Source organism: Mus caroli, unplaced genomic scaffold (genome assembly GCF_978045245.1).
Source record: "Mus caroli unplaced genomic scaffold, Mus_caroli_1 scaffold_15, whole genome shotgun sequence".
NCBI lineage: Eukaryota > Metazoa > Chordata > Mammalia > Rodentia > Muridae > Mus > Mus caroli.
Window position 1 is genome coordinate 4091420 of NW_028227270.1, and position 72089 is coordinate 4163508.

At 42.1% G+C, this 72089-nt stretch overlaps 1 protein-coding gene across 1 annotated transcript; it reads right to left on the reverse strand.

Annotated features, from left to right (window-relative positions):
* Window positions 1-456: 456 nt before the first annotated feature.
* Window positions 457-47106, reverse strand: Emb (embigin). The gene is made up of 9 exons (XM_021180514.3): window positions 46777-47106; window positions 36017-36106; window positions 20389-20581; window positions 20067-20152; window positions 9335-9462; window positions 6285-6564; window positions 4629-4662; window positions 1589-1643; window positions 457-671 (listed from the first exon to the last, which is right to left on the reverse strand). Exons 1-9 carry the CDS (start codon window positions 46883-46885, stop codon window positions 654-656), a joined length of 993 nt encoding a protein of 330 aa, XP_021036173.1. The 5' UTR covers window positions 46886-47106; the 3' UTR covers window positions 457-653.
* Window positions 47107-72089: the final 24983 nt, after the last annotated feature.

The following is a 72089-nucleotide window of genomic DNA, read 5'->3' on the forward strand; positions in this document are numbered from 1 at the left end:
TGGGAAGCTCTTCGGCTTGGGAGAGAAAGAGCAGAAATGAGTGCAATGAAGATGAGAAGCTCTGGCAATGTAGTGGCCATGGCACAAGCATTTGAACTCCCTTACTTTGCACCATTATTTATATAGCACAAGTTTATCTTAGTGTCTAGACTGCAGTGTAGCCACCGATATTGAAAGCATACTTTCCATTTCCTAGAGAAATCACACTCAACACTGGATACACTTCACATGAAAACTGTGATAAATACTTCTATAGGTAAGATGTCTGGTGGAGGCAAACACTTTAAAGACAACTGGCAAACGCTTCCTCTTTAATAAATTCTTTGGTAATAAACAGATCTTCAGCGATATTTATTTGTGGATTATTAAGTGATTTTGCTGGTGTCAACCCTGTACCCCTGATCGCCCACAGAGGGGAGTTTATTATCTAGGTTACAGCTCACAGAACACAGCTGAAACAATTGACCTTGCTTTAATGAAAAGCAATTACAAAATAAAAGTACATCTTTAGGTAGGAGATGGACTATATTGTTCATAAAGCTACTTCTGTGCACGTTGAGGGCATCTTTGTCTTTTAAAAATCTAAAATAAGGAAGCTGAAGTACAAACTCCAACGCTGTCCTTCTTCCCAGGGCGCGGTGCTCTTTCTGTGTTCACTGATCTGCAGAGTCCTGAGTTCAACAAAGCAGAAGGAACACGTTACGGCCATGCCGCCATATAATAGCTTACCATCACTTTAGCAAAGCAGAGAAGGCCTGGCAAGGGAGCTTGCCAGATAGGGACAAAGCAAGTTCAAACAACGATGAGTTGAGACAATTACTAATCAGTTAGGGAAGTTTGCTATGGTGGATGAATTCATCGCATCAATTATATGGACATATATGGAAATAAAACAGAAAACTACAGAATTTAAAAATCACATGAAACTTTTGAAAGAAACTATATAAAGACCATGAAATAAAGCTGTGTATGATGGTACAGGCATGTAATCCCAGTACTCAAGAGGCTGAGACAGAATTATTATTAACACCTATTCTCTGGTAGAAAAGGATACCATTATTTTTTTAAAGGTTGATTTATTTATTTTATGCATTTGAGTACACTGTAGCTGTCTTCAGACACACCAAAAAAAAAAAAAAAATAAGGGGGTATCAGATCCCATTACAGATGGTTGTGAGCCATCATGTGGTTGCTGAGAACTGAATCCAGGACATCTGGAAGAGCAGTTAGTGCTCTTAACTGCTAAGCCATCTCTCCAGCCCCCGGATACCATTATTTTTGTAAAACTCTATATTTTTCCTAAAACTGTATAAACAAGTATATTCAAGGACAAGTGAACTGGGTCTTTTATGAATCTGAAAAAAAGAGTAAGGTTGGGGCTGGTGAGATAGCTCAGCAGGTAAGAGCACTGACTGCTCAGTCGTGGCTCACAACCATCCATAATGAGATCTGATGCCCTCCTCTGGTTGTGTCTAAAGACAGCTACAGTGTACTTACATATAATAGATAAATAAATCTCTAAATATAAAAAGAGTAAGTTTTAATATATTAAAAATAATCTTTTTACTACCATTTAGAAGTAACTTACAGTTTTTCTGTACCGGGGGACATTGTTTTCTATGCCATTGCTATCATCTGATTTCCTGTGTCAAAAACAAAAAGAAAATACCAGATGTTCACGATGTATAAAATTAAGTCAGTGTAGTATGCACATCATAGCTGAATGGAAACTCTAAAATGTCAGTGTAGACCGAATTCATTCTTCCTTACATTGTTCTACCTAGGAACGATGATTTTTTCCATATGCCATTGCTTAGGGAGGAACTACAGACCACAGGCATGGTAACAAAGACTTGCAAGAGTAGGGCCATGGGCATGTACGTAACAGTAACTCTCACATTGTTCTGAAGTAAGCACGATAACTAAGTCAGGAGCTTTGGAAGTTTGTATGAGGCAGATGTCATAATTTGATGGCTACTGCATTAAATTGGAAGCTACACGTGGCCTCTTGCATCAGAACAAAACTATAACAAGTATGTGCTTTAGATTCTTAAGCATGTCTGAATGAGAAAGTCACCAAACACAGTGAATAGCAGTGGGGATATTATGGACAGGCCTGTGGGGCTCATGGTTACTATTAACCAGTAAAGTCAGCCACCCAACCATGTACGTCACAATTGGAGTATAGATGTCCTGGATGGTCAGACAATGAATCAAATAAATGAGTTACTCTTCTTAAGAGAAGTCATTGGTTTTGATATTATATTTTTATCTTTAAATCATTTTAACAAGAAAGTAAAAGGGACAATGCATACCAAAACACATAGTGTATGTAAAATATCTCAGACATATAACATATGAAAATGTTTTCTGTGAAAAAAAAAATAGTTCCTAACTAAATTCTAGAGTATCTAAAATGAATCTCAGCAAGGGTTGATATAATTGAGCTTAAAGTACCCTTGTTAATGTATACCTAAATGACATTTTCAGTGATGGACCCAACATAATAAAGGAGGGAACACATGATGTGTCTTATTCCAGTTTAAAGTGAAAGGCAGTTTTTTATATTATAGATCGAGTCATGTTGACATTGCTTCTTAAGATGTCGGAGAGAAGCAGTAGGTGGGGTAAATTGTGGAAATAAAAATTAAATTACATGGAACTGGAAGTTCACTGTCAGCATAACAAAGGATGTAGTCCCAGGACCTACTAACTACATAGGAGTGGTCTGAGACACAGGGCATGAGAGGAGTTAGGCAGACAGACAGACATTACAGGGCACAACTACCCTTACTTATAGGAATGGTTGTCACACTTTGACTTTAAGAAATCAGAAAGATGGGCTGGAGAGAGGGCTCAGTGGTTAAGAGTGCTGACTGCTCTTCCAGAGGTCCTGAGTTCAATTCCCAGCAACCACATGGTGGCTCACAATCATCCATAACGAGATCGGATGCCCTCTTCTGGTGTGTCTGAAGACAGCTACAGTGTACCCATATATATAAAATACATAAATCACAAAAAAAAAAAAGAAATCAAAAAGATTTAAGAATTAAAGTTCAACTTAAAATTTTGAAAGCATATATCTTATTGGTTCATTTTACCTCCTATGAATAAACTGAGTCAAAATGCCTCTTTGAGTACATCAAATACTCTACAAGTATGTAAAGAACAGGAGCCTAGCATGGCTGTCCTCTGAGAGGCTCCACCCAGCAGCTGACTCAGACAGATGCAGACATCCACAGCCAAACAGTGGATGGTACTTGAGGACTCTTATCGAAGAAGAATAAGAATCATGTGCCCCGAATAATTCTTGCTCTTTAATAGGCTGACAGGTCATGCCCAGCCTCTGGGATTAGATTGGTAACAGTTGGACAGGCCTCCCCTTTCATGGGCACCTCTCAGCTGTCTTAGTCTGATCTATTAACCCTTGGTTCACAGCCACTGGCTGGCTTGCAGATTGTAGCCCCTGCCTTGGGCACCTTTATTCTCTGGTTTGGAAGAGCAGAAGTGTTCCACCATCCCCCAACCAAAGCAGATTCCCTGGCCATTTTATTCCCAGCTAACCTCAGGTTCTACTCTTGAGAGAGCAGTAAAAGAACAAAACCCGAATCCTCTCCAATGTGATTCTCACAGAACTCTAAGCCAGCGATTTTCAGTGCAGAACCTGAACACCAAGAACACCCAGATGCCTGGCCCCAACCTGAGTGGCTCTGATCTGGGAGATTTGATTGGGCCTGCGCATTGGGATTCCATTGGCCTGAGCATTGTACTCTTTTTTTTTTCCCTTCTATTTTTCTTTGTATGGATACATTGTAATATTTTTCCCTTCTATTTTTTCTTTGTATGGATACATTGTAATGTTTTTCCATTCTATTTTTCTTCCTATGGATACACTGTAATCTTTTTTCCCTTCTATTTTTCTTACAATGGATACATTGTACTCTTTTTCCCTTCTATTTTTCTTTGTATGAATACACTGCAGTCTTTTTCCCTTCTATTTTTCTTCATACACTGGATACACTGTACTCTTTTTTTCTCTTCTATTTTTTCTTCCTGTAGATGCTTTGCCTGCATACATGTGTGTTCCACTTGTAAGTTTGTGCCTCCAGAAGGCAAAGAGAGGATCAAATCCTCTGGACCTGTTGTTATAGACGGTTGTGGGTTGCTATGTGGGTGCTACATTAAACGCATGTCATCTGCAAGAGCATCAAATGCTCTTAACCACTCTGCCATCTCTCTAGCCTCAAGAATATTAGTCTTAAGAATGTTTTCATCAGTGATCAAATACAACCAAGGTAAAGAATCACTTAAAAATTAATACTCATTTCTGGTTATTGTGTACAAAAGTCTGTCCTAACCATTATACTTATAACTTAATTCAACGAATGTACATAGAGTAGTCGCGTTATGAAAATGTTTGTATAAACAAAACAAGAAGTACAGACCAGTAAGTGATGGAGGGGTAGACTGTGTACCAAACTTCAGCATCACACAGACATATATAGGAAACTGCATGCACATCAGCATCTTCTTTTGTCTTCTTGTTTCTAACTACAAACATTTTACTTAATTTCATATTTATCTGCATTTTGTAAAAGTGAAAAAAATAAAAAAATAATAATACTCACAGCTGTTCAATTTGTTCAAATTCTTTCCCAGCATCTGTATGACAACAAACAGAAAAGATATGGCAATTAAGGACATGGTGCTACTTTTACATGTTCAGTTCGACCTGCCCCTAACAACACTATTCAATGGAAGGGGCAGACATGCCACCTTCAGTAGCTATGCCTCCCTCTGCTCCCTCTTAACAGGATGCCAGACTTTACCTGAATCTCTATATCAAGAGCTGTTTGGCAACCTGAGATTATTTTTTTTCCAAAACTGTGATGCCACTGAAGTCTGTTTGGCTTATTGTTAAAGAATTATTTATTATCTTATGTATATGTGATACTGTGGCTATCTTCAGATATATTAGTAGATCCATTACAGATGGTTGTGAGCCACCATGTTGTTGTTGGGAATTGAACTCTGGACCTATGGAAGAGCAGTCAGTGCTCTTAATCGCTGAGACATATCTCCAGCCTGCCACTGCTTTTTTTTTTTTAACTGTATAAAAATCAGAAAATAAATACAGAATAAACGTCAATTTTATCAAGGATATCTCATCCCAACAGATATGGGTTGTAAACAACACTAATGCAGCTTTAACTTTTATAAGAATCTCAAAGAGTTGATATAAAACAGTTTTGAAATGGAGATAGATATAGCTTAGTCATAAAACACTTGGCACAGAACAAGGCCAGATCAATTCCCAGAACCCACATTAAAAGCCAGGAGTGGTAATGCACATTTGTAATGAATGCCAGGGCAGGGACAGGGAAACAAGACGAGACCTGGAGCTGAGTGGCTCACCACTCCAGCCTAATGGGTGAATATCAGGACAGTGAAAGACCATATATATGTCAAAATGAAGTAGACAGCGTTCCTAAGGAAGACACTCAAATCTGTGCTCTGACCTCTAAATATACGCGCGCGCGCGCACACGCACACACACACAATCCCTCTTACACAAATGATTAAAATAAATTATTTAAGTTTAAAAAAATCCTCTTTAATACCACTTATATTAATCCATCATGGTTTTTTGGCTTGCTGTTGTTTGTTTCTGTTTTTGTCTAAATCCCATGTTAACACACATTCCCTAACTGGCCCTTTGTGGCACCAAGAGAAGAAAGATAATTTCAACTGACATTCCTCAAGAAGATGAAACAGTCCAGGCTCACAGAGCATCACCACAATTGTTACAAACCTAAATAATGGTCCAAATATGAAAAATGGCGACAAACCAGTTTTAGTTATTTTGTGTGACTGCATGCATGTATTTGTGTGTGTGCACATCGGCACGTGTGAGTGCAGGTGTGCAGGAGCAGTGCCTGGGTATGAAGGTCACAGTCTGACCTCAGGTGTCTGTTCGGCCTTGACATCCACCCTGACAGGATCTTCTTGCTCTCTTCTACTCTGGATGTCAGGCTGGTTAGCCTAAACTTCTAGACATCTCCTGCCTTTACCTCTCTCCTTTACACAGGAGCGCTGAGATCACAGAGGCTTGCAGCACAAGCTCTGCAGACTTCAATTCAAATTTCTACACTTGTTTAATCACTGCTTTCACCCAGCCAGCCTTCCAGCCCTTCCCCAGAGCTTATAAGTGACTACACTGTGCAAAGCCATATTACACATCATAGTTAAGTTGATCACGAAATAGAAAAAGTAAGAAATCTCACCTGGGTCATTCTTTTTCTTGTGTGTGTACACTTCACAAAGCAGAATGATGGCCACCAAGAGGATGACTTCGGCAAGTATGGCCAGAAATGGCTTGAGGGGCACCAGGAAGCTCAGCACAACCAGCTCATTCTGTTCCTCACTCTCCCCTAACGGGAAGGTGGCACGACACCAGTAGGACCCTCCATCTTCCTCCAAAAGATGCTTAATCTTGAGCCTTGTTTCATTGGCATGGGAACCATTGATAATGTACTTTTCATTCACGTGAGCGTCAATGGGAACCTGAGGCAAGGAGGAGACATTAAAACCCTTACATAATGCAAAGAGATGCACATCCCATGTGATCTAATTCTGAGCAAGGCTGAAAGAAAGAGCCAAGAAAACCACTTACCAGAAAGGGGCATATTAAAATTTATGAGGCATTATATAAAACAGACCTTTAAAGTCCTAGCAGGGTTCTGGTATTCCAGCAGCAAGCAAGAAGAAAAATTTTTATTCAGCTGTGAGAATGTAGCCCTGAATGTCTAAACCTACAGGTAGCCGTCTAGGCCATCATTAGCAACTATTAGGTGAGAATTCAAGGCAGAAAATCATGCCCAGTCATCTTGGGTTTTCATTCTCATGTATGACTATCTGTCCACAAAGACAGACACAAACCATACACCTCTAGTCATTTCTCTGAAGATATAACAGTAACCTGACAACACTCATTCCCTACATTTATGGCCAGTAGCAGCTCCAGTGACCAGTGCTCTGTGATGTCTTAGATCCCAATTCCCCCTTTTCGTATCCCAGTTTCTTTTTCTCCCAGGCTGACTGGCTTCTGAGATCTGCTGGGCTTTCCTCACAAACTCATACCTAAAAGCTGTGATACTTAATCTATTTAAATTAATTTTATTTCGCAGGACTTTCGATGCCTTCACTACTCTCTCACTTGCCCGAGATGTTCAATTAAGCGCTAATCTGCATATAAATGTTCTCAGAAGTTATCCAATGGACGAATTCTCTGCAAATGCATTTGGGAAGAGGGAAAAAAGACTGTTGCCCATCTCTAGGGAGACAGGCAGCATGGCCCATAATATTCATGACAAAAACTACCATATGAATCAGAGACAATAAATCAAAGGGCTGAAGTTTAAGAAAGTTCAGAGCTAATTCTGACAATAGATGATGACTTTCATCTTGAAATGGTACTTGACCCAAAATGTTGACCTGTGTGACCCCTTCGCTGACCCCGTCTCACAGCCGATTATGACCAGGCTCAATGCCAAATTCAAAGGATGATTCATACAGAAAAGCACAAGGATGAGAGAAGAGCATTCTATGACATGAATATAAGTTGACTTAGGCTCCAGCTTGTCTGCTATCACATCTGCATGGATTTATTAGGCTATCTCTTCCAAACACCTCAGCCGATATTTGTTTTTACAATTTATGCGTCAGAAACATTTCCAGCTACCCTGTCCTAATCAGCAATAATACAAAAGGCAGAGGACGCATTGTTTAAGCTGCCTCTAGGCATTTTCTTGAAGCACTAAAGCATTACTATCACAGAGCGTCCAGTTCGTTTCAGGAGGAATTTAACACCTCATTAAAAGATTTGTTGCTTCATGTGCTCCCCATAGAGTTACAGATTTTTTTCCTCAATAGGATTTTAATTTGAATACTCAGTAGCACCAAGGCACGATAAGAGCGCCCCCAGAGTAACATGACCCAAGTTTCAAACTCTTTGTGGCAACCTGGGAGAGGACAGGAAGCCAATGATAATTTACTCATTGGACATTCTTACTGTTTTCTTCCTATCAGCTCTATGAAGTCAATTGTCTTGGATATATAGAGCCTTAAGATGCAGCATTCCACTCCTTTCCAATGTCTACAGTGCCCCCAAAGGCCAATGACCCAAGAGAAACTAAGACCTAAGCTTAAGTGACCAAATTGCCCTTCTTTTTTTTTTTTTTTTCCAAATGGTGATAGTACATTGCATCCTATGTCAGATATTTCAGGAGACAAGCTGCAAAAAGAACCCGGAATTTTGTTTTCTGTTTCTCTAGTAATTGGCAAAAAGTGAGGCTTTTTTATTAAACTTACTTCTAACCTAGTCAACTAGGTAAGAATATTTTGGTTTTGCTTTGTTATAGAGTCTGAGATACCATCAAACTTTATCCATGGCTTGAAAACACAACGACCCTCCTGCTTCACCTTCTCACGGATCTGGGACTACACATAAATAGCCCTACACCAGGCAAGGATTCTCTCCTTTTTTTATTTTTAATTTTGTTTTGTAGCAGGGCCTTGCTATTGAGCTTTGGCTAGTTTGGTTTTAAATGGTTCCATTTCTTTGGTCTAAGTTAAATACAGAGCAAGCCTCCTGTCTCCATTTCCATAGTACTGGGATTATATGCACAAACCATCATGCCTATTCTGAAAATAAATTTTAATTTTCTTTCAAAGAATTTTCTTTCAAAGAATAAATTGCAAAGCCTTAAAAAAAAAACAGTTGAGTATGAGCTAATAGAACACTAAGAGTGTCTTCACACATATGGGAATATCCTGAGAATGCCCAAGGACAACTCCATTTATCACTGTGGTTACTTGGTAATTACCAGTTAGAACAGAAATGTTAGTTTTCCTAGGAATTTTAAGTCAGCTATAATCTAACTTATGAACTAAAAGATTTTTTGTTTGGTTTTCTTCAAAACAGAGGAAAAAAAGATCATTTGTGTTTACATATGTGTGTACCTGTCTGTAAGGGTGTGAACATGTTTTTATGTGTGGATTACATGAAGGCCTCCGAAACTGTCATCCAGTGCCTTCGAAACGTCAATCCACTTGGTTTTTTGAGAGAGTCTCTCATTGAATCTGGAGTTCCCACTCGACTGGGAGGCCAGCAAGCCTCTGGGATCATCCTGTCTCGCATCCCCAAAGCTTGGATTACAAGTGTGTCTCACTCTCTACATGGGTACAGGGCATCCAAGCTCTAGTTCTGGTGCTTAAAGGGCAAGCACATTCACCAAGGGATCTGTCTCCCTAGCCCCAGGAAATACAGTCTTACCTGTGCAGTTTCATTACCCATGTACCAAGTCCAATTTAAAGGAAGACAATCTTGACATGAACACTTCAGCACAGTAGAATCCCCCACGTAAGCGATCAACGGCTTTTTTTTCCCATGAGCTTTGGGTACTAAGATAAAAATCAGGAAGATGTATATTATGGAAACTGTGTAAGCAAAACAAATGTACTCAATTTATGGACATTTTTCCCACATCGTTTCTGACTAATGGATTGTTCTCTTTATGCAATTTTAATTGTACATAAAATGAAACCAATTTGTAGTCTTTAGGAGGCATAGGCAGTAGTGGCTAATAGTAGCAGATGGATGACTTCAATAGAATCATCTGCGGGTGTACAACTGGAAGGAAAGCCTCCAGTGATTAGAACTCTAACCATTCCATGTTTGCAACAAATTATTAAATGCTTGAGACAAATAAAAAGGAGCTGTTCTTTCCTCCCACAGACTGAGATACTGCAACAGTCTCTTCAGAGCTTTAACCCTTAAGTGCATGAACAAAAAGGCAACATTTCCAGGCTAGAAAATAGCCTCAATTGATGCAGATTTGTAAAGAGCCACCAGAGGGAGAGAAAGTGGTACCACAAAGGGGCAAAGGAAAGTCAAGTGGCAGAAGGATGAGGCGCAATGTGGAAGGCATGCCCAGTGTGCACAAATCTCTACACTGGACGCCAGCACTGTCGGGAGGAAAATTAAAGCACAGCAAACAAGAGACTTAGAAACATAGTTACCACATGATTTCAAAACAACATACTAGCCAGGCGTGGTGGCGCACGCCTTTAATCCCAGCACTCGGGAGGCAGAGGCAGGCGGATTTCTGAGTTCGAGGCCAGCCTGGTCTACAAAGTGAGTGCCAGGACAGCCAGGGCTACACAGAGAAACCCTGTCTCAAAAAACAAAACAAACAAACAAACAAACAAAACAACATACTAACGCTAATTATGGTAAATCTCTTAGACAAGAAAGTCTGAAGTATATACAATTAGTAACAATGCCAAGGAACCCGAAGTCAGAAAAATTAAAATTTAAATATCTGCTCTAATAATGCAATGATGAAGAAAAGATTTAGATCCAGGAAAGAAATATTTGACATACATGACAGCCTTGATATACATATGGGTAGAGCATTTTATGCCTGCTATGTTCATATAAAGGGCTAGACAAGGGTTCAACAAGTGGAAAGTGCTCGGTCCATGATAACTGTCACAACGTTCCAATTTTTATTGGATTATGTCCTGATACAGCTCCCTTAATCACGCTTTCCTATAATTAATGGCTGTGCCCTTTATATGTAGTGCCATTAGCAACCTTCGTAAAATAATTATTCTCCTTTGTGGTTTTTAGGTCAGCTAGCCTTTTTGGAGCAGAGGAGAAATGAGTTCTACAGGGGAAAGTGAGGGAGGACTGAACTTCATATGTTCATACACCTTAAGAACTCTGTAGCTATCTGAAATCACTCACGAAGGCTCAAGAGAGTTTCTGTACGATTCACCCAGACCGCCTGGAAAGGGAGATGCCGAAGAGAGATGAATAAATAGGAGAGGAGAGAAAGGAGAAGAGGGAAGAACCATTAGCTCCAGACCCTGAGGAGACCCCTAGTCCATCCAAATACCATACAGGAGACAACTCTTCCTAGAAACCATGAGACAGACTCTTCTACAGTCCAGGCCACACAGCCAAGCACTGGTTAAGATTAGACACGTGCGTTGCGGTTCGGTTCAGCAGGAGTTTTAATGATTTAAACCAGGATGCCCAGCTAGGTCCTTACCAATAACTACAAACATAGCTGGTTTGAAAGATCAGAACAACCTTCTTTCTAGACCTATGTAGTATGTGAAACAGAAGGGATACTTGAATCCTAAGAGTAAAAAGGAAATACCTTCCTTACAACATATAGTTTTTAATGAGAAAATACAGAGAAATAGCAGACAGTAACTTGATAAAAAAAAAAAAAAACAAGAACTAAATAAGAAAGCAATTTTAATCTAAATGGATTTAGGTGGAAAGGAATAAGGGGAAAGGCATCTCTCAGATAGGTGTGCAGCCTTCAAAACAGGCTCCTCCTATATGCTTAGTCCCGCATCCTTTGTCTACTGCAATCACCTCAGAACTCGTTTATAAATCCAGATGGCTCCGACATGGAGGAAACCAACCATTATGAGGAAACTGGAAGCAACTCCCAGATCCAAGGGGAAGAGCAGACCATCTGTCTTGATACTAATATAACAAGTATATTTTAAGTTACTGAGGAGAAGAAAATGACTAAATGTCAAAACGGTAAAGGCTCAACTAAGCAGAATCCCAGAACATTTTATTCTGCTTTGTTTTTTTCTTATGGCAAGATCAACTTCTTCACTAAAAACTGGTGGTGGGAGCTGCCTAAGGCTGGACAATGGTCTATGGGCCGAGGTCTCTGTAAGACTCTACATCAATTCCTTTCTTTCATTCAACACTCCCGAGAGTGCCCTAGAGAACAGAACTGACAATACTTGCTGGTATGGTAGTACACTGACTGGCTGATCTGTTTTCTAGAACTGGAAATTTAGAGAAATAAATAACACCATCGCTATCTACTCTGTTCCCCCTACTCAGATGAACTCACGCCTTCTTCTCTGAGTCATCAACAATAGGCAGAGTTCAGGTTGTAGAAAACAGATTAGTCTACTTTGATTCAAGTTAATAAGTCCTAATTGCCCACACTGTCAAGTCTTCCCAACATTCGCTATAATACAGGCAAGGCTTGTATTCCTGGCTAGCCAACAATCACATGACTTGGCTCCTTTTTATGCACATTTCCCAATCTGTGGTTTTGCCGTGAGGAGGGGAGACTGTAAAGCGGGGGACTAAGCTACAATCAGAAATCCTGACAAAGCACCCTCATGCTCCCAGCTGCACACACACCACCACCTTACCGGACTTCTTCACGAAGCATGTAGCATTACGTACAGCTCTATTATGGTAGCACCATGTTTGAGGGCTGATGGGTTACCCTAGGGCATAGAGGGCTCCCCAATATTTTAGAAGAGGTACCAATTAGAGACCTATGGATCAGGACTTGCCTCACCATTTTCTGAAGCTATGAGGTCCCCTCCAAACCTGAAAGGGAATTGAGCTACAGTTCTCAAGGCCCATGTGGAGAGCAGAAAGGGGAGGTTCTTTTAGAACCCTGGTTCATGGACTTCTTGTGCCAGGCTCAGCTCATGGTTAGGTTAACAGTGTCCTGAAGGGCAAATTCAGAAGCCCAGCATTGGTCAGGGTCAGTGTTTGCTCTCCTGGGCTCTTTCTCTTTTAGATACTCTATTTTCTAAACCTGGCACATGTTTCAGTTAGGGTTTCTTATTGAGGTGTTTAAACACCATGACCAAAAGCAACTTGGGGAAGGCAGGGTTTATTTCAGCTTACAACTCTCATCATGGAGGTCATACTCCATCACCAAGAGAAATCAGGACAAGAACTCAGAGCAGGATAAGAAGCTAAAGGAAGGAACTGTTGCCAAGGCCATGGAAGAGTGCTGCTTACTGACTACCTCCCCATGGCTTTCTCAGCCTGCTTTCTACAGCACCCAGGACCAACAACCCAGGGTTAACACCACCTACAGTGAAGAGGGCCCTTCCACATCAACCAACAATCAAGAAAATGCACAACAGGCCTGCCCACAAACCAATCTGGTTGGGTTGGGGGGACTTTCTCATTTGAGGTATTCTCTTTCAAAATGATTCTAACTTCTGGTAAACGGACGCAAAACTAGTCAGCACGCCATGCTTCCTTCTCAAAATTAGGCCATGCTTTAGCAGGAAATTATGTGTTGAAATATGAGCAAAAGATTGACAAGTTTTGACAGAGATTGAGGGAATAGGATGTTGAGGTTTGGTCTTAATGCTAAGTGTGGGCCCCCAAGACCTGGCTGTTCCAGAGATGAGTCTGCACACATATACCTTGGCCCCCAAATTACTTGTGATTGGTAAATAAAGATGCCAGCAGCCAGTAGCTGGGCAGAAGAGATGTAGGTGGGGTTGAGGTTTCCCAGGCTTGGGGATCAGAGAGGAACCATGAGGAGAAGAAGGTGCAGAAGAAAGAGAAGCTGCCATGGGTTAAGAGTAAAGAAACTGTGGCCCCAGGGGCTGGACAATTAAGAGTTAAGAGCACCCCAGATGAAACATAGTAAGTAATAATTCAGGGTTATCAACAGGAAAGTAGATTCTAACAGCATGGAGGGTAGGCAGCTGCCCAGCTTTTGTACTGTTTAAGGCTTGGTGTAAACATAAAGGCTATGTGTTTTTAATCTGGGAACTAAATTTTCCAACACGGGTAGAAACCCTGGGTTGGGATTACTTTCTACAACAGGAGAAACTGTTTTTTCAGTAAGGCTTTGTGAAGGAGATGCTCAGGACACATAACTGGCAGCGAGGAGGGCTAGTCAAGACAACCGGGCAATCTGTAAGAGCTGGATAAGAAGCCATGACTGTGACCTTACACTGGCCCATCTGAATGCTGGGAAAAGGCTACAGCCCAAGTCAGTGACATCGGGTGACAACTCAGAAACAGAGAGCAGTTCAGTGTTGAAAACAAAATCCTTTTTCTCTTACTCTCTTTTGTGTCTCAACTGTCAATCAAACAGAAATTTAGAACTTAGCTGAACAACATACGTTTTCTAAAACTGCCCGGCTTCCCACCATCTCTGCTTGGCTCAGTGTGACTATCAATAGCTGTATAGAATTGAATTTTATACACACACACACACACACACACACACACACACACACACACATATATATATATATATATATATATGAAATGAGTTAGGAACTCACTGGGTAGTTCTGGCTGGCCTAGATTTCACTAGATAAACTGGACTGGCTTGAAGATATCTACATGCCTCTGCCTCCAGAGTGCTGAGATTAAAGGCATAAAGCTACCACTTCGGAGCTAGGAGGTTTTTTATCTGTACTGAGGATCAGTTTGTTCTGGGCTACTCCTCATGTCTAAACACACGAATTGATACAAGGGCAGGGCGATAGTATTCTAGTGCACCTTCTTAGTATTTTGAAATTTTGAGTAAAGTGGGACACATGGGGGGTGGGGAGGTCTCAGGACCGGATGGTGAAATTTCTAACTCAAAGTAGCATCTGGAAATCTTGGATTGAATCTACTTAGTCAAAGTCATAGCTGTCCAAAAGTTACAAAAATAAAGCTTTGTGCTTGTACCTTCACAGGCTAGAACACTGGCCCAAAGTCATGCTCATTTCAAGGGCAACTAGACATTATCATTGGAACCAAAGGCAGCTAAGGCAACTATGGGTGACAGTCAGGCTATTAGGAAAATTCTCAGGGAAGGCAGATGACTGAACCAGGGCCAGGCTCAATACATGCTATATTACCAAAATCTCATCATTAAATTTTTGCATTATCTGCTATGAGTATTTGTCTTCGCTTTCTGAAACAGGGTTTCTCTGTGTATATCTGTCTGTCTTAGAACTCACTCTGTAGACAAGGTTGGTCTTGAACTCAGAGATCCCACCTGCCTCTGGCTGCTGAGTGCTGGGGTTAAAGGTGTGCACTATCACTGCCTACCTTGTCATGAGATTTTTTTATGTTAATACATTTTACAGAAGTTTTTTTTTTCTCTTTTCTTCTTTCTTTCGCTCATACTACTTGACAGACCACTAAGAAACACCCATGCCAGCCTTTGTGGGTGGCACACAATTCTCAACATCTTAGCAGCTCTCCTGCCCTCCTGCTCGGACTGGCATCATAGGCACACAGGGTCACAGAAGATATTTTTTTTCCACACTCATCAGTACCATGTCACAGTAACACATCAGCTCCCCTCAGGACAGAAGCGGTATAAATTGTCCCAAGGTCTTATGTTCATGAGCTGGGCTTGACTCAAGCAGTTTTACAGCAAAAGTAAAATAAAATGGCAAAGAGAAAGAATAGTCTCACTCAACTTATGAGAGAGTGTGAAACTAGCTTTTTATCCATATTAACTTGTAGATAAAGACCATTCTCCCTCAGGAAAACCATAAGCAAGCCATGTAGACAATATTTACAAAAATGAACACAGTTACATAAGCCCAACAGACTTAATGAAATAACAACTATGAAATAAATTGTGTAATAGATGCCTTTAAAGTCTCCTCAAATAAAATTATTTCTCAAAGGAATTACCAATTATAAATTGATTTAAATTCCAGAGAACTGTTATTTTTAGCAAGGACTCTCCAGAAGAACCCAGGTTATTAATTTCATAAGTATCTGCAGGATATAGTGCATACTTACAAGTGACATTAATGTTAAGTGGGCATTAATGAGTTGAATTAAACTGCTTCAAGCAAATGTTTAAAGTAACAGGTTTTTGAAGCCCTAAGAGATAGGATTAAAACGTGGAATGGAGGTAAGCGTGGTGGTGCATGCCTGTCATCACTTGGGATGCTAAAGCAGGAAGATCAAATGGGAAACATCATTCTTGGGTTACAACATAACAAACTTGAGAGCAGTCTGGGCTTTATGAGACCTTGTCTCAAAAAGATAGATAGATAGACAGACAGACAGACAGACAGACAGGCAAACATCCTATGGCTGGGAAGTTAGAGGCCCTGGAGGGAACCTGTAATTGCCATACTAAACACACATGTTCTTGAACTGCCTTCTAAGTATCTACATCTAAATATGTACATTATCAATGCTGCTCTCAGCCTTTTCTTTTTTTTTTTTAAGATTTATTTATTTTATGTGAGTACACTGTTACTTTCTTCAGACACACCAGAAGAGGGCATCAGATCCAATTACAGATGGTTGTGAGCCATCACGTGGTTGCTGGGAATTGAACTGGGAACCTCTTGAAGAGCAGGCCGTGCTCTTAACCACTGAGCTATCTTTCCAGCCCAAAGTTTCTTTTTTAAAAGGCAAAGAATCTCATCACTGGCCAAAGGCCAAAAATAAGTGACCATGGTGTTACCAGCACTATATTATTTCTCTATCAGCTCCTCCATGGCTCTAGGAATACCCCCTATGGAAGGAGAATGGAAAGAATGTAAAAGCCAGAGAATGGGAAGGAATGCTATAACCTGCTACCTTCTAGCCATGACGATTGGTTCTCATAAAAATCACATAACTTCTGGGTTCCGCAGCAGACATGCTCAAGACTGGGCCCATCAACATGTCATCGGGGATGCGATACATAGATGATTATAGTGTACATTCACAGCATTATACTCTAGGGTCTTGGTTTTTATTGTTGTTTTTGTTTGTCTTTTTATTGCTGTTTTTGTTTGTTTGCTTTGTTGTTGTTCTCCCTTGCTAGGCTCCTTCTATCACCCCTCAAATTGTTTCTTCTGCTCTCATACTGTAAATATTCCACCCCCCTCTTGTTTTGCCCCATTTCTTCGGCTAGACCTCAGTTGGAGACAAAATTCAACGCTGTGATAAGAACCATAAAGGAACTACGAATACAGGGCAGATGCCTCAGCATGATAAAAACAATATATACAGGAAGCCTTTGTTATTCCAGAGCCTCTCATGATCCTAAATGGGAAAACTCAAAAGCATTCCACTAGAAATCAGGAATGAGACAAGGGTGACCACTCTCATTCGACAGTGAACTGGAAACCCTATCTAGAAAAACAAGAGAAAGAAATGAAGGAAATACAAGTTGAGCAGGGGCAGGGAGGAGACTTAAAAGACCCTGTACACTCCATTTAGTTCTGATCAATACCTTGAACAAAAGAGCAGACACAAAGATCAATAGAGAAAATGAGTAGCTTTTCATAGACCGATATCAAATCAACAAAACAATCTCACTCGCAATGACCTTAAACAACCAAGCAAAAACTAGAAGTAACCAAAGGTGGTAGAGGGCCTTTACACTGGAAACACAAAACCAAAAACAAACAAACAAACAAAAAACAACGGGAAGACACTGAGGGAGGAAACTGAAGAAAATCCTAGGCAATGAGAGACATCTGCGTGCTCATGGACCAGCAGAGTAGCTTCCTGACGGTGATGGTTTATATATGCTCGGCCCAGGGAGTGGCACTATCAGAAGGGGTGGCCCTGTTGAAGTAGGTGTGGCCCTGTTGAAGTAGGTGTGGCACTGTGGGTGTGGGCTTTAAGAACCTCAATCCTACCTGCCTGGAAACCAATATTCTGCTAGCAGCCCTCAGATGAAGATGTAGACCTCTCAGCTCCTCCTGTACCATGTCTGCCTGGACGCTGCCATGTTCCTGCCTTGATGATAATGGACTGAACCTCTGAACCTGTAAGCCAGTCCCAGTTAAATGTTGTCCTTTATGAGACTTGCCTTGGTCATGGTGTCGGTACACAGCAGTAAAACCCGAACTAGGACAATGACCAAAATAGTCTACAGACTCAACACAATCCTTACCATATTTTCAATGCCACTCTTCACAAAACTGGAAAAGACAACCTTAAAATACATAGTGGAAGAACCTATGGGTTTTGGGCATTGTTCATTGGAAGGAAAAAAGGGAAGGGGGAGGGGGAGGGAACAGGAAGGAAAAGAAAGGAAGAATGGATGAAAGAAATGAAAAAAGGAAGAGGAGGAGGAAAATATACCGTGACTATTGCTGCATAAGTTAAGTTGGACAACAGAGGCAAGAAGCTAAATAAAAAGCACACAGTGGAAGCCAAGTATGATGTTACTTTCTGTAACTAGAAAGACCACAAGGATATATTATAATTTCCAAGTTGAAATAATTAAAAGAATATGCAAGAAGTCTTGAGTGTGAGTACGTAGGGGACTTGGTGAGGGACATGGGAGTAGATGGTCACAGTGAGGAAGCGGACCATTCCGCTACAGATGAGCCCTGAGCACAGCATCCTTATGTTGTCAGAAGCTACTCAGACTCCAGAAGTGTCAGATCACTGGTAAATGAGTCTGACACAAAGGGCAAGCAATCACTATGCCAACAGACGCCATTCACCAAACACCTGCAAACGGTCGGTCACTAATCTACCACAAAATGTTGGAATTTTCATGAAAGCGGTTATCTAACTCAAATAATTAGTCTTTATTATGACACTGCGACCTTCTAATGTTTTGTTTAATGATGAGGCACATATTCTAATTGTTGGTTCCAATGAAGAAGAGTGGGATGTGTCATAGCTAGGTATCTATAAAAATTGTAAAAAGGAAGAAAATGCTACTGAATGCCATTTCAGTCACCAATGAACCAACATGGAGGAGGTGGAGGTGGAAGAGGAGGAGGAGGCGGAGGAGGAGGAGGCGGAGGAGGAGGAGGCGGAGGAGGAGGAGGAGGAGGAACAGCAGCAGCAGCAGCAGCAACATTCCCATCACCAGTGGAAGGGTGAATGGAGAAGAGATGAAAGAAAAGGAATCAAGAACTTCCATGAAAACTTTTACTTAACAGACTTTGATTCATTCTCCAAACCATGGGCCCTGACACAGAAAGGATTCTACTCAAGAGATGGGAACATTCACCCCAAATTATCTGCTCATCAGCAAATCTGCACTATCAAAACCAAAGCCAAAAGTGAGCAAACCACCAAGGGCATGCTTCCGACCAAAGACCTTCTCAACAAGAGCGCATTTTGTGAGTGGCTGGTAGGACAAGTTCAGTAAACAGACGGCATCAATAGCAATGTACTCAATGGGAGTGTCTTCTTTACTAACCAAACAATATATGAAGGTCCAAAAGGTTTATTAAATGTGATAAAATGTTTGGATGACTATAAAGTGTGGTTTAGACCATTGTTATAAAGGTCAACTAATGTTTAAAAACAAATTTAATTTGCAGAATAAAAAGCTACAAGTTAAATATAATAAACTATAAAATTAAAAAGGTTCTCTTTGGTTGGTTGTTTTGGTTTTTCAATACAGGGTTTCTCTGTTTAGCCCTGGCAGTCGAGAAACGAGCCCTGTAGACCAGGCTGGTCTCAAACTGAAGATCCACCTGCCTTGGCCTCCCGAGTGCTGGGATTAAAGGCGTGCACCACCACTGCCTGGTTATTAGAAAGACTTTTAAATTAAATTTAGCAGTGCCTAAGTGTGCTGTGTTTAAAACTCCACTAGCACATCCGCCTCTCCATTGCCAGTCCAGCCAATTTACCCACGGAAAGTGTGCCTTTTATGTTCCACTTGCCTACCAACACAGTGCCGTGACCTCCTGAGTATGGTTCAGAGGAGGAGAGTCTGACACACACCCAAGGTCTGTGGTGGACTACACTATGCAGGCTTAGAAAGAACACAGAGGGCGAAATTACCCAACACTGCACTTCACAAGTTGCATCTCTGTCGCTGGAAAACACATGACTGTGTTTTGAAATGCCCCTACTCAATGGCACAAAAAGGTACCACTGTGCATCACAGAGGGGTATGAGACTTTTATGGTCCTCTGAGTCATCAGAATGTAGGAACTCATCATCTAGATGACTGTTCTCAAAACCAGAAGATTAGGGGGCTAAATTAATAAATAATTTAAGGCACATAGTGGATTTATTAGAACCCTGGCAGCTGGCCCATGAACTAAATCTTATATTTTAAACTAAGAAATAAAAGAGAAAGATGGAAGAAAGAAAGGGGGGAGGGCGAGGTAAGACTATGTTCAAGAAACTCTGAACTCAAGGAAAAGCAAATGATTTTCTTTCCTCTGATCTACACTTATTACTATAGTAATTACATAAAAGCCTAGGGACATGAGAAATCGAAGAATGTAATGCTGAAGTTATAAATACTGACCGTTGATGTTAAAGGTCCCTCTTAGTTCCTTTTCTCCAAAGACACAAGAATATTTTCCCAGTTGTTTGCTATTAAAAACGATGAACCTAGAGATAATTAGAGTTATTATTACAAGCTTATTTCCCAGAATACTTAATAAAAAAATGAAGACAGCCGTCGATCAAAATTTTAAAACAGAAATAATTCTGTAAAATTAGAAATTCTGAAAATTAGAATATTAGCAGAACATTTAAATGATTGCAAAAGAAAAAAAATGCTTAGTGAATAGAAAAACGTGTAGTTAAACCGCTGTGGCTGGCGGTCTGTACACTTCTATACAAACCTGTACTGACTGGTTAAGGTGTTGCCCACTTTAGTTGTATTGAAGTCATCCGTAGTCTCAAGGAGGTCATCATCTTTCTTCCAAGTCACGTTCATCGAGTTCAAATCCTTAGTTGCTGTGTACATGCATTTGAGTTCCACACGAGAAGGCTTTTCCAAAATTACGTTCTCTTCTACTGATACATTGGACTTTTCTGCTCAACACACAAGAACAAGGACTTATGTTATGAACATTACATTTGTAGGCAAATTCACTACATGAACACACACACATATATACAGCTTATAGAAACAACATATATACAAACCATTTAAATACTTAACAGTGGTTTCCTATAGATACTTTTTTTTAAAAGAAGAGGTTTTTATTTATTTTATGCATACCAGTGAGTACACTGTAGCTGTCTTCAGACACACCACAAGAGGGCATCGGATCCCATTACAGATGGTTGTGAGCTACCATGCAGTTAGTTGCTGGGAATTGAACTCAGAACCTCTGAAAGAGTAACCACTGAGCCATCTTGCCAGCCCACAGCTACAGCTACTTAATGCTCTTCGTTCTAGCTCCCTTCCTTACTCTCCTTCATAAGCAAAGCTGAAGAAAAGTTTTCTTGCAACTTTAATAAAGGCACAAAAGCCTAAGGCTGTCATATCTGTCTCCTCTAATTCTCAATAGCTGAGTGACACAGAGGAAGGAGCTACTGAGAGGTATACTCCAAATGCCAGACCGCACACTGGCAGGATCAAACTGAAGCACAGACTTAACTCTGCCCAGTAAGCAGATAGTCTTGGCAGTTATGGCAAGATGTGCAGATTGAACTGTCATTCTCTGTCCTCATAAAATGACAGGGAACTGCTGACTCTCCTGGGGCTTTTGAATTTCCATAGAAAATTTAAGGTTTTTCTTTCCAGTTTCTTGAATAATTGCATTTGACTTTTGATGGGGATGGCACTGGACGATAGACTGGTTGTTTGTTAGGGCAGCCATTTTCACAATCTGCATCCTACTAAACCCCATGTGTAGGAAGTCTCCCTAGTTCCTGGCATCTTCTTGGATTTCTTTCTTCAGTGACTTCGAATTTTCATTGCATTAAAGTTGTTTGCTTCGTGGGTTGGATTTATTCTGAGATATTTTAAGGTCTTTATAAGCTAATGTTAATGATATTGTTTCCCCCAAGGTTTTTCTCGGTGTGTGTATTGTCATTATATAGAAAGACTGCTGCTCTCTTTGTTTGTTTTAATTCTGCATCCTGCTACATTGCTGAATGGGTTTATCAAGTGTCATTTTCTGGCAGTCTTTTTATGATCCTTTATGTGTAAGAATCACATCGTCTGCAAATAAGGATACTTTTGCCTTCTTCCTTTCCACCCTTTTGTATCTCTTATCTCTCTCACTTGACATCAATATGTACACAGAATCGCACATGCATGCATACACCACACACACACACACACACACACACATGCATAGACAACACTAACATCAAGGACTATGTTGAACATGTTCTTGTTTTATTCCTGATTTTGGTAGAAATGATTTTTCTTTGTTCTTCTCTGTTTAGGAGGATGCTGGTCCATGTGAGGAATAAGTTATCTCTTATAACTGGGTTGTTAAGCCAGTAAGGTCACCTAGACCCTCAAATGACATTCTATTGCCATTGTCCTTGGTTATGCTCCAGAACTTAACAATAAAAACCTATTGTGAAAGACATCATCTATTTGAATAGTGGGATGTTGGGCAGGAGGGGTTGCGACAAGGAAATCAAGCTGGGACTGACCTGGAAGCGTCACCCTAAGCTATTGGATAACTTTTATAGTGCTGAAGAGGCTATGAAAGCTATTGGAAGAGAGAAGAAATCAATCTAGCTGTGGGAGCTGCTAGCTAAAATTACAAGTGGCCTGACAAGATATATCAAGCAGTACAGCTGTGCACAGGTGTCATGGGCGTAACCATGACAAGATGTCAGGGCCACTCTTCAAAATGAAACCTTTACTTGGTGTCATTATCAGGTCCAAGAACCTGTGTGTGTCCAGACAGTTACTAGCTCAAGGTGAGAATCCACTGCTATTACTCTGCCAAGAAGACTCAGCATATCAGGTGGCTTCCTAAGAATTCTCATGATACTTACTCATGGTGACGCAAATGATAAATAGTCCACGTAGTCTCAGAGATTTAAAGATTTGGTCTCCAGTTGGTGGTGCTGTTTGGGCAGATGTAGCCTTGCTGGAGTAATTATGTCATCAAATGTGGGCTTTGAGAGTATGTCACTGTGCCCTAGGAATATAAACTTTATCCTGGATCCCATTCTAAATCTCCGTTTCCTGACTACAAAGAGGTGAGCAAATTCATTCCGACATATTGGAATGTTGTTCTATTATGGTGCTCTGCCTGACTGATCCAGAAACAATGGAGCCAGAGAACGGTGCAATGAAACCTCCCAGATCCGAGGCAAGATCACTCCTGCCTCCTTTACACTGTTACTCCAATATATTTATCACAGAAATAAAACTGTAATATACTAAGAATATGGCTATTCAAATATACATATATACTCCTCCTAAACTAGTCCAGAAGAATAATAAAATACAAAGCTTATTTTGTGTGAAAAGTATTTGAGTTACTGAAATCCTGATGCCCTAAAGTCCCCTCCTGGGAGGAAGGAACACTCATCGAAAGGGAATTCTTGCACCATGCCTGAGCCTATATGGCCATAAAATTATCACATGTCTCCTACAGGTGATTTACCCTTACAAAAGGTCATTTCCCCCTTCCCATAAATGTCCTTTCTCTCCCTCTCCTGCTATCAGAATGCTAACCACATAAATGTAGAGTAAATTGTGTTAAGCAAAATACCAAACCCAAGAATTTAAATACAAATTTAAGGCCACACAGCTTATTTGTGTGAGATTAAAAAAAAGGAAAGTCGATTTTACACAAGAGCAGAGTATCATAGTATCCTAGTTTGCTTTCTGACCAAAAGCAACTTAGAGGAAACAGCTTCACTTGGCTCATATTACTTTCAACATCAAGGGAAGCCAAGGAAGGACCCAGGCAATAACTGAGGCAAAGACCACGGAGGAATGCTACTGACTGGCTTGCAGCCTCTGGCTTGCTCAACTTGTTTTCATTTGAGATCTAGTACCACCTGCCCAGGGCCAACAACACCCATATCAATGGTGAATGCAGACAATGCCCCGCAGATATACCCACAGGCCAATTCAAAGGATGTCATTCCTCAACTGAGTTTTCCTCCTCTCTGGTGATTCTAGTTTGTGTCAAGTTGACCAAAAATTCAGTAGTGTTATTGGGCTCAGAGTAGAAGGCAAAGGGCAGTTAACAGGTATGGGATATGGTTGAATATTCCAATGCTCCCAAGGTCAGGATGGTAAGTACAGATGTAATTAACTGTGCACTTCAAAACAGCTAACGGATTTGGATGCCCCCAAAACATGATATGTTTGAAGTTGTGGATTTGTACATTGCTTGACTTCCCTGTGCTGTAGAAAAGGTCTCTCAAAAGGCTATATTGTATTGAGGACCATCTAGAGCAGTTGACTTTGGATGATTTGAACCTCAGGTATCCATCTGCATAGACAAAAGTTTTGCAAATCAAAAGTCTGTTTTCCTATTACTGGAAGTAGAGACAGAAAGGCCTTGTTAAACTGCAATCAACAAAATCTATTGAGAAATTCTACAAGGTAAAGAATCTGGTTCTTTCTTGCAGATGACGTAAAAATGGGGGAAGCAATGTTCCAGAAATGCTGAGATGACAAATACCTTAAAAACATGAATAAAATGCCTTAAAAAAAAAAGCAGAAAAAAGCTAAATATTGTGTGAGTTCCAGAACACCCAGCCAGTGCTACACAGAGAAACTATGTCATGAAAACAAATAAGCAATAGCAACCAACCAACAGGAAAAAATGCTAAATATTGTATTTTGGGATATAATAACTTCGGTACTTGAGAATTAAAACAATATAGAAAACCTAGGAAGCTGCTACCCAAATATTAGAACAATGATAGTTGCTCTAAAGAAGTATGGGAGGTGCTGCACTTAGGAGAGGGTACTCTAATATATAAACTCATTTCCCAAGACCTCTATTAGTTCATTTGTAAGGATTGCGGAGGCAAAATATAAGAACTGAGGTGAGTGCATGCCTCATGACATTTAAGTACACCTAAAACTTCACAAAGTGCTTTCTTAAGCAGTACAGGCCCAGCGTTTGCAAAGGAAGTTAGTATAGCTAGCTAGTGAGCCACTCTGTGAGAAGGAACTGCTTTTTAACTGCAAATTTGCTGAACAGAACTTCCATCCCACCCTGGCACTGAAAGACCTTAACAGCAGTCAAATTATATGGAAAGAAACTGAGGAAAACTGAAGGACTTACCTGCATTTCTGAGAGCTGAGAGCCACCTACATACCAGAAGGCTATTTCAGGGTCAACTATATTTAGTCTTGAGATTATTTTTTCTACATATTTTTGTCACATTTAGCCCTAGGTACTCTTAAAACTGAGTTCTCCTGGTAAAAATTAAATTCAAAACTTAGCTATTCTGTCTGATTGTTTTTTCCTATATTCCCAATTTCAATACCCAATATACCACACAAAATATCCTTTCATACACTAGAAAATAGCTTAGTGTCCGCAAGATAGCTCAGCAAATCAGCGGGCTTAGCACCAAGCACGACATCCCAAGTTCTACCCCCAGAACACACATGGTAGAAGGGATGGAGACTCCCACAAATTGTCCTCTGACCTCCACACATGCACACCACAGTATGTGCACAAATGTACACTCTGAATTAATTAATGTTTAAAGAAGTTTGATAGCCAAACTGATTAATGTTACTTTTCAAAGCTCTCATTTTTTTTATGTGCGATTGTGTCACCTGCATGTCTGTATGTATTCTGTGTATGTGTCTGGTAGTCACTGAAGCCAGAAGAGTGTGTTGGGTCCCCTGGAACTGGAGTTACAGAAGGCTGTAAGCTGCCATTAGGGTGCTTGGAACCAAACCAATCAGGGGCCTCACAAAGACCAGCAGCTGTTCTTAACTGCTGAGCCATTTCTCAGTCCCCCAAAAGTTCTCATTTAATCTATCTGTTGGCTACAACACATCAGATATTGCCAAGGTCTTTTATTCTCTGAAATCCCCTCTACTTTTCCTTCACTCCCAGTAAACCTCCCAATCTGCCAGGTGCACTAATCCTTTGCTCCTTCAGTATTCCTGCTTTGGGGGACTTGCTTTCTGGTCTCTTTCCTTTTCCTCTCAGTTTGGCCCTCCTGTGTTGAATCCAATGAGTAACCTCTAATACCCTTAAAACACTATTTGAAAAGCAAGAGTTCCACTCAAAACATCACTCTTGACCACTGACCCACATGTTCTCTGAGTATCTAAACTGCATATCTGAAGGAACTTCAGACCAAGTCTGTCTAGGTTGATCCAATAGCTTCCCCTTCCCTTGGGCACTAACTCAAAGGCAGTAGGAGTCTTAATTCTCCCTCTGAAATGGCTACCGAATCTGCCTCAGTTTCTCCAACCTTCTTTCCCTCAGGCCTTCACTATCTTTCACCAGAGCCGGGAGGACATGATTGCCTCGATTCTCTTGAGTTACTCTTCTTCCATTTAAAATGAACACCTGGGGGCTGGCGAGATGGCTCAGTGGGTAAGAGCACCCGACTGCTCTTCCGAAGGTCCAGAGTTCAAATCCCAGCAACCACATGGTGGCTCACAACCATCCGTAACGAGATCTGGCACCCTCTTCTGGAGTGTCTGAAGACAGCTACAGTGTACTTATATATAATAAATAAATAAATCTTAAAAAAAAAGAATAATAAAAATAAATAAATAAATAAATAAAAATAAAATGAACACCTGTAGCTGTATCCAAGCTGCACCTTTAACATCAGACCTTAGATTGTCTAGCTGCTCCGGTGTGCTGGTCAGCTAGGATCATGAACCTGAACCTGATAGAATAGTGATCGCTGGGAGACAAACGAGTTTGTCAGAAGTTTCTGAGATGTTTCACTGCTACAACGGGAGCTACCTTGAGTATGCATGATTCTATGGGTTGGGGTGCAAGGCTGAATAAAGAGAAAGCAAACTGAGCCCAACATCCACGTCCACTTTCTGACTACGGGTGCAATGTGAACAGCTGCGTCAGCCTCCCACTGACTCGCCCTCTCAAACCATGAGCCAAAATAAACTCTTCCTCAAGTTGCTTTTGTTGGGCATTTTGTTACAGCAGACAAACAAAAACAAAAACAAAACAAAACAAAAAAACAATTAACTTAATTTTTCTTTGTGTAGCAAAGGATCTTTGTAATGTTATTGTTTTGATTTTTGTTTAATGGTTAGTGGGTGTGTGCAGGGTGTGTGGGTGTGTGCATGTTCTGGTGGAGATCCAGTCCAGGTCCTTGTATATCTTAGGCTGTTAGGCAAAGGTTGTACCATCAACTATATCCTGAGCACCGCCCTGGTTCCCCCAGTTTCCTTGCCTCGTGCTGTTATACATCGAAATGGGCTGATACAAAGGAAGTCTATAGAAAGCACTAATGCTCTGCAGAGCAGGGCTCAGTAAGCACCGTCTTGCCATCTAAGTGTGGAAAGTGATAAGAGCTCACCGGCAGTGTTAGGACTTGCATGCTGACTGCCTGGTCTGCATCATTTCATCTTCACAGCAGTGTTTATGAGGTAAGCAGCCACCGTACTTCACAGATCAGGTAGAGAGGAGACTCTCACACAAGGTGAGTAAGATACAGGCGACACTGAACTTCAGCTGTGAGTGTGGCTAAGCCCAGATTCTCCCCTCACCAACAACACATGCACACTCTGAAAGATCCAAAGTTCTTATGGAAATATCATCGACATCTTCACCACCTAACTTTTCAAACTCAAGGCTTCAAGTGAAGTAACAGAAGTCAAAGGAATCTTAAAGGTACAGCTGCTTACCACAGGGAGCGAAACGATAGCTGTCAGATGAACACGTTTAAAACACTCACATTCTCAACTAAATGCTCTCCCATGGTGCAAACCAGAGCATAGCCTTTCTCCTCCACAGCCTTTCCTAGGCCACCTATTATTTCACTGCTTTTCATGTCATTTCTGCAGCTTCCTTTACTTCCTGTCACGGAATCACAGCATCAAAACTACACAGAAAATTCTACCCCTCCCTTGAAAATCTTTTGTGGTTAACCAAGAAATTAACTGTGAGCTCAAGAAACAACATTTCAAGTTCCCTAATATTGCACAAGAGGAGCGGACACATCTCTGCCATCTTGTTGCAAAACACCCATGACTTCTACAGCTCTAAGAATGTAGAAATGTACTCGGTTTCTGAGATAGATTAAAAATTCCAGAACTTTGGAAGCTGAGACAGGAGGATCACACTTTTAAGACCACCCTAGAGTACATGCCAAAAATTTATCTTTAAAAAGAATTATAAAATAAAAATAAAGACACAGCTCTTAATCCAATATAATATTTATAGCTGCCTGAATAGTCTCTTGTATACATAAGATCTTGGTAGAAAGGATTGGCAGCTTGCCATCTTAAGAGGAGTGGTAGGGATATCAACTCTGACCATTTGGAACCCTGCAACAATATAACTGGAAATTTCTATATAGTGTTTTCAAATATGCTTTAAAAGTCCAATGAATGGAGGCATTCCCTCCGGGAGGGAGTAAGGCAGCTCATAAGACTTCAGAAGCCACCAAAACTTAGAAAGTTCTAGAAACTCAGAAAGTGAGAGAAGCTTCACAGCCCTGTCCCCTGTGGGAAACCACATGTGCCGTTGCAGAAGTGGCAGCTGGCTACTGCTGGCCACCACGCATACATAGGCAGTAAAGTTTTTTTTGCCAAGATGAGGTTTTGAGAATTAACCAAAATTAACCAATCAGATGAGAGACAAGTTAACCAATCAGATGAGAGACAAGTTAACCAATCAGATGTAGGCATGCAAATGAGGTCATAAGCATAACCCAAGCACAACCAATCTAGGTGTAAGACACGCCTCTCCTAGGCCTATATAAGCAGCACCAGTTCTGGGCTTGGGGTCTCTTCGCCTCTACAATCAAGCTCTCCCAATAAACATGTGCAGAAAGATCCTGTTGCAGCATCGTTCTTGCTGGCAAGCCAGGGCACACAAGAGTCCCCAAAGTTACAAATGTGGTAAGTACAGCTAGGTATGTGTGCTAGGTACGTACGGCTATCTATGTTGAGGTATTTTTGTAATTTTTTGTAAGCATGGGAGAGAGCTCCAGGAATGGTCACCCACATTGAGGTGAGCTTTAGGAGTGACACAGTTGCCTTGGAGACAGTCACATATAAGGAAATCTCACCCATGCTCCTGCACCTAACCCCACAAAAACATGCTGATTTACCAAGCCAGACTTAGGCAGAACCGTCTTTTAAACGACTATGGTGTCCTGCCTAAGGAAAATGAAACTTTTTTACTCCCCTCTCCCTCTCAATCCCCTCTCCCTCTCCCTCTGCCTCTCCCTCTCAAGAAAAGTCATATATCATGGAAAGTCACCATGCACTATGATGTATATAACTAAAAAGATAGAGTGACTCATTGAAAATAAATAGAAGATAAGGACCCTCAATACCCCGACCTACTTTTCACTACATAAATCAGTGAGGTCTATGCTATCTCCTATATTCTGAATAAAATAGCCAGAAATCTTACAGAAAGTCTGAAGGCCACACTAGCACACAGCCAATACCTCATTTAGTAAAGGGAAGCCATCAGTCCTACACTCAGCATTCTCCTGACTTATGATGGGGGGAGCCCTCGGGAGGCAGAGGTAGACAGATCTCTGAGCTTGAGGCCGGCCTGGTCTACACAGTGAGTTCCAGGACAGCCAGGGCAACACAGAGAAACCCTGTCTTGAAAACAAACAAACAAAAAAAAAAGCAAAAGAACAAAACAAAAAAAGAAAACAGCAACATTATACTTTTGAGTTATAACTGTATCTTTCTCCCAAATTAAGTCATACATTGAAGACTGATAGTCGTTACCTATGGAATCCAGTTATTTATTAGACTCAATAACATAAGAATAATCCATGTGTTATTCAACCTTCTATTGCTAATCATCAACTTCAGGAGGAAAGCTCACTCTGCTTCACACATCCACAAGATGAGGCAGCAGAGAGGCAAGAGTCTAGTGTCCCTTCCAAAGAAACATCCCCAGTTATATCCCCTGACACCCTGATAAAATCTCCTTCTTTAAAAGGTTCTGTCCTTCCCAGCTAAGGGAACATGCCAGCAGCTTAGAGTCTTTTACGAGATCAAAACCTTCCCTCTGGAAACCTTCACAACCCATACGCCTTGTGATTAAATCCAGTTTATTTGTACATGGACATCTTCAAAACAAAAAGGGAAACACAAATCGGTAAGGATGGCTTCTACACAGTGACGGCAAAGCCAGCTTTACCAAAATAATTCATATAGGCTAGGCTAGGCGAGGTATTCCGGAAGTCACGAGGCACTAGTAAGAGGAATGATTGATAAGTCAAGGTTGTCTTGAGCTTGCTGGGAAAGAGGAGGGAGAAGTCAGTTTCACAGTTGACACTCTCGGTCCAGCGAGGAAGACTGCAGAGGGGAGAGGAGCTGTGGCAAGCTTTCTGGAAGAGAAAGCATGACAGGGAGAAGAAGATTTGTAACCTAACAACAGGCAACCCTCCAGAGTTCAGAACAGCACACCCTGCTCCTACCCTCAGGGTACCTAGGCCAGTCCCACTATTTCTCTTGAAACTGAAGTATCATTGTATAATCCTCTATCACTTCATTTAAGAACCTCGATACCACTAACTCATCTCCACCTGAGATGGGACATTTCGGTATGCATATGCACACTGTCTTAGATTGCTCCCTACTGCGGTGATAAACACTCAGACCAAGTGCAGGATTAGGGAAAAGATGCTGCCATGTTCCTGCCTTGATGATAATGAACTGAACCTCTGAACCTGTAAGCCAGGCCCAGTTAAATGTTGTCCTTTATGAGACTTGCCTTCGTCATGGTGTCAGTTCACAGCAGTAAAACCCGAACTAGGACAATGACTAAAATAGTCTACAGACTCAACACAATCCTTACCATATTTCCAATGCCACTCTTCACAAAATCTTTAAGTGAAGGGTAAAAGCTATAAAGGCAATGGGTGAATAAAACTGGACTACAAAAGTTACTGGGTAGAGGTAGAGCCTAAATCTGTAAAGTATTTGCCGTGGTGCAAGTATGAAGGCCTGACCTCAAAGTCCTACCACCCACCTAGTAAGACATGCTGGTAAATCCCCAAGGCTCTTCCAGTGGACCCCAGTTCATTTCCAGCAGCCACATAGTGTCTGAATTGTCTGCAACTCTTCTTCCATGGAATCCAGTGCCCTCTTCTGGCCTCCACAGACACCGGGCATGCAGGTATTGTACGGACTGACATGCAGGCCAACAACTACATGTGTATGAAGCCAGCTAACTTCAACCTCTGGCTTCCACATGCAAGTGTGCACGCGTACACATGCACACAAATTATGCAATGAGCAGAAATATTTTAACTTTTATAAAAACCATACCCAAAAGGAATATGTGCTTTAGTCCTACCTCATTTCTACCAATTTTTTTTTCAAAACAAATAGGAAATCAGTAAAAGGTATTAATAAACAAATATACGTGGGCATGAAGAGAAGCATGTTTAAATTCAAAATGCCAATTTAAACAGTGCTTCAGCTTTTACGCTCACAAAGGACACACAGTTCAGGGAATCTGATAGGATCTCGTATTAGTGAAGACAGAGAGAAACTAGCCGAAACGTGGGTGTGAGAAAGGACAAACTGTGCAGATAGCCAGCAAGATAATTCCACAGTACCTAAAAAAAGTTCACCTCATTTCTAACTCAGTAGTTCTCCTTCACAGTATTCTTCGGGTAACGCATTCAAAGCTACACCCATGGAGTTATCTAGAGGGTGTTCACTGTTACATAATTTAGAACAGAAAGATGTGTGCGAGCAAGCTCATCAAGAGAAATACCCTAGCCAACCTATCCATTTACACTGTTCAAAACAAGGGAAGAGACAAGCTAGCAGTGTATATGTATTGAGCCTAGAGCACCAAGAACTAGTGTTGAAAGACATGAAACATGGTTCTCTCAGTTCCTCTTTCATGTCTCCACGGGGTGTTCCTGCAGCATGGGGCTGCAATGGCTGTGGAGTGTATTAAGAGGTGCTTTGGAGCTCATTGACATCTTATGTTCACATCCCTAGCAATCACTGCACAGCCAGGGAGGGGGTGCAGGCTTCCCACTGTGCTCTTCATTGCCTTCCTGGGGGAGAGGCACCCGCTAGGGTTCCTTTCTGTGCTATTTCACAGCTTGGTGGAGCCTCAATCATGCAACTATTATAAATTTGTGCCCCAAGCCTCTCTGAGGTCTATAAATAATCTGGGGGTTTTGGGAGAGGGCTTTGGAGGACTTCTTTGCATTTTATTCTTTGTAATTGACAGCAATAGGAGCCCAGCGCTTTTAACACTCTACGGAGCTAAAGTGAAGAAGACAACTTATCCTCCTTTTGGGCTGTCAGCCTTCCCCTTAGGTCAAGCCTTCCACTGTGTGTCCACCCAGGCAGGATCAGCTTTCTGGGGCTTCTAATTTCTGCTCCTACCTTGCGTGTAGTCACACAGCTGTGTACCTGCATGACTCTAAAAAACGAAAACATCATGGCCTGAACCCAAGAATACATCCCCAACTCAGAAGGCAGAGGCAGGCAGATCTGAGTTCGAGGCCACCCTGGTCTATAGAGCAAGTTCCAGGACAGCCAGGGCTACACAAAGAAACCCTGTCTGAAAAAAAACAAAAACAAAACAAAACAAACACCAAAAAGAGGCAGGACTTAATCTGTGGTCCTCAGATCACTAGAAACCCTACAATGGGATTAAGTAGCTCTTGACAAAACTCTGCCTTCTTATGAGCAGTCAAGCAGCCAGCCTGTTAGAACACAGCTCTCCCTACCTCCAGATTCAAGACACAGAGATGCTTCCTCCTGCAGGCATGCTTCCCATGGAAGATGCATTTTCCATGGACACTGACTAGAGACTGGAAGTTATCCAGGCTTCCAAAACTTTGAGTAAAGCAACCCCCTCTTCAGGACTAGGCTGCTTCTGGTACCCACTCCACTGTAGTAACAAGAAACTAGGACACAGAGCTCCCTCTGGTACTTGCAGCACAAAGACAAATTTATCTGCATGAACATACAGCCTTTATCGTCAACATATAGGCCTAAGATGCCATTCCACATCCTTCAATGCCCCAAACAGACGTCCACATGCAAGACTCCCTAGTCAACAATGCTAATATCTCTGCTACCGAGAACCCAAATGCAGGGCAGGTGCCACGTCTGTCCTGCTGGTGCTTCTGCTTCCGTCCTGTCTGGTGCTCTCTCTAGTGGACTGTGTCCTGTTTCCTCTGTCACTCCTTGTGAATGTCAGTGCTCACTCACATTTTTCTTCTTTGTGCGTGACCAGTTTTTATGTCATACTTGACGACTCGATCCTAAAAGTATCACTAACTGCTTCAGGCCACTGAAGCATACTAGGATCTTTCTTCCCTGAGGCAAGCAGTCCAGGAGAGCAGCTGCACAGGAACACACACACACACACACACACACACACACACACACACAGACAGACAGTCCATCTGCTCAAGCTCCTGACCCTGCAACCTGAGAGGTCCCGCCTGCCTGTGGCTAGGCAACAGGGCTGCATTTCATCATCTCCAGCGACATTACCAAACCTTAACACAGCTAAATTAGCATACAAGCACCCCCAGCTTCTGCTGCAGCTCTGTTTCCTCCTTCCTCCCTGGGGAACTTGCCAGGTCAGCTGCCCACACCTCGGCTGGTAAACACAATATGGGTTGGGTCAGCAATGTAAACGCACACCTCTGCATCACCAGGCAGATCAAGAAAGCAGCCAGCTGATGTTTTGATTTTCATCTCGTTGTTTAAACTTACAACACTGACATGCTAAAAACACAGTACAAGGTACAGAAAAGAAAACCCTGGAAGTAACCATATAGAAACATTCTGATTACAGTAATATAAGTAATGACTGCCAAATAGTCCATTATCAAAAGATTACTTTAAAAACCCCAGTGATAGCAGAGAGAGGAAAGATATTTTTTCCCTCTTTAGTAACATCAATTCCACTTCCACAAACCCATTATTCAGGAAATACTGTCTCTACACTTGACGGAGTTAACGCATTTAATATGACTTTCTTTTCATAGATTTTTTAATATATCACTCCAAAGCTACTCTCTCATTCACCTTAATAACAAGCACAGTTGTTTTAGTGATACTGCTAAAAGAAATGAATACTTTGGCCTTAAGAAGTTATTTGGCCCAGCACAGACCCTGGCGCCAGACTGCCTGGGTTCAAAAGCCAGTCCCACTTGGGATTGGTCAGATCCCTCAATCGTTTTGTGTCTCTGTTTTCATCTACATACTGAAATAACAGCAGTGCTCACCTCAAAGAATTGCTATGAAGGCTAAATCCTATTAAGAGAAAAGAAAAGAAAAAAAAAAAAGACCTGTGGCACACAGTCAACACCATGACTTTCTCAAGCAAATAAAAAAGGATCTTATGTTTAAAAAAAAAAAGTAATCATGCTGTTGTTGTTCCGTCTTTAAACCAAAGGCCATGTTTGTTCGTTCTCCCCGGCACCGGGTCCACATCTTTCCCTTTCTCATTAAGTAAATTGATGGAGTGCAGCCAAAGTTGGCATTCTGACCCAGGATTTGTAACTAAGGTATTATGCTTGACTCTCTCTGCAAAAACAAAAAAACAAACAAACAAAAAAAACCATTAAGCCAATAGAAATATCAATTTCCAAAATGGCCAGAGGAGAAAAGAAAGCAGAGTCACAGCAAGAGGGAGATGCCATGAGGCATACTACCTACAAACAAGGGTGATGCTGAAATCATTATTGGCAAAATGTATCCTCCGTGGAAAATACAAACTCCAGTCCTTAGGCCCACAGCCTCTAATAACAGCACTACGGAGATGTGGTGAGTGGGGTTTCAGATCAACCATTTTTCATGAGACAGTTCTTTTAACATATATATATATTTTTAAAGATTTACTTATTTATTATATGTAAGTACACTGTAGCCATCTTCAGACACTCCAGAAGAGGGAGTCAGATCTCATTGCAGATGGTCGTGAGCCACCATGTGGTTGCCGGGATTTGAACTCAGGACCTTCGGAAGAGCAGTCAGTGCTCTTAACCGCTGAGCCATCTCTCCAGCCCGAGATGGTTCTTTTAAAAGTGTACTGGAAGTAAGATAACGCCTATGGTTCAAACTTAAATTCCATGTACCAACAAATGTAGCTCCCAACATGAGAGCAATGCGCCCACATAAAATACACCTACAGCTCAAAGACTCAAGTGTGCCAAAATTAATGTCAGATCTTTGCTTTTCTCAAGTAAACATTAATTCAGACCTTTAAAAAAGACTTTACTTCATAAGAACTGTTGCAACAGAAGAAAAGCTCCCAACTCGAAATCTTCAAGTGTCTCCATAGCAAACAAGGCTTTCTTTTATGGAGAAGACAGGAAGACTAGCCAGATCTTTAAGAGAGAAGATGGACAAACAGCTAAGTACACAGAAGTCATGATCAGGCCTGGGTGCCAGTCCTTAAGATGCTCAGACGGGAACCAAGTGAAGTGTGCAGGGGGAACCCAAGCGACATGCACAAACCAAGGCAATAAATAAACAACGGACAGCTGTCAACAACTGTGCTTTCAGTAAGAGCAGGGATCTGGTTTTGGTTGTACGATTAGAATAAAGAGTAGCTAAGAGCTAAGCCTTCTGCAGGTTATGCAAATACCTCGCACAGTTTAAGTTAATAAATAAGGTATTTCGTATTGTAGCCTTGAGCATAAATCCTTGATTTCCAGGCACCAGGTTGTTTTGAGTGACACTTGTGTTCTGAAAGCCACTCTGCAAGACTGGCCAAAGATCTCTCCCCTGTATCCCTCTCAAATAAGTGGTTCATCTCACAGAGGCCCCACGTGTGTGCGCAAACACACACACACACACACACACACACACACACACACACAAAATGAACAAAAACAACATAGGAATACAGATTTAACTTTTACAAGAATCCCAAACATTGTAATACAAACATCTGCAAATAACAAAGAGCTGCACAAAATTTCCAACAATGTCTATCGGAAAAAACAAACAAACAAACAAACACACACAAAACAAAAAACTCATCACACACTGGCAATGGCTTGGAAAATCTGCCCCACACCCTGTTTGTCTAGTCACATGAAACAAAGACTAGAGAAACAGCTCAGAAGACTGGGGAAATAGGCAAAAACTGTATGACATTTTAAAAAAGTAAAATACTAGTCCCTAATGTAATAAAACAGGTTGAAGGAGTTTAGAGTCTAATTTTGCTATTGTAATGTCTATTAACCGGTACAGACTGCTCTTACTAATTTAAAAATTCTACAATCATTTGTCATATTGAAAACCCAAGCTGGGAAAAACCAAAGCCATGACTTATTTTTAAAACCTTTTCAAACTTATTTTGTCATTTTGAGACATGACCCACTTACCCGTCACTGAGATATTACAGCTCTTTAAGGAAAGGTTTGAGTATTTCGCCATCATTTCTTCTCGAACAGGTAGACTTGTAAAAGTTGGATCTGTAAGACAAATTACGTGTGGTTACATTTTAGATATCCTCGCCAAGACTTGGTGACTATTTGAAAAACAGCTTAGTGGGTAAAGGTGCTTGCTGCCTAGCCTAATGACCAGAGTTTGGGGGGGTGTGTGTTTGTATTGTGTATTGTGTTAGGGTGTATATGAGTGTTGTGTTAGGGTATGTATGTGTGTGTATGTATGTGTGTATATATACATATATGTATATATATGTGTGTGTGTGTGTATATATATATGTATATATATATATACACATACACATATATAGCATATATATATATATATATATATATATATATAGAGAGAGAGAGAGAGAGAGAGAGAGAGAGAGAGAGAGACCATATATAACAAACACACACATATGATAAGGGGTCTGGTCAACATTCTTTCCTAATAAAAATTATTCATTCCCATTTTTTGGGCACAGCACATACTGGGTAAGTTCAAGGCAGAGGCCATAAACTACTCAGTGCTCCTTAGGAAGTTAAAAATGAGTAGGAAAGCAAGTCATGTGGCAGCCACCTGACCTTGAAGGTTGCCAAGCATCTACCCCCTCATTTGGAAGCCTTCCTTTCCTGGCCTGGCTGAACACTGAGATGTCTCGCATGTCATCGCATGCCCTATCTCTGAAACAAGAAGGGAGACCTTTCCAGAGGGGCAAACCTTACTCAGTCTGATGACAGTTATTCTGATTCACACAGCCAGTCACAGGAGAGTGACAACAAGAACAGAAAACATAAGGGAGGGCTTTGTGACATTTTCCCTCTGACCCCACTTAACCAAGGAAGGATAAAAGCACCTGGTATACAGTGTGTGCTGACAAGGACTGAGATGGGGTAAGCGAATCCCTAAAGGCTAATGAGTGCGAAAGCAGCTGTTTGGGTCACAATTGATTTAAGACTCATTAAAATTTCAGAGAGGCACTTATTTCTGGTATTAACTATCCCAAGGCTATGTCCTTCACACGTGAGCACGGTATCTACAGAGTGTAAAACCGACTTTAGAAAGGGAATGAGATCATAATCAGGAGACCACCGCTGGGGTGATTTTCCTTTTCGCCTCCAGGGACCTACTCTGAAAGAACCGATCTGGGATCTACAGTAGAAAGAGGAAGAGGAAGGGGCTCTAAGGCTGAATGGAGCTGAACAAAACCTTAGCTCACAGAAGCTGAAAGAATACCAAGAGAAGGAAAACCAGGCCACCCAATGCAAGAGAACCTAGAGAGTTCCAGAACATCCTAGCTGTTCCAGCCATTGCTAACTACCAGTGCATTCATATATATTATATTGTAGCTGTTTCCAGACACACCAAAAGAGGCATTAGATCCCATTACAGATGGTCATGAGCCACCATGTGGTGCTGGGAATTGAACTCAGGGCCTCTGGAAGAGCAGTCAGCGCTCTTAACCCCTGAGCCAGCTCTCCAGCCCCGCCATCAACCTTTTTATCTTATCATCTTATTTTGGTTTTTCAAGACAGGGTTTCTCTGTGTAGCCTTGGCTGTCCTGGAACTCATTCTGTAGACCAGGCTGGCCTTGAAGTCAGACTTTCATCTACCTCCTGAGTGCTGGTCTTAAAAAAGTGTGCCACCTTTGCCCAACGAAAGCATCAAACTTTATCGGATATTCTTCTTTCCAATGAACTTGCAAAAGAATTCCTTTAGGAAGCAGCAGGAACAAATGCTACCGTATAAAAGCAGGGGAGGCAACACTAAGAGAGTACAAGGGAGTTCTCTGGACATTTTCAGCATTTAAAGAAGTGAGTGTGGAAACCTCTCTGCCTCTCGGAAGACACTGGCATTGAGGGGATGATTTAGCAAGCATGTGTACGCAGCAAAAACTGGCAGGGGACGACCCAGACAGATGTGGTTTGGCTGCATCCCTGGAAGGATCAGGCTGAGTCACAAAAAAATAAAATAAAATAAAACGGAGAGGTAAGAATTGCATGTCCCAAGCCAAGTTGGCCAGTTGGCCAGTGACCTGAACTATCCAAATGGAGTCGACACAGCACAATGCTTTGATGGCAATGTCTCTATAGTAAATATCAATTCTTGGGGGGAAGGGGGGAGGGGATTAGAAGTCCCATCAACATTGGGAGATAGTGCCAAGTTTAAAACATGCATTCTTCGAGGTATTACAATCACCCTCTTCTTAATCATTTCTGGACATTTTCCACCTGGCTTTCTCTTACAGGTAGTGGCAAAACAACAACATAAAAGAATTGTTCCAGAGATTAGAGGACTTTTTTTCTTCTTCCCTCAGCAGGAGAGATGGTACATGAAGATACTGCCTCAAAGAACTGAGTAGTAACCTAATTTTTACCTATTGTACATGGTATGAAAATGTCTTCCATGTAGGGTTTTTCCACATGTTACATATAAAAATAGATCTTGCTAGAGTAGAAGGGCTTATAACTGACGGGCTTATAACTCACTGGACCTTGTGCTTTGTTTAAAGGAAGCAAACTGGGAAGGGTATAAGACAGAAGAAATGCTAGAAAACAATGCACAGACTTAAGATTTGTTTTTACTTAAGTAAGGAAATGAATTCATTCAAGGGCCTCTCCTACAAAAATAACTATTTCCTCTAAATATGATGATTATAGGCCAGATGATTCAGGGCCTACGATCAGTGTAGTTTATTCACAAGCCTGAAGCAAGAGGATTGCAAATTCAAGGACTGCCTGGGCAAATCCTTGGAGGCAGTGAAACAGTGTCTCAAAATAATAGAAGACCAGGATATACATCAGTGGGTGGACACCTCTGAGCATGTGTAAAATACTCAGTCTAGACCCCATTCCTTAGAAAAAAAAATTATAAAAAAAACAATATTTTCCCACTATCTCTTCATTGCATCTTCTCTAGAGATTTTTTTTAAGAATGTGCTTGCATGCATGTGTGCCTTTGTGAGTATGTGTGGGTCACATGCATGCAGAAGTCTGTATAGACCAGAATAGCATCAGCTCCCTCCCACTGAGCGTATAGGTGATCATGAGCTGCCAGGTGGGTGGGGGAAAAGCTGGCTCCTCTTCGTGAAGAGTGCATTTCAGGTTAACTACAGAGCTCTCTCTCTCTTTATTACATGTTTGTGTTTCAGATTCAATCCTTTTTGTATAAAATAGCATAACTCAATGGTAGAGAATTTGTCTAGCATATACAATACTCTGTATTCAAGCCACAGTACTGAGAAAAAGAAGTGGTAATTTATTATTATGTCTCACCTATATACTTTATTGCTACTACCAATACACGCTCTTCAGATTATTTTGACTAAATCCTCATTTTAGCATCCTAACATACAGTATTATAAATACATAATTATTAAAAAAAACCACTATAACTTAGAACAGGTAAGATATACTAGTGATAAATATTAAGTGTGAAAATCAGTGTATTTCTTCCTAGAGGCAATATTATATGTAACTCCAGGACTGCATGTTATGACTTACCTATAGCTTTAAAACAGATTATTACCAGGTAAAATTCTGCTCATGAACAATGCATTTGGAATTACACTTCCAGGTTCTAAGTATCTAGTATTCCTATCCCCTGTTTTGCATTGTGGACATTAGACCCCAGAGTTTGTTGAGAAAATAAAAATAAAGAAGGGGCTGGTGAGATGGCTCAGTGGGTAAGAGCACCCGACTGCTCTTCCGAAGGTCCAGAGTTCAAATCCCAGCAACCACATGGTGGCTCACAACCATCCGTAACGAGATCTGGCGCCCTCTTCTGAAGACAGCTGCAGTGTACTTATATATAATAAATAAATCTTTAAAAAAAAATAAAATAAAATAAAGAAGAGCTGTAATTGAATTGTCCTGATGGTATCATTTAAAAGTCAACCTCTAAGAATCACAGATAAATAACCTTCCAGATAGGTAACAAGTATATATCAGATAATATGAGATTTACCAGACGAGAGTTTATATGTAGTTATTTTTAGTTGAGTTTTAAAAAAGGAAAGTTGAATGACAAGCACAATGTGCACTTTTATATAATCTCCAAACACATTCCACAATAACAGCCCTACAATTAAGCATTATCCAGACCAAAAAATAAATGATGCGGAGCCTGAGAAATCTTGGCTTTGAAGTAGACCGATCCTCTACCTCTGTTCTTAATCAGTATGCTGCTTTTCATAACCTGCAAACAATCCTGTAACTCCATGGTCTGTTCTACACAGTTTACACACAAATAACTTAAAGAACAAATATTATTAAGTCAGTCTTCACGGATGACTAACCTTGCTTGGGTCTACTCTAAGGATCTTTTTAGGAAGAAACCTCTTGCTGGGTGGATCACTGAAGCATAACACAGGAAACCAGCTATGGCTTGCTCCTTGCCTCTAGATATATGGCAAAGGCACTCTGAGCATTCAGATCAATCAAAATTCCATCTCAGGTTCTTGACTTGTGAAACTGAAAGACCAAAAGAGGTTTTGTGCCTGAACATGATGGTACATGTCTGTCATCTCCACACTTGGGAGGTGGTGGCAGAGCTCTCTGGAATTCAACTTCATCGTTAGCTACCAGTGAGTCTGAGGCCAATCACAGCTATATAACCCTCCCCCATCCCACCCCCAAATAAAACAGAGGAGACTCTGTCTTGGATTAAGATGGATACATTAGTTATGCTAATATAACTCAGTAACTTAGAAAACAAGGGGAAACAGTATTAATTAAAATGAAGAGCACCATCTTTAAAGAAGTCTCTCCTTCCTATAACATCACAGAAATATTGTCACACCTGAATGATGATGGTACCTTCAGGAGGTTTTTTGGTTTTTTTGGAGACAGAGTTTCTCTGTATAGCCCTGGCTGTCCTAGAACTCACTTTGTAGACCAGGCTGGCCTCGAACTCAGAAATCCGCCTGCCTCTGCCTCCCAAGTGCTAGGATTAAAGGCATGCGCCACCACCGCCCGGCAGGAGTTTATTTTTAATGAACTGTTATAAAGGACTTTTTTGTTTTTCTTCTATGTTAGTGTATGTGTGCTAAGTTGTTGAGTCACAAGGTTGTCCTTGTTATTGTGAAATATGAGAAGCCAGAAGGAACTACTGGAGGGGGGGTGGGGAGCAGACCAGAGGGAGGGAAGAGAGGAGAGGAGAGGAGGGGAGGGGAGGGGAGGGGAGGGGAGGGGAGGGGAGGGGAGGGGAGGGGAGGGGAGAGGAGAGGAGAGGAGAGGAGAGGAGAGGAGAGGAGAGGAGAGGAGAGGAGAGGAGAGGAGAGGAGAGGAGAGGAGAGGAGAGGAGAGGAGAGGAGAGGAGAGGAGGTCAGCCAGCCTTAGTACACATCTGTTTCTGTTTAAGAACATGTTCTTTACAAAATAGTACCAGGAGTTGAAGGGACAACTCAACAGCTAAGATCACTTGCTGTTCCTGCAGAGGGCCTGAGCTCAGTCCTTAGCACCCGCACCAAGTGGCTTACAGCCACCCATAAGTTGAGTTCCAAACAATACAATGCACTCTTCTACCAGGTGTGGCGGTATATATATAAAAAACCAGTATATATATATATATATATATATATATATATAAAACCAAACATGCAGGTGATCAGTTCTCAACTGCTGCTTTAATGGAATCCCTATGGTAAATCAAGCTTTCTCTGATAAAGCTGAGTCAATGTTGTTTTTCTTCAAACGGTTTCAGGTTTATAGGACATGTCAAGAACTGACATTTCCCGCTGAGCTATGTCAGCGGTACACTGCTGACAAGATAAATCAGCCCTCTCTATGGCCTTCCCTAGTCTTTCCTGCAGAGGAAACACCCCAAAACCACCCAGGCTTCTCTGAACTCAGGAAGCTGGCATTTCTGCATTGCCAGCTCTGGCCACACTCCTGCTGAGTCTCTCCAGGGTGCATGTCTGTCTGCAGAAGGGCCAGGTCAGAAGCACATGCGTCCTGTCTCTCCATTCTCCTTCACTGCAGCAGCTCTGGTCTTACCAGGCCATCCTTGCCTCTTCAGCCTTGACCCTTAGGAAAATTCAGGCCAACTGTAGTATGATTAGATTTGAGATAGGCAGTCCTGGCAGCAATGCCACTGAGGTAATTCTGTGCTCTTCTTACCATATCATCTCAGACCAAATTGCACTAGGGAACCAATATGGAGGAGGAAGAGGAGGAGGAGGAAGAGGAGGAGGAGGAAGAGGAAGAAAAGGAAGAAATAAAATAAGAAAACATTTAAAAAATATTAGTAGTGATGATTTTTTACTTTGATTGTTTGATTATATTGCCACAGTTCCCCTATGTAAGGTTACTCTTCTCCTTCAGAATTTGTAAGATTTCTCTAGGAAATTCCTTTAAAACTACGAAGAACTTTGTGCTTCAGCAAAGAGTCCCCCTAGTTTAATCACTACTTATCAGTCTGGACTTATGAATTCCAATATTGTTTAGCAATGCCACCATTAATATAGTACTCAGGAGATTAATCTGCAAGGCTCACAAGGGCAAGGCCAGCCCCAGCTACACCGCAAGATCCTCTCAGCTCATCACCACCATCATCTGTTACTAGGATTTATCTGGGTGATCTGGCTCCTGCCTCTTCCAAACATGACTCGTCATCCTTCAAGGACTTCATTGTTTTCTGGCACCCAGGTCTACACAGTTCCCCACCCCAGCTCGAAAGAAAGCAGCCATTTCTCCAACATTATTTAAAAACGGTGCTCCCAGCCAACACCTAGGTATTAAGTATAGTTAGTGTTTAGAAACCAGTGGACAGAGCTACCAATATGTGTGTGCCCACTCAAACACACACACAGCATACTTATCACATGAAACACATGTATAATATGCATATCACATATATATCATACATGTATTTGTGCATATGTGACACAGATAAAAAGCAATGGAGGAGATTTATAGTCATGAATTCACGGAGAACGTCAAAGTTTTCCCTTCCCTGCTCATCCCCTCCTCTTTATTTTCCTCTTCCCAAGATGGAAACCCTGCATGTTGCTTTCCTCGACAGATTTCCTGACTGCTCTAACTGAAGCACCAACTTCCCCTTTTAAAGTCAGAGAAAATGAATCGAATTCATCGGGCTACATACACAGTAGCTGTGCTGGGATCAACTCCCATGTATATCTATGACACCCCACTACAGCTGCCACATCTGTCCCCACACAGCTGTACTCCACACCCCCAAAGGCTTGACCTTCTGTACTGGTCTGCCCTAGAGCATGGGTCAGATATTAACTGTCCAAATGCCGCTGTGTAGAAGTCCTGGTCACCTTGCTTTGCTCTGAGACTGGGGTGAGCTAATCTTCAGTGGGGTGTCTGCTTCACTGTGCTGAGCCTAACCTTGAACCTCAATTTGTCCTTTTTCGGGGAAGCCATCCTCACTAGGATGTGTGCCTCAAGTTCCACTCACCAGGTAAGGGTTCCTCCTGCTTCCGTTCGTCCAAATACTATAGGACCCCTCAGGAAAATATGAAGGGAAGGAGCTAAGGGCAGGGTGATGGAGTACCAGGATGCAAAGTAAGTTGAACATATTCTTAACAAAAGTTTACATAATTTTAGTGATAACCAAATTTTTAAACATCAGAAATATCCCAATTAAAAATGGGCTTGTAATAAATCTCTTCATTTAACCAGTTTAAACACCTTTAGAGACAAAAACTGCTAGTGTTCTCTACAAACAAAATGGCAGGGAGATGCGGACATATAAGTAAGATTCATTCTAACAAGCAGTTACTACCTAGACAATAGAGTCTAGTAGGGAAGAGAATTAATCAAAGCAGCATACAGGCTATGACTTTGGAAGTTTAAAATGCTTGTTCCAAATTGCTCCATTAAAAGGGTTTCAAAAAAAAAATCACCTTGGTTTGTTGGTTATGATAAGATTAAAAATTATGTCAAAAGATTCCTGCTTACCTGTTCCTTTTACAAAGGTATTTTTAGATCTCTTATTTAATTGAAAAACCAGGGCATTGGGTTAAGGCACGGGGTGGCAAGCCTCATGACCTGAGTTCAACTCCCAGAACCCACGAGGGACAAACAACTCGTCTCAAGTTGTCCTCTGATGATCGCATGAGCATTGCCAGACCCATCCACAAAATAAAGAAAACGACAAAAATATCAAGAAAGAACCTTGAAGAAGCCAGCGACTCACTCCCCTGGGCCTTACCTTTGACCTCATTCCAAGACTCAAAAAAATGCACATATGGCTTCACACATAGACTCACACAGGTAGGTGTAGTGATCTCTGAAAGAACTGTGTTTAAGAAAACGGGCTATGGAGGGAGACTCACTTCAAACCTTCTGCTCTACTACTAAACTAACTCCACGTACTGGGCAATTGCTTAACTAACTGCCCAACTTCCTCTTTTGAAAATCAGGGAGGGGCTGGAGAGATGGCTCGGCGGTTAAGAGCACTGACTGCTCTTCCAGAGTAGAGTTCAATTCTCAGTAACCACATGGTGGCTCACAACCATCTGTAATGAGATCTGATGCCCTCTTCTGGTGTGTCTGAAGACAACTACAGTGTACTCATATAAATAAAATAAATAAATCTTTAAAAAAAAGAAGAAAGGAAATCAGGGAAAATAAAATCTAATCCATCAGGCTACACACTGCACAGTACAGTGCCTCTGACACTGTATTAGTACAGTAACTTACATTATTGATATTGGCCCCCAAAAGTCTTCTTTTAGCAGACCACCTATTTCTAAGTAGTTCAGAGTATAAAGACAAAAACATTCAATAAACCTTGCTGTATTTCTTTAGTAAAGACAATGTTGAATCTCATTCAAGTTAATACTGAATCTAGGAAGAGTTGTAGAGGCCTCACCACTTTATTTATCCTTTCATCTATCCATCTAGCTATTTATTTTTATGTATATGAGTGTTTTCCCTACATCTATGCCCATGCCCAAGGAGGCCAGAAGAGGGCGGATCCCCTAGGACTGCAGTTACAGGTGGTTGGAAGCTGCCAAATGGATGCTGGGAATTCAGATACCAAGGCATTCAAATTTTGAACTTTCGCCTGAGCTGAGTCTTCCAAGGAAGTCCCGCGTTCCCCTGACTTTCAGCACGTTTATTTACAGCTTCATCTGCTTCCAAGTTTCTTCTCTATAGAAGCCAGAGGGGTACATTAACTTCAACCTGAAGTCAGCAACAATACACCCTTGGGTCCTCTCGTGATTTTTGCCTGCTTTGACTCACACTGAGAATTTTTCCAAACTGCTAATGTCCAGGCTGACTTCTATGCTAAATGAATCAGTTGTTTCTTAGGGCAAGACCTGGAGATGGGTCTTTTTAAAGCTCTCGGAAAAAAAATTTCCCACAACTGCCAAGTGGAGAAGGCAAACTTCTAGAACTAGCCCAAAAGACACTGAATCTCAAAACAATAGTGTAGGCTGGATTTGTAGTTCCATGGTGGAGGTGCTTCTGTCCACGCAGGCCCACGCTCACGGAAAGGAGGAAGACAACAGCGGAGGGAAGTGCAGAGGGAAGAAAGAAGGAAGGGGGAAGGAGGAAGAAAGGAAGAGAGGGGGAGGGGAGGAGCTGGGAGAGGAAAGGGGAAGCGGGGAGGAAAAAGAAGCGAGTTAGAAAAAGAGGCTATATTTTTCAGAAGCATAAGATAAATGATGCATGGAAGAGGACCGAAGAACCAGGTTGGCCTGGTAAGGTCATGTCCTAAACTATTATGATGGAAAACATGTGGAACAAGAAAATCTAGAGACTAGAAGACTCCAAGTTAATAGTGTGTGTGTGTGTGTGTGTGTGTCCTTTTGACCATTTTCTTTTATACTGTGTTCAACCAATCTACATGCTATAACCTCATGGAAATAATTTATAATAGCGCAAAACCTTGTGTGGAATAATGTCTGGATTTAGTTCCCAGTAAAGCCAGTCTTTCAACCGCTTAAGAAAGTTAGTGGTGACTTAGATGGGAGCTAACCTGCAACAGACACAGGAACTTGCACTAAAAAGCATTGGATCGCTGTTTATACACATAAAGTATAAACAGGTGAGTTAAGGTGGCAAAATAGATCTTGACCCGGTAATGTTTTTCACGGAAATCCTTCTGTCCGAATGCCGTAAACACGCAACCCAACACCCTTGAAAAATGTTTTGTTTTTATAAAGATTGTTATGTAAAGACAACACACACGTCTAATTTTCTTATCTGAGCTTACTTGAGTTGGCTGACTATCGCGATTTTTACCCTCTGCTCTAAAAAACATCCTCAAAGTCAACACCTGCCAGGAGGAAAGGTGATATAAGAGCCTCGCTGTGGCCTCTAATGAAAGGAGCGGGCCGCGTGGAATGTGGACTCATAATCATGCCACACTAGCAGAAGCCCCCAGTCTCCCCCGCACGAACTCACGCACTCTTATTAGCCCACTTCTTAGGAAAAATCCGACCCAGTCTCACTACCAGCTCCCAGGATCAAACTGAGTTTTACTGGGATGGGATCATCCCTATACCCGGCGGATGCGGAGCCACCCGGGCTCCCACGTTTCCTCCTTGGGTAACCCGCGCCCAGCCAATGAAAGGCCACCCCCCTCTCCGCTCCGTAGCTGCCTGCGCCTGCATCCCCGCCGCCCCTGCGCGGGCGGCAAGGGATGTCGTCGGACTGGAGGGTCGCGGCCACTGAGCCTCTTCCGGTGCACCCAGAGCCCTCCCCGCGCCAGCCCCCCGAACCCCAGGTACCTGTGGGATCGCCCTCAGCCCGATCAGGGCGCGTCGCCGCCAGAAGACATAGAAGGAGGAGCGGGTAACCAGGCGCCACAAGCGCCCTCAGGCCAGTGTGCGAGCGCATGGCGCGGGCGGGTCTGTCCAGGAGGTCGCTAAGGCACCCTCAGCTTGCTGCGATCCGTCTCCGTTGGTCCCTGTGTACACTTGCTGGTAACTGGGAGCCCACTGCCAGTCCTGGGGACAGGACACTCGAAAATAAACCGAGTGGGAGGGGCCCGGCCGCCCTGGCCTCCACCCCCGAGACGCTCCCAGCGCAATTGCGCCGGCCTTCCATCAATTATGCAGCCCGCACGCAGCCCGCTACCGGCGCGCCCGGATGTGCTGTGCAACCTCGGCGCCGAATCCTCTCCCGCCCCCACCCTCCGGCTAACCCAGGTTGGGGAGGGACCTAGCTCCTGGAGCCAGCCAGGTGTGTGTACCCCATCACCTCCTGGAGGGGTTGCAACTCCCTACGGAGTGTTCTTTCCATCCGTTGGATGGGTTCACATATTTACTTTGATGTGACAGGTGAAAAGGACAGGATAGTTCGCTCCTATACATCTTTGGATGTGCAAAGGTTTCTTCTTACCAGACCGAGGGCGCTATCCAGTGCCCCCAAGCCCGGTACTTAAATTAATGTTTCTCAGAGCTTTCTATTAGTCGTGCATACCCTCCCCTCTGAAGGCTTGGCCAGTTCCCTCCGGATTAAGATTTCAGAGTCCCTAGGCCCCACAGTGTGTCTCCCTTTGTTTGCTTGCGGCAACAGCTCTCCTGGCGCCAAAGAGCTCACCAAACAAAAACTAAGTTAAGGGGATTCTGTGTAAATGGCAGAAGGCCATTCATCTTTGTCAAACATTGTGGAATACAATGTTATCTCTTACCCACGCGGGGCCGGAGGTTGAAATTTCTTACTCTCCTATCAAATAAATCGAGATAGTTCAAAACAATTGTTTTCCTATTCGGCGGGAAAGAATCCGGGGCACCCAGCAAGCCCTACTTAGTAGCCCTTTGTCCTTTAGGAACCTCCACTCAGGTAAAACTGAAGGAAGGAATTAAAGAATGATGTGGTATGAAGCAGAGCTGGAGTTAATTAAAAAGAGGGTTTTCTCAGAGTAGATTTAAATATGAGGGCTAATAACAATAAGACACATCCAAGACCAGGTGCATGCGTTTCAGAGCTGTGTTTTAACAGTAACCATAAAGACCATTTTGGTGGCTCTCAAGTTACAACTCAAAGGGACTGCTAAGAGCCCCTCCCCCCATCCCCCCTTTTTGATAAGTGAAATTATAGGGTGGCTACAGGGGCGCCTTGCATGGAGTTACAATCTGATAAGATCAAAACATCGACTGCAAGCATTCTACTGGATAGTTAAGACATTTCCTTTTGTTGTAAACGGGGTTGCTGGTGAGATTCCTGGAAAACTGTGGGCTTATACACGGAGAAGAAGAAAAGTCGTGTCATTTACGCTGAGGGCATTAAACGCGACCCGTTGCAATTTTTACATTTTTGTTTGAGGTCTCTATGAAGATAATAATGTCTCTGTGTAACACAGCAAATACTAGTTGTGATGGAGTGCTTGCCTGAGGTGGGGGCAGGTCTATTATTATTATTATTATTATTATTATTACTATTATATATGAGTACACTGTAGTTGTCTTCAGACCACCAGAAGAGGGCATCAGATCTCATTACAGATGGTTGTGAGCCACCATGTGGTTGCTGGGATTTGAACTCAGAACCTCTGGAAGAACAGTCAGTGCTCTTAACCTCTGAGCTATCTCTCCAGCTCCGGGGGCAGGACTTTTCTGGAGTTTTTTGTTTGGTGTGTCTTAGACATAATTTGGCTGTGTTGCTGAGGCTACCCCCCAGGCCCTGGAATCATGCAGTTCCTCTACCTCAGCCTCCCCACATGCATGCCACAGCATGCAATACATTGTGTACAGGGGGGGGGGGGTTGCCTGCACGTAGGTCTGTATCACATGTGTGCCTGGTGCCCATGGAAGCCAGAGAAGGGCAATGGATCCCTAGAGCCTGAGTTACAAATGGTGTCAGCCATCATGTGGATGCTGAGAATCAAACCCTAATCTTCTCTAGAAGAGTAGTTCTTAGCTGCTGAGCCATCACTACAGAGTCATGACCTCTTACTCTTTAAAAGCTAGCCTTGATAATTATAAATTCAAATAAAATTAAAAAAAAAATAAAGATTCCCCCCAAATGACAGGTACTTCGTGTTGTGTTTTATAAAAATAAAGAGGAGCGAAGGAATGTGTTTGGTGGCTGTGCAGTCAGATGTGGGGGAAGGGGTACCTCTGGGGGGACCCATGCTGAGGCATCCCTTCCCCCTGAAGGACCAGCCACACAGGAAGGTATAGTATAGAATAGAGTTTATTCAGGGAATAGGGAAGAGAGTTGAGGGAGTAGAGACAGAGAAAGGCAAGAGAGAGAGAGAGTAGAGGCCAGCCATGAGCACGTGGAGAGAGAGGGGAAGGGGAATGAGGAGCAACAAGAGAGAGGAGGGAGAAAGCAGTCCCTTTTATAGTGAGTCAGGCACATCTGGCTGTTGCCAGGTAACTGTGGGGCAGAGCCTAAATGCCAACACTTTTTGCAGAAAGAAACTCACCTTATAGACTAAACTACTGAACAAGAGAACTGTGCTTCCTCCAGGGAGCCACCATTAATTTTAGTTGGTATATGCATATAAAAATATTCATGTTCCTAGGTTAATATTACATGGAGGAGGGGGGAATTTCAGGAAAGAATATGGCTTCTGGCCTGGTGGTGGTGGCACATACCTTTAATCCCAGCACTTGAGAGGCAGAGGTAGATGGATCTATGTGAGTTCAAGGCCAGCTCTTCCTACATAGCTAGTTCCAGAACAGACAGAGCTACAGGGAAAAACCCTGTCTCAAAAAACAAACAAACAAACAAACAAACGAACGAACGAACAAAATACGGCTTCTGTAAGCTGGTCTTGAAAGAACTCATCTTAAATATCTCCTGAGTGCCAGATGCTATGTTCAAAAGGAACTGCACAAAAAAAAAAAAAAAGCAACACACGCAAATAACTTACTTATACGCCCATTTGTGTGTGGGCTGCAAACCCACAGACTCTTCCTGTTTTCAGAGTTACAGTTAGAACACTGGGCTCTGGTGACCCCACCAAGGTAAGCCATCGTCCTGCCACTGATAGGTGGTTTACACAAAGTGTACTGAAAAACAGAAAAAGGCTCTTTAGTCAATGGTGTCACAACGGGAAGAGGAACAAAAGAACTCCATTGACCACCCATCTTCAGGGTCCTGGCTTGAGGTTTGGGTTAACTAGAAAGCAAGTGTGTATAATTGAACCGTCCCTTTAAGGGGTGCTCATGCCAATCCTGTCTCCAGCATCTTCCGTAAAGTGGTCTGACAAGTTGTCAAAGCTAAGTAAAATCTCTTTCCAGGAGACAGGTTTCTTCTAGCTTAAGAATCCCAGGAAAATTCCAATTACTTGATGACTATCATCTCCATAGACTGTTAGCCCGTGGGAGTATTTCTTCCTGAAAGTGTGATTATATTTGCAGCCAGAAAATGTATTTTCATAATGATTAAACCGCTCTCAGCAAACCCAAATGAGACCTTGAAGCTTATACTTTGCACAGTGTGACCTTCCCAGGATCCCGGAGGTGGGCTAGCTAAACCCAAATTCCTGAGCCAGGTCTTGCTAATTCACACCGGTGCAGCTGCCCAGCAGGCACTTTCCCACACCTGGGGAGAGTTTAATTGCAAGCACTTCTTAGAACTGGCTTCAACCGACCTTTCTCAATTAGTCTTACAAAATTCATCTCAGATTCGCCCTCCTGCAAATGAGCTGACCCTACTTAAAGAAGAAGTGTCATTTCAGTGAAATATGCCCGTTTATCAGTGGACACCAGTGACTGGCAAACCCAAGATTATTCCTAGGGTCCTTTTTGCCCATTTATCAACTGGCAGCAGTGACTTGCCACACCCACGGGTAATTCCTGCTGTCCTATTCCTTTGAGCAAAGGAAGTTGAGAAAGAAATATAATTCTTGTTTTGCTAAGCATTTGAAGACTCGCTTTCACCTCTGTTACACTTTTATATTTAGATATATTTTGTATGGTTTGGCCTTGTCTCTGTTACACTTTAAAAAAAAAAAAGATTGGTATCTTTTAAAGTCAGATGATGGAATAATTTCCCTGTATAACTTTTCTGGCCTTTCTGTATAGAATTATCCTTTCCTTTCCTAATAACTGAAATGTGGCCTCAAATTCATTAGCACCCTCTTAGCATGTATGAGCTGATAGAGGGTCCTCTTTACTTTTTAAGATTTATTTATTATTATACGGAAGTTCACTGTAGCCTGTAGCTGACGTCAGACGCACCAGAAGAGGGCGTCAGATCTCATTACGGGTGGTTGTGAGCCACCATGTGGTTGCTGGGATTTGAACTCAGGATTTTCATCTCGCCAGCCCTCCTGTTTATTCTCTTGAGCTAAAAAGCACTGAGTGTTACAGCCAAAGTAACCACCCAGGAGTCTTCAGATCTAGGTCACTCAAGAGCTCTCCCACATCCTTCTCTCTGAAGACAGCTGCCAGGTGAAAAGGAGTTACACGGAAACCCACCACGCAGTGAGAACAGCACTGAGGACGCCCGCTTTCCAGATTAAAAAATCACATCAGGTTTTAAAAACAACACGAGTGTGTTGTAAGTACAAAAAAGAACAGTGTGTGACTGGGAGAAGCCAAGTTTGGCTGTCAAGACTTACTGAGTAGTTTATAAAGATTAAAGGAAGTTTATGATTGCCCCTCCCCCCCTCTCCACCCCCACCCCAAAGCAGTGTATCCTTTTGAAGCCACTGGAGCTTCACAAGCTCATTTGTCTAAGACTGGCTCTTTCAACTTCTTCATACCGGCAAGAAAGGAAAAAAAAAAAAAAAAAACCTAAGTGTATTTCTTTAGAGCTTGCATTTCAAGGAAATTTAGATGGCTTAGTTTCTGTTGCTATGATCGGTTGGCCTAGGGGTATACAAGATTGTGGGACCCACTGTTACTATATTATAAAATCCCCTCTCTGGGTTGGTCTGAGAGTGTGACTAGGTGACAATCAGTTCTCTGATCAGCACCAGACGCTGCAGATCACAAAGGGGAATTTAAATCTGCTTTTGCAAACGGGCCACATGCCATTCCTTGCCTTTTGTTTGTCCCTGCTCCAGGGGATCATTTGCTGAGCTAGTGTCCACAGACGTGCATTTAAAACTCTTGGGAGACCATGGAGATCAACAAAGGTCATCACTAGAACCATTAGGGAGATAGGACTGAGGGTTTGACAAGATCCCAAACGGAGAACCCAAAGCCAATATTTAACCAACCAAAGAGATAATTGATTGTGCCTTCCTGACTCTGTGGAAGATTTGAAGACAAGATCCCAATTTGAGAACCCAAAGTCAATATTTAACCAACCAAAGAGATAATTGATTGTGCCTTCCTGGCTCTGTGAAAGATGTGAATCTGATTTTTTAGCTCTCTCAGACGTGAGGCTGAGTTTGAATGTGAGGACACCCCTGGCCTGTTTCATAAAGAACTTGGAGCTGGGGAGTGCAACCTCAGGAGGACTTTGCAATGTGCCTTAAAATTTAACAAGGACCAGTCTCCTGTTTTGTTTCCTAAAGAGAAACTTGTATATTCTTTTGAGTTTGTGGCCTGGTCAGTCAAAACTTGGGGACAGTAGACCCTCAGTACACTGCATGCAAATCCAAGGAAGCTTCCATGTTGCCTTCCATTGCTGAGTGAAGATAAAGTTGGATGTTATTTTTTTTTTCCTGAAGGCAGACAAGTTTCCTTTGCTGATGTGATGGGGTAGACAATGCACTATTTCTTCTGAGAAATAATGCTTATCTCAGCGAGTCTTAAAACTGAGGTTCAGTTGTAACCAAACCATTGAGTCAAAGGTTGGGTCCTATTTAGATGAAGAACTAAGAAATAAACCATCTCCATACTGAATCAACAGAGACTTTCTGAAATTACAATGTTGAAATCATAAACATAAAACATGTAAAAGTATGAAGAAGCACTGGTTAATTTCTGAGGCATTACTGTCCAAATTATATATATATGTATATATAACAATATATTAAATAATATCATTACATATATTGTAAATTACATATAATTACACATATCACATATATTATAAATATGAAGTTGGATATATAATAAATATATATTTGGATATATAACATATGCAACTATATATCATGTGATATATTACATTACAATGACACATTTTATATTGTATATCATTTATTATATATTATATAGTAAATAATATATAATATTATATAATAATGTAAATATATTATTTGCCAAGTGTGTATATATATATATATGTATGTATGTATATATATATATATGACTTATATTTTGAGTTAAATTTAGTGGTCTTATCTATAGGAATACTTAAAGAAGAAACATATATACTCCTATTACAGTGATCTGAACTCAATTGGTGACACTGCTAGCAAAACATTTTGATTTGCTACCATTGAGAATCTTGGTATTATAATTTTGTTTATGGCTTGCAGGACCTATGTAATGCCTCCCACATTTACAGGCTAAGTACTGAGGATGGAATGATGCGCATCGGCCTCTGTTTTGACTTTTTGAATAGCCATAGATGATAAGTTTCCATAGAGAGCAGTGAAGTCCCAGCTTTGTGAGGGACCCTCATGTTTCAAAAGCCCGCTCTCAGCTAAGCACCATGAAGTTACTGTCCCTTCCTAGTAGAGAATTGCCAGCTGACCCCTGACCACCCTCCCAGACCCAGAGCACAGAGACACAAGATAACTGGGGTATTTTGAGCAACAACATTTTGAAGTAGTTTGCATCATCACAATAAACAAGCCGGTCCCTTTCCTCAAAATTCATACTGTCTATAAGATTAATTTCATGAAAAAAAAAAAGTGGTGTGCTATTTACCAAGACAGTATAAATCTCTCCATTGCATTTGTTTTCTCCTTGTATAATGGTTGGAAGAAGCTTACCAGGTACTTCCTTGTAGCCTCATAAACTCAGGTTTTTTAAAGTGAATGCCATTCCAGCTGCTTATTATTTAACAAAGACAAACACCCCACCCCCAACCCCAATGCCCACCTATAATAGCTACAGCAACTATAACCATTTATCAGTGGGGTAATCAGGAATAGACTTAAAAGGCTAGCCAAAGCCCCTGCAAATGCTGGGTAATTATCAGGCCATCACTTTCTCTGTCTAAGGGCTCCTTCTTGATACAGTTTCCGTTCCAGATGTTCTCCTAGCTGTTGTACTTTCCATCTCCCATTCTGAATCATGGTTGCTCCGTTGGCCACTTATTCCTGTGTACCATCCATTAGCAAACCCGCCTAGTCATCCTGACTTTAAAAAAAACGAGTTTCTCTTTTCCTGCAGGCAGTCCCAGCTGATTGAGTCTGTGTTTGTTTTCAGGATCACATTAGGATCCACTCAATGTTCATGGGGGAACATTTAGGGTAAAGTTCCTGATGATGATGGCTGACCCGGTTTCCCGGCCCGTCTTGTCCTTTTCTCAGACGCATTCTCAGCAAGACCCAAGGTCTTTAGTTGGAAAGGGGGTTTTAGTTTCGCAGCAGAGTAACGAACTGCTTTATATCCCAGTACTCTAATCCACAGCACTACCAATAAAATGATGTCTAGGTTAAAGAACCCAATCAGCTTTTCCGAGTTATTTTCAGGTATCCCCTAAGAACCCAACCGGATCAGGAGCTCTGGATCACATGCCTTGTAATAGTCTGAATACTCAAGATTTTGTATGTCTTGTCCTCTGAGGTGGCCCTCGGGGAGGTGGTAGGCCCTTTGGGAGGTAGAGCATAGAGAGAGGTCCTTATGCTTGCATATAGCCTCTCTCTCTCTCTCTCTCTCTCTCTCTCTCTCTCTCTCTCTCTCTCTCTCTCTCTCAGCTTCTCACAAAAGCCTAAAAGCAAAGTCTGAACTTGGCCACACCCAGTCCCCTGCTCCAGTCGGAGATCTGGCCATTTAGTTCTAGATGTACCCCCCTCAATGGCCTTCCACGTGCTATCTTCACCAGAGGCCAAACACATGTGACCACTTGATTTGGAACTCCAAACCTCCAAAACTGTGAGCTAAATAAACCTCTTACTCCTTAAAACTAGCCCGTGTCAGGCATTTTGTTACAAACAGCTGACAGGTACCAAATCCAAGAAAGGTGTCAAATACTTCTGTAAGCTAGTTTGATTCCATTGGAATCATGAAAGTCCTGACCTCCTGGGGACACACATGTAGGAAGCAGACAATTAAGAGTCATCTGCGGTGCCGGGGGGGACTGGAGAGATAATTTAATAGTTAAGAGCACTGGCTGTTCTTTCAAAGGACCTGAGTTCAACTCCCAGTACCCTCATTGCAGCTCACAACTATCTGTAACTGGTTCTAGAGGATCAGACGCCCTCACATAGACACCAGTGCAAATAAAACAAAAATAAATTAAAAAAAAAAAAAAAAAAAGAAAAAGTCATCTAGGTAAGGGTTGTAAAGGAGAAGAAGTTACCTTTGCCTTAATATTTCTAAAATTACTGATCTATGGGGAACTTGATAATTCTGCCACTATCCACTGTCATCCCTGGAAATAATAAGTATTGTTTTCCAGGCAAAAAAAAAAAAAAAAAGCAGTTTACTGAGTCCTTGTAATGAGGAACATGTACAGGTTACACATTGAGGATAAAAGCTGGAGCCGTGGCGTACGAAGCCAGGTCTAAAAGACACTTGCCCTTGAACTTTACTGTCAGCAAGAAAACCGAGAGCAGAAAGGTTTCTGTGGTTACTGGCATCCAGTCACCCTCTCTAGCCTTGGGGCTCATCAGAGTCCTCTGTGGATCTCACCTCTGACACTAGAAAGTGTGAAGATTGAAATCAGATTTAGTAAAGAGGAATAGAAGACTCTATTGTGCTCGCAGAGGAACAGGCTGGGTGCTGGGAGACATTAGCCATGGTAAGAAGCATAGCTCACAAGTCACAGAACAATGAGGAAGTTCGTGGTTCTGTGTCAGGACCTGCCTGTAGAAACCACATTCCTTTCCGGACAAGAGGAACCATAGCAAATCACTTGCCTGTAACCGATTGTTTTAAACTTGCCACGGTGACATGGAGAGAAATGTGAGTTGTGTGTTTTGTTAGAACTTAACGTTTGCTGAGTACATTTACAGGTTCAGTGCTGAGGGTGGAATGATGGGTGCTGGCCTGTGTTTTGACTTTTTCAATAGTCATAAATAATGAGAGGCAGGAGTGAAGAGCAGTGAGATCCCAGCTTTGTGAGGGACCTTCATGTTTCAAAAGCCAGCTCTCAGGGAGCACCATGAAGTTACTGTCCCTTCCTAGTAGAGAATTGTCAGCTGACTCCTGACCACCCTCCCAGCCCAGAGCACAGTTTTGACATTTTGAAGTAGTTTGCATCATCACAACAAACAAGCCAGTCCCTTTTCTCAAGATTCATACTGCCTATAAGATTAATGTCATGATTAATAATTTGCAGCCTGGGGCTCTACTGTTACTCTGAATTTCAATTTCAGTATTTCACCATTACTCAACTGTGGCTTTTATCTTGTTTCACAAGTAAAATAAAACTTTATAGTGCCAGCAAGCGTTCTATAAGTAACATTTTCGATTTATTCTGTTGTCTTTGTTTTTACTTACTAGAAAATTCATATAGGAAAACTATTTTTGTATTGTATTGTATTGTATTGTATTGTATTGTATTGTATTTTATAACTTACTATGTGTGCTGCTGGCTGGTTTTATGTCAATGTGACACAAATTAATCAGAGAGGAAGATGCCTCAATTGAGAAAGTGTTCCCTGAAGATGCAGCTGCGAGGCATTTTCTTTATTAGTGATCAATGGAGGAGAGCCCAGCCTGTTGTGGGTGGTGCCACCTCTGAGAGGGTGGTCCTTGATGTGTCCGGCCAGCAGATCACAGCCTAGGTTCTAGCCTGGAAAGGCATTTTGGAAACCTGGAAGAGAAGAGGGGCTAGGCGGCGAGAGAAAGAAATGTAGCTAAGACAACATTCTGATCAAAGCTCAATTTTACTTTTTCCAGACACTCAGTTATAAAGGAAGAGGGAGGGAACCCGATTTCCCGCCAAGTAACTCGGGGTCCAGTAGCAGGACGAACACGTGTGTGCCTCCAAGCAGCAAAGCGACAGGGTCCAGCAGTGGACGTGGCAGAACGAATGAGCAGGAAACTCCACCCTGGAGCAAGCAGGTTCCATGCTGGGAAAAGGGAGACCACAGGTCCTGAATTCTATAAGAAAGCAAGCTGATTAAGGCATATAGAGCAAGCCAGTAAGCAGCCCCTTGCTGTGGTCTCTGCATCAGCTCCTGCCTCCAGGTTCCTGCCCTGCTTGAGTTCCTGCCAGTGATGAACAGTGATATGGAAGTGTAATCGAAATAAACCCTTTCTCCCCAGCTTGTTTTTTGATCATGATATTTCCTTGCATCAAGAGGAACAATCTCAGACTGGAGAGATGGCTCAGCGGTTAAGAGCACTGACTGCTCTTCCAAAGGTCCTGAGTTCAAATCCCAGCAACAACATGGTGGCTCATAACGGTCTGTAATGAAATCAGACTCCCTCTTCTGGTGTGTCTGAAAACAGCTACAGTGTACTTACATACATATAATAAATAAATAAATTACAAAAAAAAAGAGGAACAAGCTCTAACTATAGTGCCGTGTAACCCTGGCTGGCTTGAAATGCACTACGTTGACCAGACCGGCCTTAAACTGATACAGATCTGCCTCCGTTTGCCTCCCAAGTGCCCAGATTAAAGTCATGTGCCACCATGCCCTGCATGTGCTTTCAGTTTTGCTTTGTTTCCAAGACAGAAAAACAAAACAGAAAAAGGTTTTCTGTGTAGCCTTGGCTGTCCTTGAACTCATTCTGTAGACTAGGCTAGCCCTGAAATCAGAGATCTGCCTGCCTCTTGTCTCCTGAGTCCTGGGATTAAAGGTCTGCACCACCACTGCACATGGGTGTTTTTTTTTTTTTTTTTTTTGCATACTTTTTTTTTTGTTGTGCTTAGAAAACAATGTCATAAAGTCTGCCTTTGCATTTACTTTTATCACATTATGCTGTTAGTGAGTAGAATGTGTGTGATGCAGTCCTGGGGGTGGGGGTTGGGGACATGAAAAAGAGGGTGGAGATGGGAATTAGCTATTATTGAAAATAATGTTAGGATTTTTATATTAGAGAAAATATCACATGGTATGCGTCTATAAAGTATGGAGAATTCACCAGTGACTCTAAGTAAAACAGGTAAGTCAAAAGCCAAGAAGATAAATTAAAGCCAAGCGAGTTTCCATACTAGCATCTAAGATCTGTCCCTGGAGAGATGACTTGTAAGCTCCACTGCCCCCCACCCCTTAAGTGTGGGCAGGTCAGAGAGACTGTGGTGAGATATGGCAACTACATTTGATGCCTTCTTTTAATAGGCTGGAGTCAGTGTCCTCGAGGAAGCTGTCCTTGTGTTTGTCTGGAATTGAAGACCAGTCACACTGTGAGCGCTTCATGGGAAGGGATTGCCTCTACAGTCTGGCTGTCTCAGTCCTGAAATCACCAGGAACTGAATTCTGCCAAGCAGTGAACTAAGGATAAGATCCTAAAACCTCAGGTCAGATTGCAGGCCTATAACACCTTGAGGAGAAACCCAGAAATGGCCTAAACTCTGGACCTATGGAATCTGTCAGATCATGACTTTGTGCTGTCCTTAGCCTCCTAAAGTATGATATTGTGTTAATGCAGCAATAGAAAAGCAATAGAAAACTAACAGGGTTCCCACCACAGGGTGTTACTCTAGTTACAGAGAAATGTCTCTATACCTGAACATCTAGGAATAGGCATGGGGACAGGGGCAGGGGTGGTGGTGGTGATGGGTATCTACTTAATGCAGGTCTCAACGTGTCAAAAATCAACGGCAAGTTCCAGGGCCTCCGAGCAAACGTGCTATTTCTAAGTTGAGATCTGTGATTTGCCATCTCTGCTAAGATATTTTGAGTTACACACAATTTTTTTGAAGATCCCTCCATCTCCCAGATGATGAGTCACAGCTGGTCTCAATCAGTGGCCTGTGCAAGGGGGCTTGTGAGGTGGGGTTGGGGGGAGAGGCAGCCTATGAAATACAGTGAAAGGCATCAGTCCTCATTACAGAGAGGAAAACACATGAATGGGGGCAGACTGTTCCTGCCCGGTTCGCTGCTTCTTCCTCCCTTGAATCTCACCATGATGTCAGGATCGGCAGGGGCAAATCTGCCCTCATCTGGTGTTGAGCCAGTGTCTTCATAAGCAGATGAGGAACAAGCAATGCCATCGCATTCCTACGGGCGCCTTGAACTCCTCCACTGAGGCCTCACATAAAGTAGCAGTGACAAGTATTAGTACAGAACTGTTTGGGGTCTGCAAATGGCAGCTAAATGCATTGCCACATGGTTCGGACTTCTAGAGCTTCTTTTAGTCTAAATAGAAAACCTTGACCTCCTGTGTCTTAAAGTTCCCAGGAATCTCCCACTAAATCCTGCCCTCATTCACCTTTGGTCTGTGATAGCATCCTCTATTATCTCCTCTTCCTCCTTCTCTTTTGCAGCTCCTCCTCCTGCTCTTCCTCCCCTCAGTCGTTCACCTTTGCTCTACTGATAGCATTCCTTCTTATCACATCCTCCTCCACCTCCTCCTCCTCCTGCTGCCCCTCCTCCCACTGCTGTGTCTCCTCTTCTCAGTCCTTTTTTGCTGCATGCCCTTTTCTTCAGAGAACACCACTGACTTTTCCACCAGCTTCCCTGGTTTCCACAGCATCATGTGCACACCCTCATGTTCTGGCTTATGCTGCAGTTTGGTATCTAGAATGTCCCTGAAAGACCATGTACTAGTAGTGACTTGTACCTTGATGGTGAAGTTACGAGAAAGCTGTAGAACATTCCAGAGGTGGGTGCTGATGGAAGGAACTTAAGATTGGGTGGATCTATGAAAGAAATATTGGTACTTCAGCCTTTTGACTATGACACTGTCTGCTTCCCAGCCACCATGATATAATCACGTTCCTCCACTGAGTGCCTCTGCCAAGCACTCAGGACCAAAGTGTCGGAGCCACATGGCTGTGGATTAAAACTTCTGAAACCACAAGACAAAAATAACCCTGCCCTCTCTCTAAAGTGATTTACCTCCAACAGTTGTTACAGCAAGAGAAAGCTAATATGTTAGTTCTTTTTTAAATACTTATTTATTATTTATATTTAAGTACCCTGAAGCTGTCTTCAGACACAGTAGAGTGTATCAGATCTCATTACAGATGGTTGTGAGCCACTATGTGGTTGCTGGGATTTGAACTCAGGACCTTCAGAAGAACAGTCAGTGCTCTTAACCGCTGAGCCATCTCTCCAGCCCATATAACTAGTTCTTAACATGTGATCTTGTAATTATCCGCTTTCTCTGTCATCTAGCTCCCTAGATGCTGCGGTCAGTTCTGACTCACATGTATGTCCCATGTTTTATGACATAGTTGTTAACATAGATGAATAAAGGAAAGTTAAAAGCATAGACCCATGTTCTTCCGTAGTTTCCGTCTCTTAAGAACACGTCCTCCACACAGCCCTCACGATGAAAAGGGTTTGCTTCTTACCGGCTTTCCTCCGGAATCATTCCAAACCAGTGCAAACACATCTGTGGCCTTACCTTTTTTCCATGGGTGGTGGCCGGCAGCGATCCATGTCCCGCACTTGTTTCTTTAAATTTTGACAACATGGCTCCTGAGTCCCACAAGGACCTTTACCTTTTTAAACAGCTCAGTATCACTCCGTTCTTTGGTTGCTCAATGCCCTTTGACCAGCTCCCAGCCGACTGCATTTCCATTGGTGTTTATGCTCTTTAATGTAGAACCAATTCAAAATTAAACCATTGTACATTTATTTAGTAGGCTGTATGAATATGCATATAGGATATAATCATAGGAATCACTTGTTTTCCAAAAGATAGTTGCATTTTGATTCCAGAAAGATATTGGCACAGTATCTTCCTTCCAACTTGCTTCATTTTGCATTCTAACCAACAACCAGAAAGCCTGCTTACTTGTATTAATGCCTATAGATCAGATTCTTGCTCATTGTCAATATAATAACTGAATAACATGGCATGACTTATTTTCTTTTATTATTCGTTCCGGTGAGTACTTTTTTTTTTTTTTTTTGAGACAGTGTTTCTCTGTGTAGCCCTGGCTGTCCTGGAACTCACTTTGTAGACCAGGCTGGCCTCGAACTCAGAAATCCGCCTGCCTCTGCCTCCCGAGTGCTGGGATTAAAGGCGTGCTCCACCATGCCCGGCAGGTGAGCACTTTTTGCATGATATAACACCATGTGCAAACCTGGATGCAGGCAAGATCTAGTCTGGCAAGTTCTACCAGAGCCAGAATCATTTGAAGCAGATTAGGCATTACTTGAGATCATTAAAAAAAAAAACAACCACAAAAGTAAACTTCCAGGGATGCCAGAAATTACGCCATAGACCGGACTGAAAGGGATATCACTGACACCTCTCCCCGCAGCCATGAAGTGCAGAGATTGGATGGCCAGCATCGCAGATGTCTCTGTCTCAGATGCAGCTTGTTGGATGCTAAACCTGGTTCTTCCTGCTGCCACCTACACCAGAAAGATGGGAACACAGCTTAGCTCATCTCCAAAACAGTCTCCCTAGGGTGTGCCTGTGGGCCACGGTCGAGGCCACATGCTTGATTCCTAGTTGCAAGAGAGACTGGTCACCAAGTACTGATCTCCATGGGGAAAGCAGGATTCATAAGGTGACAGTTACCTCAAAATTAGGAATATATTCCAACTATGAAGAATCTGCCTCAGTACTCCACACTACCAATAACAACTCTACTGGAGACTTAATTACTTCAGTATTCCACACTATCAGTAGCAACTCTGTAGGAGATTTAATGACTTCAGTACACCACACCATCAACTGCTTTACTGGATACTCAGTTTCTACTCCTCCATCCTATAACACCGTCCATTCGTGGCCAGCACAAGTATATCCTTAGACCTCAGGAAAGAACGTGTTTCATTAGAGGAGATCCTGACTTGTATAGGTGCATCCTTAGATCCTGGGGCAAAAACTAGCACTACCTTCACTTGCTAGATCCTCTTGCAAAATTTGCTAAAATCAACCAATTAACTAAATTATTTATGTTTACTCTAACTGCCCTAGTTTCTTCCTGTGGCTGTGATAAAAATAGCCTGAAGGAAAGCAATTTAGGAGAGAAAGGGTTTATTTTAGCTTCTAATTACAGATGACAGTCCATCATTGTGAAGAAGTCAAGGCAGGAACTTGATGCAACTTACCACACGCGCAATCAGAAGCAGAGGAAGAACAAATGTATGCCTGCTTGCTCACTTGCTCGGCTCAGTTTTTACCCTCATTTGCAGTTTAGAACCCAGCCCATGAAATAACGCTGCCCACATTCAGGGAGTGTGCTCCAACCCCAGTTAGGCCAGGTATGAACATCCCTGTTCAACCTGGTGGTTCACATATTTAATCCCAACACCCATGAAGTAGAGGCAGGTAGATATCTATGAGTTTGAGGGCAGCTTGAGCATTCCAGGCGAGGGATACATATCAAAACTTTGTCAAAGGAAGACAGAGAGAGGGAGAGAGAGAGGGAGTGAGAGCGAGAATAAAAAAAAAAACAAAAAAAAAAAAACCAAAAACCAAAAGATCCCAAATATCTACCTTTATACCTTGATGAGCATGCTCAGAAGTAAACCCACTTTGATAATTTCACAGTGAGATTCTCCAAGGAGATTCTAAATTGTGTCAAGTTGACAGTTAAAACCAAAGCTCACACCAATGTGGCTTCTCTTGTGATTCCCCTCATGTTACATCTTACGAAGAGTTAGAGATTTATCATCACATTGCTTGTGTCCTTAGTCACTTCTGTGTAGGGGAAACTTGTTCCAGTGCAGTATAGAAATAACCAGCATGCATCGCACTTCTGCTGCCATCCACCCAACATCGTGACTAAACATTTTACTCAATGGTGACGTGCCAGATGCAAGGGCCTGATGTTCTGTTATCGCTTGGCACCAAATATAAAATATCACAAGTTACAGATCAAAGATCTAATCTTTAAAAATTTTTTCTAATTTTTTTTTAGACCACTTCATTTTAAAGAAAGCGTTCAACTCACATCATTTTCCAGTCACTGCCAAGTTTATACTATGTGAGTTATATTTTATAGTACGGCATATTAAAGACACGACAACTTTCTCATGAGGATAGTTATGTAAAAGAGGATGAACTAGAAGCAGAAAGTGTCTTGGCAGCACACTTGACATTTGTGTTTTCTCTTCTCTAAGATTTGGCTACATCTGGCCATCACCTGCTCTGGTTCTGGGCTCTTCCAAAAGTGCCTATCCAGGAGGATGCTTAGGCCTTACCCTTGGGACCTCCTCAGGACCGGTGACTTCTCAGTCCATTTCCCATGAATGGGTCACTTGAGTGTGTCACCCTTGCCAACATCGTGTTTGATCTTCCTGCCTTCTAATTCTTCATCATGATGAAGATAGAGTGTCCCTCGGACAGCAGTGCCTTATAGTTGATGAGACTTTGTGTAGACGCTGGGTCAACCTTTCTTTTAGATCCACAGAACACAAGGTTGTAAGAATTAGATCCACAGATTCCCTAATTTCTACTGCTTGGTAACTTGGCTCATAGGAAGTGGTTCCCAGACAGTATGATACAAGATGACCTCAAGGTATCATTTCTGAACTGTCAGATTCAGCCACATAAAAAAATGACAATTTCTGGTATATGCGGTTCTGGTATGACTAGTGGATCTATGGCCTCTCCTGTCTGTCTGTCTGTCTGTCTGTCTGTCTGTCTGTCTGTCTGTCACAGCTTTCTGTGAGCTTCTCAACCAGTGGACTAAATGCCTAATACCCTCAAGAGTAGAATTGGGTTTTTTTTTGCTGCCCTCTGTGAGTTAGAAAGCCACATTCAAATACAAATGTTATTTGGTTTTTTTTTGTTTTGTTTTTAAAGTGGGTGACATAATCAAATTGGTTGGGCATGTCATGTGGTCAGGCCACATCCGAACTGTGTCATCTGTCTCTGCCTTGACATTTGGAAAATTTAATGTCAGTGCCCAAGTCAGGCCACCTTTGTGTTGTGTTTCTCAAAGCCTTGACCCGAAAGTCCTAATCTCTAGTACCCTGGAGTGTAATTTTTAAAAACAGGTTATTAAATATTCCTCAAGATGAGGTCATATTAGAGTTGAGGTCAGGAGCTAAGACCCACGTGGAAGCTTTATTACCAGGACCTGAGAATGTGACTGTGTTTGGAGATAGGACCTTTAAAAGATAAGGTGAAATGAGGTGAAAAGTCTGAGCCCCAAGCCAGTATGAATTCTCTGTTTCCTGTGTGTCCACGGTGACCTTCTCTCCTGCCCACTCATCCTTAATATCTTTACAAGAAGAAGAAGAAAACAAGTGGGATGAGTCAGTGCCTGAAGCTGCTGGCCACCGGGGCTGACAACCTGGGTTCCATTACCAACTTCTACAAGTTGTGCTTTGATCTACACACGTGCTACACACTCGCGCGCGCGCTCGCACGTGCACACACACACACTCCCACCCCCCCACACACAAAATAAAATGAAAATTAGAAGGAAGGTGGGGGGGGGGGCGCCGCGGTGATGGACACCAGAAAGGATGGGCAATCATGGAGACAAACCCAAAACAGCAACCGGGAGAAGGTTGCCATCTGCTGGTCAAGGATAGAGATAGCAGGTGAAAGCAAACACCTTGATTGTGGATTTTCAGGTCCCAGATCTCTGAAACAAACTGCAGGTTAAGGGACCCAGTCTGAGTTATTGCGGCATCTCCAACTGAGTAACACAAACAGCTACGTGGTACAGCATACCATAACTGAGAACTAATCGGCTCTAGCCCGGGGAATCACGTACTAGAGTGGCACACGATAACTGTAGCTAAGATGACCCCACAGCTAATATCAGTACGACTGTTACCCTGCAGGTGTCACGTGGTATTTGTTAGTTTTATGTTGAGGATGGGAGTACAGTGTATTGAGTAAGTTGACCACCATGCCTACTGCATGCTTTATTCTTTAAGAATGTAACGAAGTTTTACATTATCCTAAGAGGTGATACTAGTTTAGACTGGCTGTCTTGGCTGGCTTCTACTGGGCCTTCCCTCCTACAGTTTCATATTCTGAGACTCTAGCATAGGTTAAGTTATGCCAAAACAAAGCATGCTAATTCCAGTTATGCATACAAAGACGGAGCTATTGCCACATCGCCGACAGTAGGGTAAATCTGGACAAGGAATGAATTACTCACTTCCTGAGCAAAGAGAACGCCCTGGACTTTGCTTAGCGCCCTGGTCATCTAACTTTGGTTTTCTTGATTAATTAGATGAACATTCTTCTTGACTATTTTGCCCTAACTGTGGGACGCCTGACTCGCCAGCAAGTAAGACACCACAGCAGGATCCTTCTGCACGCGTTTATTGGGAGAGCATTGACTGTGTAGGCAAAAGACCCCGAGCCCTGGGCCTCTCACTCTTATATACTATCAGTTCCCATCCACTCACAGCAGGCCACATCACCTCACCAGGTACGCAGCTTCAGCTAATCAGGGCAGCAGGGGCATATCTCCACCAAAATGGCTTCGCCAGTAACCTGGTACACCTGCGCAGCTCTCACGATATTTGTGGTTTATATGAGGAAGTCAGGTGCAAGTCATACGACTTAGCTGCAGTCCCTGGCGCCTTTGGGACTGCTGCCACACCTGCTCCCCACACCTAACAGTACTATGTTCTGACGAGTCCTATACATTCTTATGGACCCAGATCCACTGATGACTTTCTGAGTTTTCCATGTGTTACAGTAAGCTTGTCCATGGAGCTTCTAAGGTTTACCCATTTAATATCATATTCCAGATCCCCATGCCTAGCACAGGTAAATCCAAGTCTACAGCTTCTTCTGCATCCTCAGAGAGGAGAGGCAGCAGGGATGTGTTAGGGATGCTGATTTTCCTATGTGCAATACATACATGTTAATGGACTCTATAAATGATATGTCCCCTCCATGTCCTCCCAAGGAGCAAAATAGTAGGTTTTCTAGACTATTTAATGTTTGATCTGAATACATCCAAATCTCTGAATATATATTTATTCTAATAGCATGCCTTTTATATATTTTGGGGGACTAGCTTACTAGTAAATTCACAATTTCTTCTTGAATTTGTGGCATGTTATTATTCTTCTGTCCTGGCCAAGTGTGCCTCAATTTTAAAAAATCTCTTTCGTCCAAATTCACAATTTCCTCTGGCCACATACCCAACCAGAGACCCTCAGAATGTACCTCCATGTTCATTTGTGTGCTTTTGTGGATGCCGGTTGGAAGTGTGAGTCTTCAGCTCAGACGGTATAGTCTATATACTGAATCGTCTATATTTTATATCCAAATCGCAGGGCCATCCATGTTGGTGACTGTGAATCACTTCATGGCTTGGCTTGGCAGTTCATATGACACTCTGCCCACAATGGGCTCGTGTTTAGAGAATACCCATGTGAGTTCCTATCACCACAATATAAACAGAGACTCAATGAAGTTCACATTTTTATTATGGAGGAAAACAGTGCAAAGGTAGCACACACTTTTAATATCTGCACTAGGAGTCTAAGGCAGAGAGATTGCAACTTCAAGGCCATCCTGGGCTAAATAGCAAGGCCCTGGCTCAAAAGCCCAGAAAAAAAGAAAAGAAACCATGGAGGGGTTGGAGAGATGGTGCAGTGGTTAAGAGCACTGAATGCTCTACCAGAGGTAATGATTCAATCCCTAGCAACTACATAGTGGCTCACAACCATCTGTAATGGGATCCAATGCCCTCTTCTGGTGTGTCTGAAGAGAGCGACGGTGTACTCATATAAAATAAATAAATCTTAGAAAGAAAGGAAGAAAGAAAGAAAGAAAGAAAGAAAGAAAGAAAGAAAGAAAGGAAAGAGAGAGAAATAAAAAAGAAAGAAAGAAAGAAAGAAAGAAAGAAAGAAAGAAAGAAAGAAAGAAAGAGGAAAGGAGGGAAGGAAGGAAGGAAGGAAGGAAGAAAAGAAGGAAGAAAGGAAGGAAGGAAAGAAGGAAGAAAGGAAGGAAGGAAGGAAGGAAGGAAGGAAGGAAGGAAAGAGCGAAGGGAAAGAAAAGAGGGAGGAAGGGGGTGTAATTACAGTACATTTTCTACTTTGCTGGAAAAGCTTCACTATATCCCAAATTATAGGTAGCATAGACAAGATAGGATTGAATTGCAATGTAGCCACTTGTATTTAAAGAAGACCAACTCTAAACAAGAGTAAAGAAACTAAGCTGAGCAGTGATGGGCACTACACACTATACTCCTACTACTAATTTACTTTACACCCTGATTGCAGCTTTTCCTCCCTCCTCAAGAGCTCTGTCCTTCCCTCTCATCTCCTCTTCCCCCATCCTCCTGTCTTCAGGTTCTCCTCGGAAACAGGAAAGCCTACTGTAGATATCAATCCACCTTGGCATACCAAGTTGCAGTAGGACTAGGCACATCTTCTTGTACTGTGGCTAGACAAGGTAGCCCAGTTAGGGGAAAGGGATACAAAGGCAGGCAACACAGTCAGAGCCTATGAGTTCCACAGGAAGACCAAGCTGCAGAACTAGGTCTGCCCCATGCAGACTCTCTGTTTGGTAGTCCAATCTCTGTGGTCCTGGAACACACCTTTAATCCTAGTATCCTGGAGGCAGAGTCAGGTGGATCTCTTGAATTCAAGGCCAGCCTTGGTACAGAGTGAGAAACCCTGTCTATCCTCCTGAACACCTATCTGCTACTTTCAGCTCGCAGTGTTCTGAGTATCAGTGTACTGTAATTACTAGAATAAATTAGTCCTGTTAACAACCATTCAAATGACTGTCTTGTAAGGAAAAGGTGAACACCATCACTTACCCTCCAAAGCACCCTTTTTGTTTTTAACCTAAAACTTTCCAGTGCAATCTGAGCATGCGCAGACACTTCCTCGCTGCCATCTTTTTTTGTTTGTTTTTGACAGTTGAAAATAAAGAGCAGGACTCCTGCCTTCCATTTGACTCTTCTTTGAACTTGTGTTCCAGGACCCTGAGCTAACTATGTCCCAAGTCAGATCTGCCGTCTTTCTCCTTGAACTGTGACCTTGGGCTGCGCAAGCACAGGAACGGATCCCTTAGCTGAACATAGTCAGGGATTTGCCTATTCTGAAGGGCTTTTGTGCAAAGATCTAGGGCTGCGACACATACTTACGTGCTTGACAAGGATATTGTTCTGTAAATAAGTCCATGTTCTCCTTACCTATTACAAGTAATCGACCTTTCTCTACATCGGGGGGGGGGGGGGAGAGAGAGAGAGAGAGAGAGAGAGAACACTATTATTTATTATATATAAGTACACTGTAGCTGTCTTCAGACACACCAGAAGAGGGCATTAGATCTCATTACAGATGGTTGTGAGCCACCATGTGGTTTCTGGGATTTGAACTCAGGACCTCTGGAAGAGCAGTCAGTGCTCTTAACCTCTGAGGCATCTCTCCAGCCCGCATAGTCACATTCTTGTTATGTTTTGTAACATCGGGGATAGCCCAGGATACACCGGGGTTCACCTGTAGTCTAGGATCCAGTGTTAGTAGAGTCTGAGGAGACTGAGTCATCTCATCTGGGTCTTGCCAGATGTCCCCACATTAATTCTCACAGTTCCATTTTTCTTTCAGAATATGTACTACCTCCATGCATGATGACCCTGGGCTTCTAAAATACCCAGATTCTATGAATTTTTTTTGTTGTTGTTTTTTGTTTTTGTTTTTGTTTTGTTTTGTTTTTTGCCGGGTGAAGCACCTCCAATTTCTTCCCAGGATGCCTTTTGTTCACAATGCTGTTTATCACGAGGAATAATTTGTTACAAAGTCATATTAACCAGCCCTTTAAAAATAGATATTTGCTAATGTCAAGATTAGAAAGAAAAGTAGGGAAACAGCAAAAACTAAGTGTAGTGGTATATGTAGCATTATGATGGTTGGGAGCCACCTTGTGGTTGCTGGGATTTGAACTCAGGACCTCTGAATGTGGTGTATGTAGCATTATGAACGCCTAAAGAAGACAGAGCACCTTTAGTCCTTGCCTCTTCTGGTGTCAGAGACCACAAATGCAAAAACTATTGAAAGCAAATGCATGCCTGTTTACATCAGGCGACAAACCTGAAAGTCACAGGTAAATGAACTGTCTTTACTTGTCTTAAACTAGTGAAAACACCTCTTCACAGAGTGTGTTTCCTGTTCTCGATCATCAATGAATCAACATTTGCCACACAGATGTGAGTGTCAGCAGCTAGGTCACGTGCTTTTTTTTTTTTTTTTTTTTTTTTGCCATCCCTAGCTAGAAATCCATGAAGCATAACAAAGAACACAATGTATAAAGACATTCATGTATGAAAGGTCATAACAAGTCCTATTGCTTTTTTATGCTAATGTAAAAAGCCAAAGCTATTTATTGAAGGCGCTGGAGTGAGTTGGATTCGTGGTTAAGGGCACTAGCGGTTCTTCTAGAAGATGCAGGTTCAAAACTCAGCATCCACAGGTTAGCAGCCACAACTGTCTGTAACTCTAGTCCCACGGTATCTACTGTCCTCTTCTGGCCTCTCTGGATACTGCATGAGCATGGTGCAAACATACATGCAGGCAAAACACCAAACAAACAAACAAACAAACAAACATACATACATGCAGGCAAAACACCAAATAAATAAATAAATAAACAAACAAACAAATAAATATTTTTTTCAAAGGTCAAGACTAGAGAAAATGCAAATAGTGGCATTTTCATTTCCCTTTCCCCCCTTTTTTGATGAACCAATTCATCAGATTTATTTTGGCTATTCACCCAGTTTCTATTATACAGTTTTTTGGGTTTTTTTTTTTTTGATGAACCCTTCCCAGGATGCCTTCTGATTACAATACTATTTATCACTAGGAATAATTTTTTACATAGTCTTATTAACTAGTCCTTTAAAAATAGCTTTTGTTAATGTCAAGATTAGAAAAAAAAAGTGGTAAAAAAAAAAAAAACCTATATGTAGAGGTGTATGTCCTTAATTCCAAGAACTCAGGAGGCATTGGTGGGGGAATCTCTGTAAATTCAAAACCCCAGCCTGGTCTAAGCCGTCCAGGGCTACATAATGAGACCCTGTCTCAAAAACAAAAATAAGACAAGTGAATCAGATGTAAAGGTACCTTCTGTCCTCCTCTGCATCTTTCTTCTGCCCCGTTCTATGGTTGAATTTGTGGTGAGTTTGACAGCTTACCTCAAATCCTCTTGACTCATCTCTTTCAAACACAAGTACCTTTTACTTGAGAATTTCGCATTGACCCTACCTAGACTTTTGTGGTGCTCTGCATGAGACTGGGGTCACAGATGCAACCAGTGAGCACCCTACCACTGAGCTATACCACCACTCTCTCATTTACTAATAGTTCCATTTCCTAGCTCAAATTAGATCTAGGAGGGGGCTGTAGCAGCCTAACACACACATAAGCAACACTATTAACCAATCTGATTATTTAGATCAGTTGGAGTAAATATTTTGTAGCTGTATGGAATTCCAAGAGATCTAGCCCACGTTGGTGTTCTGCATGCAAAGCAGTTGATACAAGACAAAGATCAGAGATGCCAAAGTCTTACATGAAACTTTTATCTCCATCTTCACAATGAGGCTCTGTGGAATTTTATCTCTGTCTTTGCAGTGGAGCACTAGGGGAGGAATGAGGGAGATCGGCATTCCCCGCCATCAGGAATGAAATGTCAGTTTTTACTGAAATACTCTTCCTTGCAGAGAGTTTTATGCCAAAATAATAGTTCATGTTATGATTTAAATGTTTCAGATCCTGTAGATGTTCTTGCCAGGGTGATGCTGTGGCAAAGTAAATAGATGGGCAGAACTCTAATCTAAATTCTGATAAATGCAACTTTGTTTCCATTCTCAAAGATGAATGGTTGCCAGAACGCCTGTTTAGTTAATAAACATGGGCAGTGCTTGTTAAAGGATCCAACGGAAGGGTAAGATTTGCCCTCAGATTCCTGCAAAGAAGAAAATGAGCAAAACTGGAGGAATCAGATAAAAAGGGGAGCCTCCTCCTGGAGATGGCCTGCCCCGCTGGAGGGGCCTGCTCACACATTAGGAGGGTTTGGGGAGCTATCGGTCCTGAGCTTCAACCCTGTCACTTGCTCTTTTTGAGAAACTGAAACCCATCTCTTAAGCCTTATAAGGTTAAAAAAAATACACATCTACCAATGTTGTGACGATCAAGACAAAAGTTTAGCATTAATGTAAATTATAAAATGCAAAACAGAAATGTTTGTTGTAATGGCTAGTACTGTTTTTTTAATCGATTTTTTATTTTTATTTTTTTATTTTTAGTTTTTTGAGACAGGGTTTTGAGATAGGGTTTCTCTGGCTGTCCTGGAACTCACTCTGTAAACCAGGCTGGCCTCGAACTCAGAAATCCACCTGCCTCTGTCTCCTGAGTGCTGGGATAAAAGGCGTGCGCCACCACGTCCAGCTCTATATTTTAACTTTTATGGATTATACAAAAGCAGTATTTTTTCCCAACTGACTTTTGTGTGTGTGTGTGAGAGAGAGAGAGAGAAAAAAAATGCCCCCATTTGGAGCTTTTTTTTTTTGTGCTGGAATTTAGAAAGATTGCTAAGTCAATCCCAATGGGTTAAGACAAAGATTTACTGGCAAAGTTTGTAAAAATGCATGGTCATCAAAAAGCAAAACCCAGGTTACCCCTCTCTGTGTCACTCCCCACCCCTCCCTCCAGTATCTCTCGCTCTTATACAGAGATGTGCACTACAGTCCAGAGGCCTCCTGCACTGTACAGCATAGCTTCACCATTCGGGAAGTGCCTACCCACTGTTGATAGGAAGTAAATTTTCTTTTTTGGTAGTGGAATAAAAGCTTGCTTGTTAACACAAGCTTTGTGGTTGCGGGACCAAAGAGCTATGTCCACGGAAAGCAGGATCTAGACCCAGCTGCTTTCAGACTGAGATGGCCCAGAGGGTGAAAGGCAAAGCTCAAACAAAGGTGTGTGTACAGACCAGTTTAGGTTCCTCAGTGGTCACCTCAAGGTGGATGCCCCCTCCTGTCCCCAGGGGAGGTGTTG

Bases quoted from the DNA above. Each gene is read 5' to 3' on its own strand.
- Emb (XM_021180514.3), bottom strand. From the start codon at position 46,885: ATGCGCTCGCACACTGGCCTGAGGGCGCTTGTGGCGCCTGGTTACCCG. The intron at 20,153-20,388 runs GTTTGTATAGAA...AATTATCTCTAG, and splicing joins ACCTTAACCAGTCAGTACAG to GTTCATCGTTTTTAATAGCA. The intron at 4,663-6,284 runs GTGAGATTTCTT...GTTGTCATACAG, and splicing joins CAAGAAAAAGAATGACCCAG to ATGCTGGGAAAGAATTTGAA.